This window comes from Dermacentor silvarum, chromosome 6 (genome assembly GCF_013339745.2).
Source record: "Dermacentor silvarum isolate Dsil-2018 chromosome 6, BIME_Dsil_1.4, whole genome shotgun sequence".
Classification (NCBI taxonomy): Eukaryota; Metazoa; Arthropoda; class Arachnida; order Ixodida; family Ixodidae; genus Dermacentor; species Dermacentor silvarum.
Genome location: NC_051159.1, coordinates 73,863,453 through 73,924,548, shown reverse-complemented (window position 1 = coordinate 73,924,548; position 61,096 = coordinate 73,863,453). Strand labels below are relative to the sequence as shown.

The following is a 61,096-nucleotide window of genomic DNA, read 5'->3' as shown; positions in this document are numbered from 1 at the left end:
TCCGTCATGCCTATTGTGGTGCTTACCGCTGCTTATCTTTTAATGCCTATTCCTTTATCATACTGTCAAGCTTCTCGACAGTTCAGCATACCTTATACGCGGTATTTCACCCAACCGCAGTGGCGTAGTTTTGATGTAAGCGTCGGAAAGGGGAGAGAGGGCGGAGCTTGTGGACAGGGGCACACCAACGCAGAAAATGGGGGGGGGGGGGGGGGGGGCGTCAATGGAGCGGCCCCCTCCTCGCCTTCCTCCCCCCTCCACCCCAGCAAAAAAAATTCTGGCTACGTCACTGCCAACCCGCTATCGGCTGGAGCCGTCTTTGAAATACCGCGCTCCAGCGGGTGCGTCGCCCAGCGGACAACACCAGAACGTTCGCGAGGCGCGTGGCTTCAGCGTTTCAATGTAGCTGACAATTGCCTTCGAGATAGCCATTGTGGAGGAAACAGTCACGGGAGACATTGCCCGCAGCCCGTGGCTCGCTGTACCGCCACCAGGTGGCAGCGACAGAACTATTGTTTCCTTTTAACTGCGCTTTCCATCTGCGGCTAGCGCGCTTGCCAGCGGCTGCAACGAAGACGACGAGCGCGGCTCCGCTAGCGCTGCTGCCGGCGTTCGCGTTTTCCTCCTCAGCGCGGCGTTGGATGTGGCGCCTATCAAGGTAAGCGTCTGCTGTCCCGGCCGGCTTTATTGACGGCCAGCGAAGATGACACTGCACTGCGCCTTCCGTGATGCCCTTTCTGACAGCATAGCAAGCGCTCATATGTGCTCTCGGAGCGAAATGTAGCAGACGGGGAGATTCCAATGTGCGCAGATCGTGTGGAGGACGCGTTGGCACTTCTCGTCTGGGTTAAAATAACGCGGCGCTTCCCTTTCCGCCTCCGTTGCTGCGGCACAGGGAAATGCCGGTAGTGCCTGTCGCCCCCTCGCCGATTCTCAGGAAACCGCTCAAACCCTGCGAGGCGTATACGCCCAACGTGCGCAGCGTTTTGATTTCCCTACGTCACGACTTGTTTCGTTGCCGCTGCAGCTGCGATCCGCTATTCACTTGCTGCGGTTCTCGCCGTAAAAATGATTTATTCACGGCGTTCAGTGCTCCAAAGCAACACTGGCGGTATGACAGATGCCGAAGTGTGAGGGCTCCGGATTAATTTCGACCTCGTGGGATTCTTGAACGTGCACGCAATCCTAAGTCCACGAGCGTTTTATAGCGAAGCTGGTCATCGTCGTCATCATTTATTGGGGCCTTGAAGGCTATGCTCGTGAGGCATTACATAAGGGGGGAGGGGGGGGATGTTGTACACAAAATATAACAAGTATAAGTGGGTAAACAAAACAAATGAAAAAGCACACATACAACTATAGTGAAAATAAAGAGGAAGCGTGCATGATAATGTAGCAATTTATACATCGAACGAAACAAATAATAAAACACACAGGTAACTACAATGAAAGTAAGAAGGAAACGTAGATGAAAATGTAGTAATTTATAGATCAAGTTAACGCCTCAGGTTTTCTTTAAATTTTACAAGATCACGCTCAACGACAATAGGACTGGGAAGCTGATTCCATTCTTGAATCGCGGCAGGCAAGAAAGATTGCATAAATGCGTTAGTTGATCCATGTAGACATTGGATACTCATGCACTTGAATAGACGGGATGACGTGCGTACAGGTGGAACTAGAAGTGAATCGCGCAGGTCAGGGACATTGTATTAAAATTTGTGGAATAGGCACAAGCGAGAGAGTTTACGTCTAAGGGCTAGAGGGGCTGATACCGAGAGATGACTTAATATTATTAATGCTGGGGTCAAAATCGTAAACCGAACTAATAAAACGTACTGCGTGATTCTGGATGGATTCTATGGTATTCGTTGAGTAATTCTGATAAGGGGACCAAACTACGGATGCGTACTCAAGTTTGGTGCGAGTGGGAGTCTCGTATGCTAGTTTACGAATCGATGACGGAGACGAGGAAAGCGATCTTCTAATGAAACCCGGTGTTTTTGACGTGTCAACGGTGAGTTGAGTGATGTTCTTATCCAACAGCTCCTAGACAGCACGAGGCCTGTTCACTCCGATCCATGACGTCATGCTACCTGGCCCGAAATTTCCATTGCCAAGGCTGGCGTGACGAAAGCGGTGGCGTCAAAATCACTGTTTCTTACTCGGGAGCATTTTCTTTAGACTCTATGGCAGTCGGGCCAGGTAACATGACGTAATGGATCGGAGTGAACATGCCTCGTGCTATCTATCTAGGTGGTGTTGGCTTATCCCACGTTAGTTTGCTGCTGATTAGGACTCCGAAGTACTTATAGCCTCTAGTTGGTCGGGATTTTTCGTGGCGTGCTCACCCACATACCGGCAGCTGGAATAGGGCTTTGGCCTTAAGTTTCCACGTGATAGAATTATGTATTCTCGTATATTCGTATTACAATTCCGAAGCTATCACGTCTGCAGCTTGTGTATAAGTCGTACTTTACACATTTTCTCGCGCAGTGTATTTTGAAACAATAATTTAGTTCAATAAGGCGTTTGGCGGGCGGCCTAGAAGAATCAGGATGGATGCTGCACTTCCGCACACGTGCGTGCGCGTGTGACGTAAGCCGCTTGTGATGGGGGGGATTGTGTAACGGTCGTCTAACGTCAGTAGGAGTGGTGGTACTTTTCTAACGTCGTTTGTATTCCAACGTCCGCACCAGCTTCGCTGTACGTCTACTTTCACAGAGTGTAATGACAGAGTAGCTCAGGGGCTACCGTGGTAGGCGCGACCTGCTGATAGCTAGGTCGCGGGTTTCACTCCAGGCCCTGGCTAACGCAAATGCTGACGGTATGCGAGAAGGCTAGCGGACCATGCTTTGGGTGCACGTTAAATAATTCCGTGTGGTCAAAATTGATCTGGAGTCTTCCACTGGGCTGTTTCATAGTGCCTCTGTTGCTTTGTACGTTAAATCCCAAGATTAATGAATCAATCGGTCGACTGATCAAAATATATGGAAATCAATTGAATGTTGGCTAGCAGTCAACTACGATGCGCCGAGATATCAGATGAAGCCGTCTGCAGCCTCGCCAGCTGAATGAAACGGGAAAGCGCCGAGTTCCTTACATCATCATCATCATCATCATCATCATCATCATCAGCCTCTATTTATGTTCACTGAAGGACGAAGGCCTCTACCTGCTATCACCAATTACCCCTGTCTTGCGCTAGCTCATTCCAACTTGGGCCCGCAAACTTCCTAACTTCATCACCCCACCTTATTTTCTGCCGTCCCCGACTGCGCTTCTCTTCTCTTGGCACCCGTTCTGTAACTGTAATGGTCCACCGGTTGTATCATAACTGCGTAATTATACTAGCGCACAATTTTATTGTAACCATGGAGCGAAACGCTCAGGGGCGGAGTTTATGCACCTATACTACGGCGCCGAGTATTCTGGCAGCGTTTGACCAACTCAGTTGTCTTTCGCTTTCTTGGGACAGGTATTCAATCAGAGTAGCTTCCGTGTGCGACGGTATCGCACTAAATTAACACTCAGTGGTGTATTTTGTCGTTTGTTACTGATTTAAATAAGATGTTTATGTATATCTAACCCAGCTGAAACTAAAACTGATGGGAATGTAGGGCTGTTTACATGAGCGCTCTCACTGGTGTACTTTGCCACCGCATAGTCTTCCCGTCAATTCAAGCAGAAAATGATCTGCAAGTATGAAATACATCGCCCACCTGAAATAAGACGCGCCCACTGCACGTCAATGAGTCCCGTCATTATGAATGCACCGATTCTGGCTGGAACATCAAACTAGCATTGGTATCGATCGCAGCAAAAGCGAGTAGAGTAGAGTAAAGTAGAGGTTTGAGCGCTTGGCTTGAAGAGACGGTTAAACGTAAGATTAAATTTTTCACCACGAATTTTTTTTAACTTGTATGAGAATTGTTGAAAATTGTTGCGAACGGATGGGCTCCTTCAACCCAATTCCCTAGCTCATAAGTGTTTTCCCTGGTAGAAAAATAAAAGTGACCTGAGAGAGGCGACGAGAGAAACAGGAATCCACTGCGGGATATCTTTGTGCGCGAAATTGTTACAGCAAAAGGGCATCTCATGGCAGGAAGGAATGGCAACGCTTTTAAGAGCATAACGCGTCCACCCAAGCGCGTTGCAAATTTCTTTCGTTACTACAGTAGCACCAGTTTTTATTTGGTCTTTATTCTGAAAAAAAAAAGGTTATTATTCACGGCATGTTTTTCGGTGTAAATGGGCTTTGTGGCCTGGAAAAAGCTCGCCTGCCCTGTTTAGAGTGTCCTGCGATTTTACGAGGAAACTGAGCTGGGTACTTATGGAAACTGTTTTACATTATCAACGTGACATCTCTTGGCACAAGACAAGACAAGCTTCCGCTCACGTGACGCTTCACAATGCATGCCGGGAGTGCGCGGCGAGAAAGCCTATGCGAACTTGATCTTTGGAACGCAACGAAGGGGATCGGATGCCATCGGCGTCAACGTTGTTCGGCGGGGTAAATGTTCAACGTGGTGCTGTACAGAGCGCCTCAGATGTTGCCCTGGTCTCAGCAAACATAACAGAGCTGATATCGCATTTCTAATGCTACAATACGTCACAACGTGTAGTCTTTCCCAAAAATATGGTGCTGATTTGGCGTGTGACAAAAACTGAGATCCGGATGTGTAGTATACCTACACATCCGAATCTACACGACCAACTTTTGCTTCTTTACGGAACCTTCAAAGAGCGCGTGTGTCATCGAAAAAAAAAAACTATTTTTTTTTCGAGAATAATACCTCTGTGAAACCTCAGTCACACAATCAGCAACTAGCCCAATTCTTTACAAGAGAATCGGCGATGATCACTTTTGTGGTCTGGGACGTTCCTCGTTTAATAACCCTGGTATACAGGGTGCTTCAGCGAACACTTTCAAGTATTTTTGAAAGTTGCCTGTGGCAGGTCTACTCTATGAGCGGATCTACTCGAAGAGGCGGTCATTACTGGCACAAGAAATTGAAATACATCATCAACTAATTAACAAAAATTCGCTAATTACGTTTTAACTATAATTACCTTCTCGCACATATTGCACTTTACAATTATAGCGGGTGAGACTGCAAGGCATAGGCACCTGGAAAAAAATTGTGTGGATAACACCATCAAACTTGCAGTAAAAACGCACTGTCGCTCCACTTAACAAAACGTCGATTTCTGCATTGAAGCACAAAAGTTACTGGAACGCCAATGCATTTCTCCACCAAGTTCGGCAATCAATATCTCGAAACTGGTGTCATCCTGAGAATTCGTTCCAAGTGGATCCGCCTTCTGAACTTCCCGGCCAGAATTTGTGAATTGAAATATGTTCCATAAGATAAGTTAAAAACTTAATTAGCGGATTTTTGTTAATTATTCGATTATCCATTTAGTTGCATGTTGTTGTTGTTTTTTTTTTTTTTGCAAGTAATGTCCGACTCTTCGAATGGGCTAGCTCATGGACCAGAATTCTGCTATCTGCCACAGGCAATTTTGAAAAATGGTTGAAAGTGTTCGCCGGAACACCCGGTCTACTACTCATTTATAACAATTTTAGCCAAGGAGAAATTCCCTTGCACTTGGCCTTTGATGTGCTGTGCATAGGCGTGTGTTATTTTGGCGTTGGCGCTGTTGCTAAATGTGAATTTCCGGAGCGGCCAAGGGCATGTCTGCATGGTGACATTATTGTTGGGCAGTTAAGTTTATTCATTTATTAATTTCATATTTATTTATATACTTCAGACCCGCTACCAGGGCAGACAAAGGAAGGAAACATTGACGATTTGGATGGATGTTACAGAGAGATTTAGGCCCCCTTTATCTAGGTGCACGTTAAGGAACACCAGGTCATGAAAACAATCCGGAACCCCCCACTACGGCGTGCCTCGGCATTTAAATAAATTATTTTTACTTTCCTTTAGTAGTATCTGTGGCATGGGATAATATTCTGCGAGCTTGAAACCTTGAATTCGTGACTGAAGGGACTATCGGACTGGTCCTGTTCATGGATGACTGCTTGTCCCGATTGATGTTTTTGTTGCATGAATTTCGACCAAACTGAACATCTTCCCCGAAACACACGCGCAGCGCTTGTGCTTAGAAAACAGGGGCAAATGAGATTAATGTAACGACGCATACAACCAACAGTGAGCGCATTTCTCGCTGTGTATTACTGCAGGGCAAATTCTAATTGAATCGGGACTAATCTGGCGGTCAGTGCGCTCGGCACTGAGGCAGTAGATGCATGTGCTTACATGAATGCACCGAAAACAAACCTACAAACAAATCAACTGACTGTTAACGTACTACTTTTGTTTTGCTCGTGCACTTCGAGCCGCTTATCTGAGTTCGGTCTGAGCTCGACCAAGAGTCCTGTCGCGAGATTACAGAAGTGCAGCGTAATATCTTCGCGTGACATCAAGTGTCCCTAATTATACTCGGAAGTTTATATATATCCACGTAAACGACAGGCGCCTGTATACGCGTTCATGCAATTCGCTTAAAGTGGCCTGTATTAAGGACAACGTAGCCGCAGTGCTTTTTTATATGATTGCGTCACGCGCATTTAAGCACGCTGAATAAAGATGTCAGCAGAGTTCGTAGTTCAATAAGGCCGAGCGGCGCGTGAAATCAGGCGGCACCGGGCTTCGTGAAGCGGAGAAATTGCTGCAAGGGTTGCAATAAAGATAACGCCGAACCAAAGACGTTTGCTTCTTTGGCTGGTGTTATCTAAGGGAACGCTTAAAGTGAGCAGATTATCGATGAGCCGAGGGGGAGGGAAAAGTGTTGGCACGCTCAGTTGTCTTAAGACGCGCCGCTTTGCACATCGAGCCTCCGACTTGTCAACGCCGGTGTTAAAGGCTTGCACAGATTCTGCGCCCTCTCTTGGACAACCTCCGTTTTCGTACGTGGTAATACTGCTTGCATCCGTGGCGTCAGTTCGAAGTCGTAGGGCCGACACACGTTAACGTTGCGCACAGAATTGTTCAGCCCTAGAAGTTTATTTCGCACGGCCCGCAGTTTGTCCAGACACCCATCGCAGTATTTAGCGAGAATAATAAAAGCCGCCGCAGTCGCTCAACTGGTGGAGCACCACATGTGTAATGCGAAAGACGTGAGTTTGGTTCTCAAGGGCGGCAAGTTGCTTTGTCGTCCGCTTTCGTTCCCCTTACGTTATTTCTAATTTCGACTTAATAAACCCTTAATTTCCACTGTGCCTCCTTTTGCATCATTGTTTGTAGGCTTCATGTGGTTGTAATCACATTTCAACTTCTTGTTTTGCAGATGATGCATCGGTCCTCCCTGAGGCGCTTCATGCGCCATGTCCGCTTCTACTCCTCCAAGGCGGCGGAGGTCGGTGGTGGAGAGCGTAGCTACAAGCTGCTCGTTGTCGGTGGTGGATCGGGCGGCATCGCCACGGCTGCAAAGTTTGCATCCAAGCTGGGCAAGGGAAAAGTCGGCGTGCTCGAGCCCCACGATGTAAGAGTCCACGTGTCCACGATCGTTGGTCATTGAAACCTGTGGCCACGGAGCACTTTTTTTCTAGTTCGTGAACGATCTCGAACAACGCGCGTATTTCAGTACTGTGATTATGGGACAGCTCTAGAAGCAAGACAAACCTACCAAAAGTACAGTACACCGAGTTCCAGAAGCAAGCGACTAGTATATTATTCTGCCATCCTGCCGCCAAATCCTGCAGACGACACAGCAATGCGTATACCTTTCCACTTGTTAAGGCTGGATTTTTTTGGAAAGGTGTGATGCAGTAGAAAATTTCATACTACCGATCCAAATCAAGAAATAGCAAACAATGCTAATGAGACATGAACACTAGGTCGGCGATCATTTCCATGCTTTTCTGTGGATCATGTTGGCTCATTAATTAACCATTTATTTATGTCCTTTAACGCCGATGCTAAAAACATTAACGTAAATTTGCCTTTAGCCGCGCACATTATTTTCTTCAGGCAGGTAAATGACATTTGTACGAGTAGACAACGTCTTATGGTCAATTTAGTTTTCTTATCAGTCACTTGCATGCTCCTAAGCATGTGCTCACGCACTAGGCGCACGAGAGAGAGAGAGGAAGAGAACAAACGTTTAATAATCTGAATCAGTGAGAGAGTTTTCTTCACCCAACGTGGGTGGCCCTTCAGTCCAGGTAGCCATTGGCATTTGCTGCTTACCTGTCCAGGTTCACCAAGTTGCGCTTGTCCTCAAAGTCCGGGGCCACGAACATGGCCTCTCACGATTCTTGGCGGTCTTCTGTTTTTTTTTGTCTTTAGTTCTTGATTGAGCTTCTTGATTGTTCTATTCTGTAAGGTTAGGACACCCCATCACCATGTGACGAAGTGTGACTATGCGTTATAATGCCGTCTACATAGAAGTTTGTTTGGAGACGCCGCAGAGCAACTGTCTCTTCCCTGGTGAGATTGGGGTTCGTTAAGGGTTATGCCCTTCTGTCAAATTTGTAATGCTGCAGAATATCCGTATGTTTCTTGCGAATATCCTCGGACCTCGTCGCCTTTCGGAACCACTCTGACAGGAAAGCCCGGCTTGTATGATGTCGGACTGCGCCGTGTTTCGCCTCGTTTGCCGAACGAAATAAACATATATGTTGTTCTCTGTTGTATGTTCTCTCAAGATGCACTGCTACCAGCCCCTGTGGACGCTGGTCGGCGGCGGAATCAAGCAGCTGTCCAGCTCCTTCAAGCCAATGGCCGATGTAATGCCCAGCCAGGCCGACTGGATACAGGACGCTGCCGAGACCTTTGCGCCGGAGGAGAACACCGTGGTCACCAAGCACGGGCTCAAGGTACAGGGTTTGATAGGCTCACATACATAGGTAAACTGCGCACTCTTTATTCGTTTACCCGACGGGCCCAAGCTGTGATCAGGGGGGCTATTCGGTACTCTGAGCAGTTTACCTGTGGCAGATAGCCCAATTCTAGTTAATGAGCCGGTCTACTCGAAGCGGCGGACATTACTTGCACAAAAAATTGAAATGCATAATCGACTACTTAATAAAAATTTACTAAACAACTTTTTAACTAATTATCTGATGGCCCATATTGTAATCTACAAATTGTAGCCGTGGAGTTCGCAAGACGGATCCACTTGAAACGAATTCTCGGGAGGACACCCGTTTCGGGATATTAATTCCTGAACTTTGCAGTGAAATGCATTGGCGTTCCAGTTAATTTTGTGCTTCAAAGCATAAATCGACGTTTCTTTAAGAAACTAACTGGAACGCCAATGCATTTCTTCGCAAAGTTCGGGAATTAATATCTCGAAAGCGGTGTCATCCGGGGAATTCGTTCCAAGTAGATCCGCCTTGCGAACTCTACGGCTATAATTTGTAGATTACAATATGGGCCATCAGGTAATTAGTTAAAAATTATTTAGTGAACTTTTATTAATTGTCGACTATGCATTTCAATTTTTTGCGCAAGTAATGTCCGCCGCTTCGAGTAGACCAGCTCATTAACTAGAATTGGGCTATCTGCCACAGGCAACCTTAAATAAATTTTGAAAGTGTTCGCTGAAACACCCTGTATATATATATATATATATATATATATATAAAGTAGTTATGGAATAGGCAGACGTTCGCACCTCAAAATGACTTTTTCATTTGTGCATAAGTTCCTTACTGTCGCAATGTCTCCCCGGAGTTTGTTCCCGTTATCTCCCGTTACTACGGGCGAGGCCGAGAAGGGAATGAAAGGATGCGTTAGGTTGTGCCAAAATAGGTTCTGAGAAAAGTTAAGATATATGTGTGGATCGTACTATGACGAAGTATTGTTCACTGTCTTTTATTGCGATATCAATGATACAGACGCTCGAGGCGCATGCGCGGCACGCGCGCGATGGCTTAGCGCGAGTGCCTCCAGCAACGCGGAGTGATTTTGGCTGCGATGACGGCGAATCGAACTTCACCCACCGTTAACGCTACGCTCGATCGCCTCTGTGGCGGAGCCAAGGACACTTTCTGCACCTTCCGCTGCAGGTACAAGCGTTGTGCGCACCCACACTATAGACGCGCTAGCGTTCTCGCTGAGCATCTGTGTCACTGGTCTGAGCGGAACGGCAGTAAATGTGAAGAGTTGTCGAATACGGTCACTGGGCTCTGACTGCCGACAACGGTTTTTCGTCGGCCTCATCTCGTACACCATTGAGTTGCGATGGGGGTGAGGTTGGTGATGATGATGATGATTTAATGGCATTCCCTTTGAAACGGGGTGGAGACAAATAGTTGCCTAGCCTGCTTGATTTATTCAGGTATGCTATACATCTCCCTAATGCGTCCCCGTCAAATAATCGGAGTCCTTAATTCGCGAAGCCTTGGAGAGCAGTTGATTAATGACGAACGAGCCGGTCACCAATCCACTGCTGCGTAATATTCCTGCAAACGTAATGTTACAGTAACTCAAACGAGTATCGCATGCCGATTTCCGGATCTTAACACATAGCCGTTGAGGGCGTCGATTTCTTTCACATTTTAACACCTTACTTGCCCTTATGGTGTGACACAATGGTTGGCAAGAGTTCCTCGGTATGCAATGCGCGGCCGCAGTTACGGTGTTCATCTTGCGAGAACAGTCAAAGGAACTGAGGGGCTCAATTCATCAATCTTTATTTACGTTTTCAGCGCTTTTTCTACATTTAAATGACAACAAAGTTAGTTTTCCTTGCGCTTTACTTGGCTTCGTCATTTGTTAGCTCCAATTATGTGCAATGTGTTGTTTTTCACAGTATGCCTTGTTAATCGCGCGAAATTTTAAACTCTGTCATGGCTGTTAGTTTGATGCGATAGGGCTTCTCATCTTACAATTTCTTGTGCTGAAATTAACTGTATGCTAGATTTTCTTTTTTTTTTTCATTCGTTGAATTGGCGGTGTCGGCTGCTCTAAACACCTAAGTGATGTAGTCAAAAGAGTAGGGTGTTTTTTTAATGTGCATTTTCCAGCTTTTCTCTGTTCCTTCTCTAATTTATAGGGAAATAAACTTCAAACTTCTGAAAGTTCGACCACAAGCTTTCTCGTTCAGAACGCGAATAACCACATTAACCGAACACGCTCAGAAAACGAATGAGCAGTTTAGCCGAACGCGCTCAGAAAGCGGATGACCACATTAGCCTATAAAGCACAGGTGCTTTGCCGGTTCATAGCTCTTACGTCTTTCTTCTTTCTTTTCTTTTAGATCAAGTACGACTTCCTCGTGGTAGCGATGGGAATCCAGGTGCGGTTTGACTTGGTAAGAGCGCTACTTCTACGAGCTTTCTTTTACTGCGATAGCAATTATATGGACACTCAAAGAGGATTTCTGCCGTCGGCGTCGCCGTCGCTGTTGCCGTGAGGTTCCGTATGACGTCAACGGTGATGAAATCGTCGCCGCGCGCCGGACGCTGTATGTGCGAGTGAAAGGGCGCGAGGGACGGGCGCTTTCACGGGGAGCGAACGTACGGCGGAGAAGAAACGCGCGTTCGGCGCCGTGCTTCCTGAAGGGTTGCAGAATTAAGCGTCTCTTTCCTCCTTTACAATCACCATATATAGAGAGCAAACGCGACTTCTTCCGTCGCGCGAAAGGCCGTGGGGGGACGGGAGGGAGGGAGGGAGGGAGGGAGGGGAGGCGACGTGTAGCTGCCGCACCAAATGCGTATTTATATAAAAACGTTGGGAGGCGAGAAGAGGGTAAAGACTTCCGACGCTGCTTGACAAGTTTCTCCTTCTGATTTCGACGAAAACATCCAAGCCGCCCCCAGAGGCCCCGGCAACAGTCACCAACACTGCACGCGAGCAAAACGCCGACGGCGTCGACAACAGTTCTGCGCGCTGCTGTTGTTGCTGCATGTCCAAGTTTACACAGCTGATTTATTAGAACATAAAGGATAGGTCATGAGATTAATATCATGACGTGCCTGTCATGTAGGTCATGAAACAACCGCCTACATCTTGGTGCTCTCATGGTCGTTTGGTTAACTTGGAATGTACCAAAATTGGCATAGTATGACAATAGTGTATGACAAACCGAAATGGTAGGTGATAACATAAATGTCATGACATGCGTGTCATGTAGGTCATGACAATGACCCAGCGAAAAAAGATCAACACACAAAAGCAACTGGAATGGATTCGGACGTGGGCACTAAGTGATGGAAACACTAAAGAATGATGGTAGAAGTCATAGACATGAGCATGACTTAGCAAAAATGACCATGACTCAGCGAAAAAAAGATTAGCACTCAAAAGCCACTGAAATGGGTTCTGACGTGGGTGCTAAGTTAAGGAAACACTAAAGGATGACGGTAGAAGTCGTATCCTTGACCATGACTCAGCAAAAATGACAATTACTCAGCAAAAAAAGATTAACACTCAGAAATCAATGGAATGGGTTCAGATTTGGTACTAAGTGAAGGAAACGCTAAAGATTGGTGGTCGAAGTTAGAGCACTGCACGTGCTCGGGCTTACCCGAAAGCCCGGGCCGGGCCGGGTAGAACAGTTTTTTCACGGGCTCGGGCCGGACTCGGGCACCACGTGTGCTTTTTGACCCGGGCCCGGGCCGGGCTCGGGTTTTTTGACACGGGCTCGAGCCGGGCTCGGGCTTTCTGGTGGTGTGCATGTAACGTGCAGCGAGTATATTCTCGGGCGTCTCAACTATGAAAAACATTATTTTTCGGTCTCGGGCCGGGTTCGGGCCGGTTTCGAGTCGGGCTCGGGCCGGGCTCGGGCCTAAGGTAAAGGGGTGGCGGGCCCGGCCGGGCGGGTAACGTAGATTATTTCCGGGCCCGGGCCGGGCCCGGGTCTCGCCATAAAAGTTTTGATCGGGCTCGGGCGGGCCACCCAACGTAAAAACGGCCCGGGCTGAAAAAATGCAGTGCTCTAGTCGAAGTCATCGACATGAGCATGACATACTCTCTTGGGCGTAGCTAAAGGGATTTCTGAGGACTGATGACATGAATGCGTGTCATGTATGTCATGAAACAACCGCCTACGTCTTGGTGCTCTCATGTTCATTTCGTTACCTTGGTAGGCTCCCCGCACATTGCTTCGCAACACATCGATTCCTACAGGGCGGGGAATCTGCCGGCTTTTTATTTATTTATTTCAGTACCTTCAGGGCGTGTAGGGCGTTACAGAAGGTAGTGGTAACAATAAATACAAAAAATTAACAACGTAAATATCATGTAACATATTCGAGCGTATATTTAAAGCCGCTGGGATCCGTGACAGATACAATGGAGGTGGGCAAGTGGTTCCAATCACTACAAGTTTGAGGAACGAAAGAACGAAAGTGTTGGCTAGTGTGACAACGAGGAACAAACACTTTATGAGTATGATCGATACGAGATGATATGAAGGAAGAATGAAAGTAATTCTTGCTTAAGACGAGGGTCCCACACAACACAGTCATATTCTAGGATTGGTCGAACCCAAGTAATATATGCCATACGTTTTAAATTCGCATGTGAACGTCGCAGGTTTCTCTTGAATGAAATTCAAAGTTTTACCAGCTTTGCCTATGATAATTTCTACCTGAGGTTTCCACGAGCATTCAGACGACAGTAGCACACCTAGGTACTTAAACGTACTGCCTTGCTTCACTATTACATTGTTCTGATCTACATTGGGGATATGTTCACTTACCAGCTCGAGTAACATGCTCTTAAAATTGACCCGCATATCATGCACATTACGCTCCTCAGATAAGCACTCGAAAACAGCAAAAAAAAATTACGAAGTTTTTTTTTTTTAGAAATTGCATCATAGTCACCCTTCTCATAAAAGTAGACCCTTCTACTCGTAGATAACTTCGCACGGTTTTTTTTTTCGGATACCGGCAACAACAGCAAGATAGTCACTAATTCCCGGAATGATGGTCAAATTTCTTACGAAATTTGGCAAGTTACAAAACAGTAAGTCTAACACAGCGTCATTGCGAGTAGGATTGGTAACGTACTGCGTCAGACCAAACATGTCCACGATATTTTTCATCGCAAGATTCATGCGCCCGCTAGAACTTATACACGTATCACTGCACCAAGATAACCCAGGTAGATTAAAATCACCCCCAAGAAGCATCTTCTGAGCTGACGCCTCGGAGATAATTTCATATAATGTTTGCACTGTGCTTCGCGAGCGATAAACCACTCCAACAGTGAACGCGAAATTATCAGATAGGGCTGTCTTGCGCCATACGGACTCCAGTGCATTGCACTCGTAATCAATTGCTGAAGACTGTAATGATGAATGAACAAGCAAAAAGACACCTCCACCTGCAATGGGCCTATCTTTGCGATAGACGACGTAGGTTTCTGCAAACACCTCACTATAAAGTAGTTCATGGCAGACAAGGTCAAAAGCTTTAGAAAAGGCTAAGAATGCACAATCAATATAAAATCCCATGTCTAGGGCTACTAAGAGTTCATTAGTAAATGAAATTAATTGCGTTTCACAGCTGTATGTTTTCCTGAAACCATGCTGACGAGATGTGAAAAAATAATTAGCTTCAAGAAAGTTAACCAGGTAAGAGTAAATGACATGTTCAACAATCTTATAAGGGACTCTAGTCAATGATATTGGTCTATAACTTAGCGCAGAATGAATGTCACGAGATTTAAACAATGGTACCACCTTGCTCACTTTCCAATCAGAAGGCAACACAGCAGAATTCAAAGTCTCAGCGAAAAAATCGCACAAAACATGGAGTAAGCAACCGTACTTCCGTTTACACTGTCGACGCCACAAGATGACGAAACCTTTAAATTGTTAATAAGGCTAACGACACCATCGTAATCAATTACTACAGGAACCATTGTAGGAAAGTTCGCGTCACAAAACTCCAGCAGGTACTCAACACACTCATCTAAAAATGCTTTTTTAAATACTTCGTTGAATATGTAACAACATTGCGAATGAGAAACAGTAACGCCACTGTCATCAGTTATTGACAAAATGTTTTCGCGTGCACCCCTAACAACACTCCAGAACTTTTTGGGGTCCTCTTTCAACAAAGTAGGCAGAGTAGATCCAAAGAAAGTGTGCTTTGCGTCCTTGTTAGGGTGTGTTAGGATTGGGCCCGGGGTTTATTTCGACGTCACCACCTAATATTAAAAGCCTAAGTACCTGTACACATTCACAGGCAATGCAGAAAAGCACACTTGGGCATGCAATAAGCAGCAAAGTGACATCGCTTGTGCGTTTTCAGTATAATGAGGGATGGGGACCAACCTGCGTCAGAACAACAAACACTTGACACGTCCGCATGCTGGCCGCCTTTCCATGCCCACTGGCGAAGCGCGTCGAGAGCTGCAGATTTAAATGGCGGCAGAAGCTTGATGTTGCTGGTGATGGGCCTTGGGAAACAAATGCTGTTGGGTACGGAACCAGGGAGCCTCCTGGCGGATGTGCAGGGCAGCACTGGTTGTCGGAAGAATTGGCAGAAAAGCGCAAGCATGGCAGGCCAGGTGGCGATGCTTGAGACGCACCGGTGAGCGATGACGTCGAACAGGAGTATGTAGATAGCATCTGCGTCAGAAGAACAAACATTTGACACGTCCGCATGCTGGCCGCCTCTCCATACCCACTCTATATGTCCACTGCAGGACTAAGGCCTCCCCCAGCAATCTTCAATTACCCCTGTCAGGCAGAATAATCACACAGTCATTTCTTCTCTGCTGCTTCACACCATAACTAAACAGCGCTTAAGCAGGCCCACGGACAGTCGCAGCAGTTTGCAATTTGCCTGCAAACTAGAAATTCATTGACATTTGTCTCCTACGCCCCGGTTGAAGCGGAGTTTCAATGATTAAGGTTCTTGCATGACTCGTAATATACTGATCTGCAATACTTACAAAACAATGAATCAGCACCATGCGCAATAATCTCATGTCAGATAACTACCCGGTCCTGACGATGACCTCGAAGCAGCCAGGGTTTGCTTTCATCGCACAAATTTATTAGTGCATGCTGGCCTAACAACAAATACGTTGTTGCGGGGACATGAACATTTAAACAGCGTAAACGGATACTTTACTGCCATTTTCTACGCATAAAAAGCATGTGCCTTTTTTAGCATAAAAACGCATGTGCCCATATTTTATGCATAACGAGTTCATTAGCACGACAAGAATTCAATTGTGGCTCGCACGTGTTTTGCAGTGAAGACAGTTAAGTAGTGCCTACCGGTGAGATTGGTTGTGGACTTCAACATTTTTTTTTTTTTTTTGCCTCAAATAGGTTTTACTCGAATTAAAATTTCCAGATCACAATCTGAAGGACTGGTGCAAATATGAGCTATCTCACGTATTTTTACCTGGAGGGCCTTTCCAAAATTTTCAAAGAACACAATTTTGCTTTTTTATTGAGACAATAAACGCAGAAAATTCAAAATGTGTTCACCTATGACGTCACGTGAAATAACCACGCCAGTAGAATTTTCTAAAACAAGATTTGTCATTGTACCTGGTTTCACACTTGAGTTTGGAAGTTTACCTCTAACCAACATTTGCTTCTTGTGAAAAACGTCAAATATTGCTTACGTCACGAAATAATTTTCTTTCGTGAAAAATACTTTGTTGAAACCTCATTCACACAATAGCCAACTAGCCCAATTATTTCAAGAGAATCAGCGATGGTCGCTTTTAGAGTCTGGGACGTTTCGCGTGGAATGACCCTGCTGTGATTGTACACTATTCTTTTCAAGGATCGTGGTAAGCTGCCAGTTCTGGCTTGGTAATGCTGGAACCTCTTTTATGGGAATAGTGACGCTTATATGCTACGTAAGTATGTCAGACCGCATTGCATACTGTGAATTTCGCGGCTCAAGTAAATCGCGGAATAGGTCAATAGAGTCATTCGTGGCTTTTAAACTGCATCCAGAGAGACGGTGTATTGAATTCTATTTATCCGCATTACGGAACCAGGCGGGATAGCTTGACTACTACTTGCACGTGCCGTATTTTACACGTCGTTCGTTCTAGCCTGGCTATGGCTTTCTCTCAGTCTTATTCTTTTTCCTTGATCGAGTTTATTTGGTGGTTTTGTATTGCGCCCTCCTTATTCGGTTAGGCTTTTTGCTTCTTTTCGCTGACGTCGCAAAGATCGATGGCCTGATGGAAGCCTTGGAGACGCCTTACGTGTGTTCCAACTACTCGTACAACACGGTCACCAAGACGCACCGGGTGATGCAGGCGCTCAAGGAAGGCAACGCCATCTTCACTTACCCGGCCACGCCCATCAAGTGTCCCGGCGCAGCGCAGAAAATAATGTACCTCACCGATGCATACCTCCGAAAGGTGCGTACGCGCCATCTATTTGTACTCAATTTCTTTGCCCGCGCGATTCCCTCACCGTTCCGACAGTGGTTACTTTGCGCGCAGAATCCCTGCACAGCGAAATAAATCGTCCCCGATAAGAGCGCCACAGAGCTCTGCGTATAGGCCGCAGAGCGAAAGCTTAACAGACGTATCCAGGGTCAACTGTGCGTTCGTGGCATGAAGCACTGCACTGTGCCCTTGGGCCGCTGCAGAGGTAAAGTGAGATGAAAAGAGCTTTACACATCTTGGCCTTGTTTTGCGGCCACACATTAAAAGATGACTCCTGTTCAACACACAACGCAGCCAAAACGCATTAACATAGCAGCAGTGTAGCGCTAATCAAGCACAGCACGTTTTCGTAAAAATGGGGAGAGTTTTACTGTGTAATAATTATTAGAGCAATTCAGGGTGCCATGCGGTGCCAGCAGATGTTTTCCTTTTCAACTGCGATGGCTCGCGAAAACTGCGTTTAAATGTCAGCCACGGAGTCGAGATTTCTGTATAATTTTTGCTCACGTTAAGGACACTCAGGTGTCGTTGTTAGTTTTCGTCACCTTACTACGACATTCCTGGAAGTCTATTTGTACCTTCGAGAAGTTTCGGTTAACTACTAAATTAATCTCTGTTTTCCTGTTGACTGCTCAGGTAGGGCGGCGCGATAAGGTGGACATCATCTTCAATTCATCCTTGGGTGTGATCTTCGCTGTGCAAAAGTACGCCGACGCCCTCTGGGATGTAGTAAAGGGACGTGGAATCACCGTTAACCTGAAGCACGAGTTGGTCCAGGTGCGGCCGGCCAAGAGGGAGGCTGTCTTCCGCTTGCTTAACAGCACAGCTGATCCGAAGGAGACCGTCACGTTCAAGGTGAGTACATTCAGCCCACCCGACAGAAAAAAAAGGCTGCATTGTAGCTGCATAGCTGCATGGGAAACATTTACTTACTTTGTGTGTCATGACCGCGTAGTCCACTATATGCCAAGTGGTACACTTCCCCGCGATAGAAAAGTATGCGAGATAATGTGCTGCAGGGGAACTAAACGCCTGCCGTAATCAATGTGCAATAAAGACGTAGTACACTGGGTTGATAAAGAAGGGTTTCACTCTCCCGTCGGTAGACCGTGCCACCGCGCTTTACGCTGAGAAAATTACATTTTTAGATCGTTAACGCCAGATAAGTTCATATTTAAGCTCTTCTCGCCTGTTGTTGCGATTTAGCGACATACCGAATCTGAGCTCATAAATCCAAACGGAACGGAGCGAAAGAAATCCCCATTTCCACACCGTGTGTGGTCATCCAGCACGAACACGCCAGCGTGCCGCCATCTCCGACTCAGAAAACGTTTTGGGCATGGTGCTTCCAACGAGGGTGAACGCATCAAGAAACTCGTGTGGCTGCATCAATTCAGGTGCATACATTGAAGTCTCCATCTCTTCAATACCGACTGTCGTACAGACGGCCACAGGATGTGATACGGTTCACCAGCCAAGTTTTAGTTTGTTCAGTAGGAAAACATGCGAATACAAAGGCATTGCCTTGTGCTAGATGCCCCGCTGCAGTTTTCTTTAAACCAGTCTACAAATCCCAGGCGGGCCAGCAATCATGTGAGAGTAACTTGGTTGTTCTAACCTCGCATACAAGTATTTCTAACTGCAATACGAATGTTTTTCTTCAAGCAAAATCATTCGGGCGATAAGGGGTTTATCTAGATGAACCAGACAAACGCGGTGTTCCAACAACCAATAAAAAGAAAGAACACTACCGCATTCAGCTACGAGAAATTTGAGCGCGAACAAGCAGCAGTTTCTCTGCAAGAGCACCCCTTTATCAATGGAGCACTTCGTGAAAAACTGTAGGGCATCGAGACACGATGGCGCGGTTTCACTTCCGTCCGTTTCGATGTAAGCAACAGGCGAAGTGCACTTTCTAAACAGACGTGGCACTGCGATACGTGTAGCGAAGTGCCTAGTTAGCATACCTGCCGACTCTCGCGAATTTTTTGTAATGTTTACGAATTTGGGCTTGCTTTACGATTTCACAATTGTTGCCTCAAGTTTTCCGAAAAAGTACTTTTTTTTTTAGAAAATGCTCGCACGTCGGTCCCCGTACGTTCAGATTTAAGTCTTCTGATGGCGAAAGGATGCAGAAGGGATACTTCCTTCGAGCAAACTTATACAAATTCTTGAAGCAGGGGAAATAGGCAACAGTTATGACAACGAAAAGGTCACCATGATCTAGAACTAGTTCGCTGCTAGTCCAAGTTTGTTCCAAGTTTTTTTGCTGCTCCGTGTGCTGAGTCTAAAGTTAAATCCACTTTACTAAATAAAGTACGTATGTATGACTGGAAAAGTCTCAGGGAAGCTTTTAAAAAAAAGTCATGCTATCTCCCCCGCCAAGCTTCCTGCGGAATTTCCCGAATTGTAAAGTTCACAGGTTGGCAAGTGTGCTAATTAGCAAAACCAAAGATGCAGGCAGGGAAAGTAGACTAAATGCCCCACTCTATCTACCGTTTTCGCTGTGGATGGAACAGCCTCATCGAGAAACGATGACGACGATGATGATGTGCGAGTATCATTTGAATTGGGGCGGTAGCACCAAGCTAGTGCTTTAATACTTCCAGGGGCGTTTAAATTTTCTAATATTTTTTCTACACTAAGTTACGTTATTCACAGTTGAAAGGCCGCTTTATTGCGCGTTATCCCTCTCTTAAGCCATGATGATGATGATCGATGATTTCTAATCGCGTCCTCTATGAAACGGACTGACGACAAATGGTCACCTTGCCTGCTTTAGCTAATCATATTTGACTACATATATTGCAGTCAAGCATTTTAATTGTCTCTATTTTGTATTCTTTCTCTTCGTTAAAACAGCTATTTCTATACCGTAAAGTTACTTATGCCAGTAACGACCCCAGCTCCAGCTCTTCTCTGCATTGTTTTTTCACCAATACTCTAAAGTATCTTGCTTATTTTCACAGCTGACCAGTTAACGCTCCCGTCAGCTTTGAATACCAGCGCTTCTTGAAGGTGGACGTTCTCTGCGGTCCTGGGAGGGTAAAATACCTTGGCATTTCATTACGATGTGCTGAGCCGTCTCCGGACTTTTGCCGTAGCAGACACATGCATCATCCTGCGGTGAATATTTTTTCCTGGATGTTTTTGTCACCAGGCAATCAGATCGGGTCTCAAATAGCAAGGCACCGCACTTTGTGTTGTTGTACAAGATTTCTCTCTAAACTTGTTGTCTGCTGTCTTTGTAAATTTTCATGGACATTTTTGTTTCCATGCTTTGCATCCAATTTACCGTTTTTGTTTCGCTTTCTTTCTTTTTCATGACTCCGGGCTGTCTATCTGCACTTGTTTGCCAACTTTCTTGCCAAACACAGAATAGAGAATAGCAGCCCGTCGGCTGAAGAGGACACCGAGGTTTAATAACGCTTATCGGTGAATCCTAATGGGGAAAAATTTCTTGCGAAAACGGATTTCACTTCGGCGCATCTGAATACACGTCGTGAGCGCTCGTTCACCAAAATTTCGCCCAGATATTGCTGTGCAGTGCCGGTGACGGGTAGTGACCACTTCAGTCCAGAGGCGGCGCTACCATCCACTTTCTTGAGTCGAGGTAGACGGTTGATTGGAGAAACATTCTGGAAGACTCGGGTAAAGTTCCTTCCTTTTTACCTTCGGGCTCATCTGAACGCTCACGTGTCCTCACGTCGCAACCCTCATATCCGCTTGGAATATATACGTGGCCATAAAGGAACAGAAGGCAATGAGCACACTCATTCGACCCCTGCGTTCACGACATACCGAACAACCCTCTTTGATGACCATAATTCTATTTCCCTAAAGCTTTCTGACCTGAACACTACAAGCAACACCCCGCGAGTTCCGTGTGCTTCTCCCGCTCACCTTACACCTTTTTTCACAAGCCCACGCAACAATCATCCGACAATCTTAGACCTTCAATCCCAGTTTCAGCACTCTGAGCGCCGACCAGGCCACTCCATTTGCCATTCTCCGTGGGCAAGATCCTAGCTCGCTTCAAACATACTGAGAATGTCCCTGAACTCTCGCTTCACCCCACATTATCACGTCCGGCAAATCCCCCTTGTGATCCCCTACACCTTTGCGAGCTCGGCGGCAAGCTTTGCGAGTACAATATCCCTTACATCTTTCATCAAGTCGAATGTTGCTCCAGCTTCTCCTGCCGCTTTTTCCCTGGACATACCTTGCAAACATAACAACATCACCAAGTTCCACAAATGGAACTTCTGTATCCCGTTCATTCCTGTGTGCAATCACGGTTATGTTGCCACACTGGGTATCGTACAGTTCAGGATAGAATTCCTCTGCAGCCTTTACTATATCATCGAAATTGCTGATGATATTGCCCTGCTAATTTTTCCCCCCATACATCTTATTCTTTCCGATGCCAAGTCTTTATGCTGATCTCAAGGTACCATGCATCATTCTTTACTGCTCCCTCAATCTTACTTATTTTTTAATTCAGAATATTACTTGCTTTCTTGTTTATCAGCTTTGACAATTCTGCAAATTCGACCTTATCTCTAGAATAGGACAATTTTATGCTCTGATGTTTTATTATTATTGTTGTTGTTGTTGTTGTTGTTGTTGTTGTTGTTGTTGTTGTTGTTGTTGTTGTTGTTGTTGTTGTTGTTGTTGTTGTTGTTGTTGTTGTTGTTGTTGTTTCTTGTTGTTGTTGTTGTTGTTGTTTTCTTTGTTGCTTCGTGGAGCTTGCCTGTTTGCTGTCTTGGCGCCTTACCTCAAACGTCACTAATGCCCTCTTAAGTATTCTAGTTCAGGCTTCATTTATCACTTCTCAGCTAACTTCGTTCCTGTCTCAAAACCTCATATTTGTTCGCAAACACAAATCTTAATTCGTCCGCTTTTACTTTGACTGCTTCTAGGTCGGCCTGTTCTTTCGTGGCTAATTTTGTTCTTCCCTCTTCAAATTCAGAGAAATTCGATGAAAGTATTTATCGGCAGAATTTTTTCTAAAATTTATGCAGGCACGTCACTTGATAGTGATGCGTACTTATTCGTCCTTCACCAAAATTAACGGCAGAACTGGAGCATCCGTGTACCGTCAACCTTTGTCTTAGTAACACTTGACAACAAAAGCTGGCATTCTCTCCCTACCTCCACCAACGTGCAGTACAACATGCTTCACGTGGTGCCCCCGATGAAGCCGTCAGCGGTGATCAATACGGGCCCTTCGTTCGCCGATGCTGCCGGGTACCTGGACGTGGACGGCGAGACGCTGCAGCACAAGCGCTACCCCAACGTCTTTGGCATCGGTGACTGCACCAACGTGCCCACGTCCAAGACAGCAGCCGCCGTTGGTCAGTCTAACTCCATCAAGTCGCACTTGATTGCTGAAGCGCTCGTACATTTGCTTACTTGTGGGCTTTAATTTAGCCACCGACTGGGATTACGTGCTACTTTGTTCGCGGTCGATTTCAGTGAAATGATGATCAAGCAAGTGGATTCCATAGGTGCGTTATACAGCCAGAATGCTTATCCTGTTTAATAAACTGTAGCAAGCTATGTGTAGAGCTGCGTGGCTTGATTACAGATGCGTATTGTTTACAGCGCGAAATCCGACGTAAACACCAGCGCTGATGCAGGATAAGCGCTGATTGCAGTTAACGTATTAAACTAACCCCAAATGCATTTTATTAAGTATTGGATTAAGATGCCGGCTGAAAAGGCCGCTGGAGATTCCGGCATCGTATCCGTAATCATAGGACAGCACCAATTGGTTAACATTCTCTTTATTTGATGGTTTTGGCATTGATCTGCTTAGTCGGCACAGAGTCAACGGTAAATCTTAAAAGAGCAGGTACGCTTCGCGGCCTTCGCTGCGTTCAAAGCTCCTCGTGGATTTGCTCAAGTGGTACAACGAACCTGGGCTGCACTTTAGCTTACTAAAACAAGAAATTAATAAGTAGCATAACTTACATGTTCGATTGTCCCGCTGCGAAGAGATACTGCAAATGAGCAATATTTCTCCTGTTGTTATGCGACATTTGAATGTGTAGGGCATGGGGCAAGTAATTTATTACATAAAGTAACGTTATTTGGAAAGGCCTCTTCATCCAAAGCAACTTCTTGTTGGTCTCAGAAGCAAACTTTCTGTTTATATATGAAGGTCCATTTTCGCTCCAGACAGCGTCCGCTTATGGGTAGCTTCTTTCAGCACATTTGTAGTGTTTCTACGTTAGGAAGATGGAAAAAAGATTATCTTTAACCCTGCAATATTTTATTTCACAATCCGAAGCCGCATTCATATAATTGTGCTACGTAAAAGTCACTTCACTAGCCACTTCCTTCTGAGAGCCCACACTTAAAAAATATTCTCATTCTGCGGTGCGTGTGCGTTGTCACCGGTTGCCGGTGCCGTTGTCCATTCGTCCTACGCGGCGCAAATGGAAAGCAGGCACTCGTAAGGCATGCGGTGGTTCTCACGCTCGGTGCTGCAGGTGGGTGTCCGCTTACTGTCTGTGTTTGGGAAACGTGAGCACGTTCTCTGATTTCTTAGAAGGCCGGACCTTGTGGAAGCAGCGCTTCGCTCGTAGAGCGACACGAAGCCGCTATATAAAACAAAAGTATATAAATAACAGTAAGGCAAAAATTGTTCGTTCTTTATTGAACTGCTTTACTCGGACTTCGGGCTCGACAATATCACAAAAGATTTCAGTAGTGCTCAGAGGAGCAGTGTGCAAGGGATGTCCTCACGCTGGAGCCAACGTTTCAACAAGGGTACTTGTAGTTCCAGGCGACCTGGTATACGTCAACGTTTCGACAACGTGTCGAAACGTTGGGTCTACTCTTGTCTGCTTTGTCGCCCTCTTTCTGTGAATCTGTCTTGGTTGAATAATTAGACCGACGAGAGAAGGTTCTTAATGCAGGGCACATAACAAAAAGCACTGAGCTAATGCTGATGCAATCGATCTCGCAGCTCTGCTATCGAATAACGTGTAGCGTAAGTGAGGCCTCTGATTCAAGGTCACAAACTTACGTGCTCAGAAATGCATGCACTGAGGGTGTGTATTTTATCGAAAATGTGCAAGAGTCAAATGTGCAAGAGCCGCAAGGCAGCCGCAATGCCATTACTGTCATGTTACTGCTGGCGTACGGGTGCGCGAGGTATTTGAGGACATAATGACGACTTCAGGAACTGCAGAAATCGGAAACCGTAGAAGCTTGCAGAAAACACATTCGGAATATTTTCTTATCATGTCTTCACTTTTGCTGCCCATCCTAATTTTCCACGGCATGCTTGAAAGAAACGTACGAGATGTCTATTGTGCACTGCATCGGGGAGGCTTTGCTGCGAAGCAGGCGTGCGAGCAGGAGAAGAACGTTCTCAGTTCTCGGTTGAATAGACTAATCAGGGGCGTCTGGGGACAGGCGCAACTAACAATACGCATATCTTTTTTTTTTTTTTTTAGCTGGAATTGGTTATGTTCACGTTGCAGCAAATGTCCGTTATCAGGTTGTTTTCAGGTCGCGTGTCACAGGAATATTGTCAGAAAACATTTAGATCAAAATAGATAAATGAGGTTCACGCTGGAACCATGAGGAGCATTTTTCATCGTTGCCAGAGAAATCTGGCATGGTCTAAATTTCAGTTGTGTGCTGGGAAGAATAATGCAAACTAATCAGCGACATTCAAACACAATATACGCGGGGTAAGCGGTAACCTCTCGCTGAGTAATGCTGTTTGGTACTGATTGTGTCGTTCGGTGATGTACATTGCAGTAAAACTCGTTTCGAAGTTCGTGCTTTTGTTGTTTTTCTTCTGTGACCGTTGTCGCTATTCACACTAATTGACAGCAGTGCGGGAGAGTTATTAAAGAATATCAACTAGAGTAAGACAGATCATAGTGATGTAAGGGTTGTCCAAAAATGATGTAGCCACTTCTAATACGACAGCAGAAGTTTCTCATAATCCAGAGTTCGCATTTGTTTAGCACCTTCCTTTACATTCATGGTACATCGCTCCCTTTAAATGTAAATTTGCTCAAAAATGATCTCGCCTACACCACGGTGGAAACATCAAATGGACATTTATCAGCAACTTGAAAGACAAAATGCCCCGTCTGCGAGTACAGTAGTTGTTGCAGACACTACATCCTAAATAAAGAAATAAAGAGAGGTGTCTAAAATACTGTTGTTTTTTAATGTGGTAGCATTAGCAGTGTCAAAGTAATAAAAATTACTCCATCTCCCGCTAAAGGGAACCATGTGTGGATGCGAAGCAGCGGGGAGATGGTTAGCTTGAGCGGGAGATGGTTTCGCGGCTGCGGCCCGAGCGCTCATCGCGGCGCCGCACAGGAGAGAGAATGAGGTGAGCGCTCTCCGTCATGTTCATACCTCGGAACTACAGTGGCGCCCCCAGCGGAGTATGCAGCTTGAGCGGGAGATGGTTTCGCGGCCGAGCGCTCATCGCGGCGCTGCGCAGGAGAGAGAGTGAGGCGCGCGCGCTCCGTCATTTTCTCCGTCACCGTGGCGCCCCCAGGGGAGTATGCAGCTGTCGCACCACCTCTTGAGCGCGCCGCTCCGGATTCCAAGAGGTGAGAAAGGGGGAGCGGAGAGGAGAGAGGGGACGCGCATGCTCTGTGGGGGTGTGGGACGCGGGCGCCGCTCCGTACAGGATTCCTAGAGGAGAGAAAGGGGGTAGCGTAGGAGAGGAGAGAGAGGGGAGGGGAAGCGCATGCGCTGTGGGGGTGTGGGACGCGGGAACGACGGACAGAGCCACCGGCAAGAAATGCTTCGCGTTTAAAAAAGCCCGAGCCCTCCCACCCTATGAAGAGGGAATTTGCTATGTTGGCGATTTATCTATATTGGGGATTTGCTATGTTGAATTTGGCTACAACATGGTAAATCGACCCCTTCGCTACGTACCCGGGAAAGAGGCTTCAATGCCGGCTCCGAGTAGCACCAACGGGTATTTTTTACCACCTAGACGACGGCTATACAGTGCTCGGCTCTGAAGGAACTGACTCGGCGTCCACGGGCGACGGCCTTCCTAGCGCGTTCCTCACGCTTTTGTACGACGTTCACAGACAATAGTCATTCTCCTATCACACCCCACTCCTCTGTTGGCCTACTTTTTTCGTAGACATGCGGGAGCCCGGAGAGAGCCCGCGGCAGAGGCGGCCGAGGCCGGCAGGGCTGCGCGCTTGCGCTGCAGTCGGAGAGTGGGTAGTAAGTGGTTCGTGAGGAAAGGGAAAGGTTGACGCTATCTTCTGCAGCCCTTGAGGGAGCACGGCTCAGCGCCAAAGGAGAGCGGGAACACGCACGCACAATCATGCGTGTCAGCCGCCTATCTCTCCCCCAGCGGCCCTGTCAATAGACGCAAGCGGAGCAGCCGGAGGGGCGGGGGAAAGATCGCGCGTCAGCAGCCGGGCTCAACTCTAGTCGGGCGCAGCTTCCAGCAGGCTTGCCGCGCTAGCCTCGTAGCCGGGCCCAACTCTACTCAGGGGGCAACGCGGCATAAAAGGTCGACTGGCGCAAAGAGAAGAAAGAGACAGACACAGACAAAGAACTTTATTGGTGGTCCTGAGGAACCGCTTTAGGGTACCTCCCTTTTCAGGAAGTCGCCGTAGCCGTCGCGGGCCGCACCCACGTCGGGGTCGGAAGATCGCAGTCCTCCGCCCTGTCGCAGGCCCTCTGGACAGTCCGTAGTTGCTCTGAGAGCTCGCCGCTCTTAAGGGCTGCCTCCCAGTCCGTTAGAGTGGTAAGCGATGAGCTGCGTAACGCAGGGCATTGCCAGAGCATATGAGATAAAGAGCAGTACGCCTCCCCACAGTCTGGACAGTGGGGTTCTACATTAGGCGCGAAGTGACTGAATCGGCCCCTGGAGGGGAACGACCCCGTTTGGAGCATGCGAAAGGCCGACGACTGTGCTCTAGTGAGTGTACGATGTAGTAGCGGAAAGGCCCGCCGAGCAAGTTGATAATGTGCCAAGATTTCATGAAAGGTGAGGAGCGAATCCCTGTACAGTCCTAAGTCGCCGCCCGTGAGTCTACCGGAACCACCGCGGTGTGTTATACCTCGCACGCAGTCATGGGCTAACTCATTGGCGTTAACAACCTCAGAGTGCACATTGATTCCCATATGGGCCGGGAACCATTTGATGATATGAAAACCAGCAGCACCCTCGGTGCCGAGGATGGCCACCGCCTCCTTTGAGATCGAGCCGGAGGCGAACGCTCGGGCTGCAGACCTAGAGTGTAAAGATATGGGGACGTAGAGGGTCCTTCAGTGATATAGCTACAGCAACCTGCTCGGCTACTGTTGCAGAAACCTTCCGCACGGATGCTCAGTTAATGATAGTGGGGGCTCAGCCGGCCGGGAGGGAGGAGAGACCGTGCGCTCAAAAAGACGACGACGCTTGAGCCAATGATGATGATAGTTTATTTCTACGCGCGGACACGATCCTGGGAAACCCAGCCCTTAACAATTTCGCTGTAAAAGTATGTGTGTGTAGCCCGGAAAGCCAGTCACGCGTTAGATGTAGAGACGGGGTGGGAGAGCTTAGAATATCGTGTATATATATATATATATATATATATATATATATATATATATATATATATATATATATATATACATACATACATACCTGGTTCAATCATGTATCCGGGACCTCAAAGAGGTGCGACTTAATACTGACGCATTTACCTCTGAATTGCCAGTGACTTTAACGCGCAAGCGTACATGCTCCGGCTTTGAAATCGGCGACATTAAGTCGGTGGCCGCCGATCTGGGAGAGGGAAGCGAGCGCCGGAGCAGGAGCGCGCGCCCCGGTAGGTGCGGAGGAGCGCGCCGCGGAAGAGGAGGGTAGCCAGAGGCGCGCTGGGTTCACCTTCTCTGGCAGTTGCTGCGGGTTCTGCGTGCGCTATGGATGTACCGGGTTCGTCTGGCGATCGATAGGCCTAGATAGAAGGACGGAACATAACGCAAGCGGTGCAAGCGTAATGCCACCCCTGTAAAACCGTCCAAAGGAAACCAAACCCGACCGTCTGTCACCTAAGACGAATCGTTATAAAGAAATCAATGAATAAAACAAATAAGTTAGGAAGGAAAAACGTTGGTAGTGGTGAGATTCGAACCTACGACCGCACCCTCAGAAGCTGAGTGTCTTACTCACTGGTCTAAACATTTTTTTTTCTTTATTGCCTGTTTTGGAATTCAAACGCAACATTTCACAAGAACGATAAATAACGCAACAGCCATACTTCGGCTATCACGACAGGTTTAAAATTTCTTCAGAGTTACCAGCTCATCCAATTAGGTAATCCAGTCGGGTAGGTCTGCAAGAGCCCTATAAGCTTCTCTGAGGACACCACACTCTCAATAGTTTTCACGTACAGGACATGTATTGACATCAGCATGCCGGACTTGCATCCTCGTGGAAGCCCAGGAGCATGATTACATCGAAAGGAATGCATTTACTCTTAACTGGTAGGAATCGTATGCCGTATGGGTCTAAAGGAAGTTTTTTAAAGTTCTCTGGAGGACATCCTAAGTAAAGATCGTATCCCGACAGTCCAAAAAACATGGTCTATTGTTTCGGGCTTCTCTGCAAAGGAGGCAGTTTGCTGTCCAGGGAAAGAATACACCTTATTCGTGAAACCAAATTTGAACAGTTAACGTGTTGGAATGTAACTTAAAATGAATGTTTCAACTGAAGGTCTAACGGGCATGTTTTTCACACGCTTTAGAACATGCTGTCCGGGCCCTCCACGGTGTCGGTAAACGGTACACTGGCAATGGTATCATCGCGTCCACAATATCGTTATAAAGCTTCCTTTCACTCACTGGGCTCAAGTACTCCTTTGAAAAAAAAATGGGGGACGCTTAAGCTTCGCCTTTAGGAGTAGAACGCGAGAGCGTTATCGGGACCCGTTCACATCGCATCGCATCGCACATACGGCAAGTAGGCTTCATTCACTGCAACACTGAACGTAGGAAAGCCAGCTTACAAAGACCAAGCTTACACCGATCCCTTTAAAGTCGGCTTCACTTTAACCAAAATGCTTTGCTGGAAAGACGTTTTTGCAGGGGCAATATAAGTGGTCTTATATTAAAATGTGAAGGCCCTAGCACCTTTTTTTATTATTTTAATAATTGTTTGCTATTGCCCTGACGCGCGCAGATCTGGTAGAAATGCTGGAAAAGAGGTTTGTGTCTGAGTTTCCTCGTAGCAGAATTAGGTTTTCACGTACATTCAAATTACAAACCGACGTCGAATGCTAAAGTCGTACTTTACTATTTTTCTGACAGATTTCAATGTGAGAAATTCAATTTTCGTGCACCAAAACCTTGCACCACGTGGAGGGCCTGCGCGGTCGATGTGGTTGGATGATTTTATTGCGATAGCAATTATATGGACACTCAAAAGCAGATTTCTGCCGTAGGCGTCGCCGTCGCCGTCGCCATGAGGTTCCGTATGACGTCATTTGGAGATGAAATCGTCGCCGCGCGCCGAACGCTGTATGTGCGAGTGAAAGGGCGCGAGGGGCGTGTCTTTCACGGGGAGTGAACGCACATTGGCGCTGGGCCGTGCTCCCTCAAGGGCTGCAGAAGATAGCGCCAACCTTTCCCTTTCCCTCAAGAACCACTTATCTATCTGAAAGCACGGCGGAGAACAAACGCGCGTTCTGCGCCGTGCTCGCTTAAGGGCTGCAGAAGTAGGCGTCTCTTTTCTCCTTTACAATCACCATATATGTAGAGCAAACGCGCCTTCTTCCGACGCGCGAGAGGCCGTGGGGGAGGGGGAGGGAAGGGAGGCGACGTTTAGCTGCGGCACTAAGTGCCTATTTATATCAGAGGCTCCGGCAACAGTCACCAACGCCGCACGCATTTTGAGCGAACGCGGGCAAAACGCCGATGGCGTCGACAACAGTTCTGCGTGTTGCCAATGCTGCTGCATGTCCAAGTTTATACAGCTGATAAAGCTAATATCATTACTCCGTATAGCTCTCTACAAGTTTGCTATCGCAATTGATGCTTTGCCTTTCAGGTGAAACTGCGACAACTTTTTCTCCCCCACCCGCGATCACACGCCGGTTGCCGACGCCGGATTTTCTGCGACACGGGGCCCTAAACGCTATCGCGTTAAAACGCGCATGTAACATTCTGAACGACCAGACAACTTGACGCATGTATCCTTCACTGTGCCACTCATATTCTGATTGGAAGATACCACAAACTCGGGAAGCATTTTACACATTCGTACTTGCATGACAGTCCGCAATAATGCGTCACTTTGCTCGCGAAGAAAAAGGTATCGTGCAACTGGGTTAAACACCCACGCTTGCAGAAGGTGAATATATATGAACCATATGAAGGAGTTGTACCGGCAGTACAAAACAAATGCCAAAGGAGAACAGTTTCTATGAAGTCTTTCTTGAAATAGTTCGTGATGGTGCAATAAAATCCATCTCTAGGACCACATGTAGAGCCGACTTGGAGCATTGTAGATAAAAACTTTCGATTTTGCGAAAATTTAATGCCGAATGCGCCGCATCCTCGATGAGTTTGGGTGGTCGCGGGATGCGCCTTCGGTTGAGGCGTTCCTTCACCGACAGAAATGCCACCGATCTCTGAGGGATCACACGCTTCACGTCGCGCAACACAGATAAGCAATCAATAAGTTGATGAGGAGAGCGTGCTTATGGGTCTCATCATGGTTGATAATGGTTCGACGTGGACGAATAAGGGGCTGAAGAGCGATAAGGTCTCATAATGGTCGGAGCGGAGCAATTCTGATAAGTAATAAGCTCCGATAAGGGTTGATAATGGTCGGATGATGTCCGATAAGATTGATAGGGACACATAAGGGTTGATAAGGATCAGATTTATTGCGATAAGGTTGATACCGACTGATAAAGCTTGATAAGGGTCGGCCGGATCAAGTCCCATAAGGGTTGATAAGGGTCGTATTTAGTCCGATAAGGTCGATAACGACCAATTAGGTTTGATAAGCGCTTACACTGGTCGGGTCAAGTTTCATAACGCTGATAATGACACCAGACAGACTGTGTGGAGATGAGCACGTGACACAATGCTTAAACTGCGTGAATTCTTTTTCCTTTTGCTGGAGTTAATTTTGTACTTTCTGGTTTTCTTAACAGCTGGAGAAATCGGCATACTGCGCAAAAACCTCACGAGCGTGATGAAAGGCAAGGCACCAACCAAAAAGGTACCTGCACCAATTGCTCAGATGCACGAGAACGTTTTATGGTCCGTTTTGTTATAATGGAAGAATAATTAGTTTGTTTATATATGTTATGCCAAAGATATTCGTCCAACTGTCATGATTGTCCACTCATGCTGTTTGGATCAAAATTCACGCATGCTTGTGGCGCTCTTTGTTAGCGTTGCAACGGAAGGGTTGCGAGAAGCACTTGTCACAGAACAGTGAAAAGCTGACAGCACGTGTCACAACAAAATGGGGACAGGTGTAGGGCCGGTCATGTTTTTATGGTGTACAAGATATGATCCATAACGCAGGATGTTTACCATGAAAATTCATCATTTGATTTCATTAAAGCCTGGAGTGGATGGGCAACCCTTCTATGGAAGGCTTTGTATGTGCTGCGGAAATCTGTAGTAGAGTTTCTAGTGAACGCTGTATCGTACCCGCCCCTGTTATAATCCACTGCCCTTGTTGTCAGGTGAGAAAAGCGAACGCTAAGAGCTACATGGACAGGACAAAAGATATTAAAGGTTTTGTTGGGTGATGGCGTCGGAAATGTATTCATCAGACATGTGATTTGTTGCACATCATATTTTTATGCTGGACGTAATACCTGCCCGTCTTCTTTCTTTTTGATGTGTCATTGTTGCCGCTCAGTACAATGGCTACACGTCGTGCCCGCTGGTGACCAGCTACGACAAATGCATCCTAGCTGAATTCGACTCCAAATCGGAACCGCTGGAAACTTTCCCGTTCAACCAGGCCAAAGAGCGCACCAGCATGTTCTACATGAAAAGGGACATGCTGCCCTTCATCTATTGGAACTTGTTCTTGCGGTGAGTGGGAGTCTATCGACTTATCTCTAAGCTCGCGAGTTGGCTTTCGGGTTCATTGCAGTAGCTCTCAAAGTGGAAACAGAGCTTAGTTTAGAAGATATGATTTCTTTTTATATCTCGCCAGTTTAAGGGATGTTTTCGGTAAGCGCAATACTACGATGGAAGCTGTCGGGCTAACAAAAACCGCTGCAGATAAGTTATAAGCACATTGCAATCAATGATATTTGTGGAAAGAAAAAAACTAGTACATGCCTGGCACCTTCTGATTTTAATTTTTATTCTTTAGCAAACTGGAAAGAGGCACATAGGTGTGTTTATGTACCGAAATTTCCAAAAATATTTTTTCGCCTTTGCTGACCTAAAGTGAAATTTCTTGGTTTGTCTCAAAAAGAAGTGAAATCAGGTCGAGTGTAAAACAAAGAAGAAAATCTTTGTTTCCTCAAGTTGTCTCGCTGTGCTTTTCTTGACTTAGATTGGGCTAAGTTAGGTTACGTTCTCGTCTCGTATTCTATGAAGGGTATAAGGCAGAATGCGTTACAGATCAGAACCTAATGCAGTACGGTTGAGGTGTCCTCTAGCGACGGGAAGTTACTCTGCTGCGCATTCCTTAGCCTTTCTTAGGCCTACAACAATAATTTATCTGAAGCCTGCACTTCATGCGCATAAATTGATGCGGGTTCATGGCCGTTTTCGAGTGCCGTAGCTTTGTTGCTGATGCCGTACATCGAACTTTGTTTCCCCGCAGGGGCGCCTGCGTAAGCAGGCGTTTGGTGGGTTGCGACACCACGGACCCGAGCACATGGGGGTCGGACCCTCCCACGCTTAACCGTGCGTGGCTTAGCCGTGTCCGGGGAAAAGAGGATCCTGGGGGTTGAGCCGATGCCGGGTGTTCGGACCTTTATGGCCCCTCGGCGGAGGCAACACGCCTCTTTGGCCTCCGCTTCACGTAGACGGCACCCCCGGACTGACCCACCCGGGGGAAAACGGTAGTTGCCTTTTCCTGTCTCTCTCTCTCCAATCTTCGCCTATCCCTCTCACCTTCAATCTTTCCTGTCTTCTTCTCTCTTCCATTTACTTCCAACATTCCTGGCAGCAAGGGTTAACCTTGTGTGTTATGATCTACCTTGATTATAACATATGCGGTTATAGTAACAATGTACAGTTGGCATGGCAGTGCTTGCTTCATAACAATCTCTGCCGTGTCCCCTCGTTGGGCTCGGTGGTGGGTGACTGGCATTGATACCGAACAAACAACTCATTCCATGGGACCCTCGAAACCCTTCTCACCTGATCGTCCCCCAAAAAGGGGGCGCACCGATGCAACCTTTGAATTCTTTTTGAAGAAACGAGACACATTCCCAAAGTATCATGTGATTCACTGTGAAAGCACTGATAAAAAAGCAACAAACATTTCACCCTTCTTGGTGTCAAAATGTCTCACGGAGGTAATTGGAAGTGGCTACAAAGCCACCAAGATGGCAACTGGGGACCTTCTCATTGAAGTAAAAGACAAGATGCAGTGCGAGAAACTAACAAACCTGGTGGCATTTGGCGATAAAACCATATCTGTTAGTCCACACCGAACAATGAACACCGTCAAGGGTGTGGTTTCAGACGACGACCTCATGGATTTGACTGATGAAGAACTCCTGAATGGATGGAAAGAAGAAAATGTTATAAATGTACAACGCATAAAAATCAGGCGCGATAACAAAGAACTACCAACCAAACACATAGTACTTACTTTTGGCTCTAGCACACTCCCGGATGCAATCGAAACAGGCTACCTCAAACTGCGTGTTAGACCCTACATCCCAAATCCACGACGCTGCTACAAGTGTCAGAGGTTTGGTCATGCCTCTCAAAGCTGCCGAGGACGACTAACTTGTGCGAAATGTGCTACAAAAGATCACTCTGCTGATGACTGTACTGCTGAGGCCCATTGCGCGAACTGCGATGGCAGCCACCCTGCATATTCCAGATCTTGCGTAGCCTGGAAGAAAGAAAAGGAGATCATTACTATCAAAGTCAAAGAAAATATCAGTTTCCGGGAAGCACGACAGCGTCTTTCACCTGCATTTTCGATGAAAACTTCTTTTGCCGAAGTGGTGCAACAGGGGGCAGCACCACGACGGACCCAAGGCACGCGCAGCGTATTGAGGCGACTTCCACCCGCCCCCATGGTGGGAGCAGCTGAGGCTGCCCTGCCTCCCTCGAAATCGGCCACACCAGAGGCCTCTACTAGCGCTGGCAGCAGCCATCGCAGCTCAGAGGCTAAGGAGGTTCCATCGGCCTCCGGGCTGGTGAGGCCACAGCCTTCGTCCCTCGAGGCGAAGGCTACACGACGTACACATCGCTCGTTAGAGCGAGTGTCCAGCGCTTCACAAGAGGCTATGGACACTACCCCAAGCAAGGTGGTGCAACCAGCACCTAAAGAGCGGCCAAATTCTTTGGACCGCTCTAGAAAAGACAAAACCAAAATTACAGGGCCGCAAACGGCTCTGTAATCTAAGGCAACACTTCCTTTTTGTCCACACAGCACCAATTTACTTTCATTATGGATACACAAATCATTCAATGGAACGTCAGAGGCCTTATTAGGAACCTCGACGATGTCCAAGAACTTCTTTACCAACACAATCCAAAAGTGCTGTGTGTACAGGAAACGCACTTAAAATCGAAACATACAAATTTTCTCCGACAGTATGTTACGTTTCGTAAAGATCGCGATGATGCTCTCGCATCATCAGGCGGTGTTGCCATTGTAATTCACAAAAGCATAGCATGTCAACGTTTGCAGCTACAAACGCCCCTTGAAGCAGTGGCAGTTCGACTTGTCCTTCTGAACAAACTCATCACCATTTGCTCGCTTTACATACCCCCACATTACCACTTACACAAACATGAATTTCAGTCCTTTATAGACGAATTGCCAGAACCTTATCTTGTTCTTGGCGATTTCAATGCACACAGCAGTCTGTGGGGCGACTCTCGTATCGATGCGCGAGGCCGTCTTGTTGAACAATTTCTTTTTTCCTCTGGTGCGTGTCTCCTGAATAAGAAGGAACCTACATTTTACTGTATCGCAAATAGAACCTTTTCTTCTATTGATCTTAGCATAGCTTCCCCGTCTCTATTTTCAGAACTTGAATGGGAAGTTATAAAAAACCCTTACGGGAGCGACCATTTCCCAGTACTGCTGAGAGCAACAAGACAATATGAGTCACCACCACATGCCCCCCGGTGGAAGGTTGATGCAGCGGTCTGGGATAAATTCCAAACTCTTACCAGTAAACTCTCGTGGGCTGACATTTCATCGCTCGGAATTGATGGTGCCGTCGAGTATTTTACTAAATTCATAATTGATGCAGCCTCTAAGTGTATTCCCCAAACAAGTGGACTTTCTAGCAAACGTCGTGTTCCGTGGTGGAATGAACAATGCCGGAATGCACGTAGGCAGCAGAACAAAGCATGGAGGCAGCTTCGCGATTATCCTACTGCTGAAAACCTTGTAAATTTCAAGAAAATCAAGTCCCAAGGTAGGAGAACACGCAGACAAGCCAGGAGAGACAGCTGGAAAACATTTTTATCAAGTATCAACTCGTACACGGATGAGGCCAAGGTTTGGAGCAGGGTCAATAGAGTAAGAGGACGACAAACACATCCACCTCCCCTGGTACACACGCAGGGAGACAGCCTTGAGGACCAAGCGAACCATCTGGGTGCACATTTTCAACATGTGTCCAGTTCCTCACACTATTCACCAGCATTTATAAGATATAAAACAGCTATAGAAAAACAAAAAATAGACCGAAAGAGCACTGGGAACGAGCCATATAACCTACCTTTCTCCCTAGCAGAGCTGCATGCATCACTCACCTGTTGCAAGCAATCTGCCCCAGGCCCTGACCGTATACTATATGACATGTTGAAAAACCTACCCTCTGAAACGAAGAAAACCCTTCTCTGTCTCTATAATTCTATATGGACCTCCGGCGAGATCCCCTCTGCCTGGAAAGAGGCCATAGTGATCCCCATCCTGAAGCAGGGCAAGGATCCATCGTCCGTATCGAGTTACAGGCCCATAGCTCTAACAAGCTGCCTCTGCAAGGTCTTCGAGAAGATGATAAACCGCCGTCTGATACATTTCCTAGAATCAAACAAGCTCCTTGACCCATACCAGTGCGGTTTTCGCGAAGGTCGATCCACCACTGACCATCTGATACGTATTGAGGCACAGATACGTGAAGCTTTTGTTCACAAACAATTCTTTTTATCTGTGTTCCTAGACATGGAAAAGGCCTACGACACCACATGGCGGTTTGGTATATTGAGAGACCTTTCCCACTTTGGTATACGTGGTAATATGTTAAATGTCATTGAAAGTTACCTGCTGAATCGCACATTCCGTGTTCGGGTTGGCAGCGCTTTATCACGACCTTTTGTGCAGGAAACTGGAGTCCCACAGGGTGGGGTGCTCAGTTGCACTCTCTTCATTATAAAAATGAATTCCTTGCGCCTATACATCCCACGCAACATGTTTTATTCAACGTACGTCGATGATGTACAGATTGGATTTAAATCATGCAACCTTGCAATCTGTGAGCGGCAGGTTCAGCTTGGTCTCAACAGGGTGGCTAAATGGGCAGACGAGAATGGGTTCTGCCTAAATCCACAAAAGAGCACCTGCGTCCTTTTTTCTCGAAAGAGAGGACTGTACCCTGACCCCGACATTGACCTGCAAGGACAGAGTCTACCTGTAAAAACGGAACACAAATTCTTAGGCATAATTCTTGACACAAAGCTAACATTCATACCACACCTAAAACATCTAAAAAACAAATGCATGAAAACAATGAATATTTTAAAAGTGTTGTCACGCACTACATGGGGTAGTGACAGAAAGTGTCTGTTAAATTTGTATAAAAGCCTCATACGAACACGCCTAGACTACGGGGCCATAATTTATCAGTCAGCCACCCCAACCGCGTTGAAGATGCTGGACCCCATCCACCATCTAGGTATTCGATTGTCTACAGGTGCCTTTAGGACAAGCCCTGTGGAAAGCCTTTACGTGGAATCCAATGAGTGGTCCCTCCACTTGCAGAGGACCTACACAGCTTTCATGTATTTTCTTAGAGTGAATGCAAACAGTGAACATCCCTCATATTCCACCGTAAATGATTTGTCCAGCTCCCACCTCTTTCATAACCGACCTGCAGTAAGAAAGCCCTTCTCGTTGCGTGTGAGAAGTCTGGCTGAGGAAATGGATGTCCCACTCTTTGAACATCGTCTAATGACACCCACTATACAGGTCTCACCGTGGCAGTGGCAGATTGTCGACTGTGATTTGTCATTTTTACATGTTACGAAGCACGCCCCGGTTGCACACATTCGAATGCATTTCCTCGAACTGCAGCATAAATACTCCTGTCCGGAATTTTACACCGATGCATCAAAGTCTCATGCTGGCGTCTCTTATGCAGCGGTTGGCCCATCATTTTCAGATGCCGACGCCCTGCACCCACAAACGAGCATTTTTACAGCAGAGGCTTATGCAATACTGTCGGCTCTTAAACATATCAAGGACTCTAAAATACCCAAAGCAATCATTTACACAGACTCGCTGAGCGTAGTAAAAGCTTTAAAATCTCTTAAAAGGCACAAAAATCCTGTAATAGTATCGCTTTATTCATTCATATGTAGTATTTATGCGTCTGGGCAGCATGTTGTGGTGTGCTGGGTGCCAGGACACCGAGACATCGAGGGAAATGTACTGGCAGACCAGCTTGCCACATCCATCGAGGCAAAAGCTGGCAACACATCTATGCCCGTCACTGTTCATGATATGAAGCCATATCTACGCAAGAGACTTCGGGTCCATTGGCAGAGTTTGTGGGACGGCCAGACTCATAACAAGCTCCATTTAATTAAGCCCCATTTAGGAAACTGGCCATCAACCACGAAATCTAGAAGAAATGATGTCCTATTCTGTAGGCTCAGAATAGGACACACTTACAGCACGCATAATTACCTGCTGTCTGGAGGCGAACCACCAACCTGTACTAGATGCGGGGAAGCACTTACTGTACTTCACATCCTAGTACAGTGTCCATTAATAGAACCTGAAAGAAAAAAGCACTTTGTTCAAGCCTATAAAGAGAATATACCCCTTCACCCAGCTATGTTTTTACATAATGACCCGATATTTCCGCACGATTCAGTTTTAGCCTTTTTAAACGACCTCGACATTTTGCAAGTTTTTCGCCCGAGAGATTCGTAGTGGCATCCTCTTTCAGAGGACGCCGCTGCGACAGCATATTTGAAATGCACTCTCCTCCAGGCCCTTGCTTCTAAGGGTCCCTGTGAGGCAGTAGTGCCTTGTATCCCTTGCAACTTTTTTATACTATATTATATTCATTGCGCCTCTATCACGTCATTGTCATGATCTTAGTATTTTGTCTTTTACGCACCTTTAGTGCGCAGGATTTTAGGCCCCTTTACAGCCACCCTACACCTATCCACTGTCACTGATCATACCATTGCTCACTCAGTACACCACGTCTTGGCGCTCTTTGGCCATAGCTGGCCCTTGCGCCACAAAACAACATATATCATCATCATCATCATCGAACTTTGTTTGTCATACTAGTGAGTGCGAAAATCTGCTATATTGTGGTCACTCACCCCGAGATGATGTCCCAAGTAAGCTCTCATTCGCTTGAGCACACCACAGCGACGTAGGCACTCAGAATCGGTACGGGTCCAATTCTTAACGAGTGACCAGAGGTTCAGAGACCGAAAAAGATCAGCAAAAATGAGAGAGCAGGCGCATGTTGACACAGCCACTTCAGGAAACCAGTCATCTTTAAAAACCGCAATGCCTATAATTAGCTTAGCCACTGCGAAAAACAGAGAGGTTGTAGTGGAACACCAAGGAAGAGCGGTTGGTCGGAAGAGCGTGACTCGGATTTGTCACTCCTCATAGTGCAAGGGAAAATGGGAGATGTAGCGAAAGGTAGGGGGGGGGGGGGATTAATGGAAGAAGGCAGGTGACGGCGCAGTACTACAACAAACTTGCCTACACACTGGGTGAATCAAGCAAACTAGGGTTGCTATTCGGAAAATGTAACAAATGATAAGCTCATAGATACATGCTATGATATGTTGAAAGCATAACTTTTATAGGCCCAGTTTGTGGCACGTTCTTAGAAACTTGGTCTTCCTTTGTGTCGAAGATAACAAGGAAGTAGCTTTTTTTTTTCCTTAAGTGGCTAGAACAACGTTTTGAATAACGTGTTTGAGTAACCTGTAACGTTTTGTTTCTTTTTCAGTGGCTACTGGGAAGGCCCCGGAATCTTCAGAAAAGCGATTCGCGTGGGATTCTCTAAATGAAATTTCGATTTTTGTTTTGCTAGTGTATGCATTTACTTACGCTGCAGTGTTCTACGAATGTTAATTTGCCTCGATTAAAAGCAGGCGCTTCTGATTGTGACTGTTGCGTAGGGGTGCAGCGGATACCCTATGCCAGTTTTGGGCAGTTCTTGAGCCACTTTACTTGTCTTCACACGCTACGAAGACTGATTACACTCCAATTTTGATAAGGAACGGAAATCATGTGGTGTGCATACATTCCAGAGGAAATATTGCAAAATTCAAAACTGTGCAGAAGGTTGGCAAATATATGTTTCGATAGTTTGTATTCAAGTTTTATTTTATAATAAGCGTCTGCGTAGTATCAAGTCTTTCGTGCAGTGCACCCAACTATGCTCTATAGACTAGTTGGGTGTACTCTATACCAACTACATAGTATCATTTCTTCTGTGTAGTGCCACTATGCAACTTAGTCATTTGAGCGGTTAAAGCCGCATAATATTGTACAGCTTGTTATTCGCGCGCTGCTGTAAAAAGTTTTTCAATTCCTCGTGCACCTAAGTGCTTTGTGTTTTGTGTTTATGAAACATCAAAAATAAAGGCGCTATTTAATAGTGTGGCATTTACCGATTCCTTAGCCTCCGAATTTATCAAGTTGTGCTCTAAATCGCAAAGAATTCCTTTAGCTGGTTAATTGGTTAAAAATGGTGAAATGTGAGAGAGCGTTTCCTCTTAATGTTCTGCACCCATTTCTCAAGAGTGCCGCTTCCTCTCCCTGCAGGATTTGAAGGTCTGTCGTCGCACCCGCTCGCAGCCGTGGCTATGAAAAACAAATTTAATTTAATGTGCTACAGAAACGGAAGAGAATGTATAGCAGTTTGCTACTACTAGTCTCTGCTCAATCTGTAGAGATCTGGATGCTGCTACGAAATGGGTTCTTACGCTGAGCATATGGAACAAGCTAAATATTGCTTTGTATATGAAACAGACACAAACGTGTCAAGTTCCAAGTAGCGCCGCGACATAATTGTATTATTTCCTATTTCTTATTTTCAATTCTGCCTTCCAGGGCACAACAGTATGGCAGATCCTTCTATAGATGTCTACATTGGAAGCACTTTGATGTTGTTTTGTAAGAAGCCTGGAGCAAGTGCTTATTGTAAGGATTAGCCATTATAAATATGACGGATGGGATGCACAGACGTGCTGAAAATAGAATGACGAAGTTCCCGACACCTGGCTGACAATAATTATTTGTAAATAATAAAATAGCACAAAATTTTACCAGAATTTATACATGACACTAACACTAGCACTTTCTATGTGTTTTTTTCCTTCACGATATGGACGAGTGAGCAAAATCGCCATGAAATCGTGACGGCACTACAACGTCACGGGTGCTGCACTCTTGGTCCAAGTCATGCCCTAGCAGTGCAGTCGATTGGGAATGTTGCTGCCCTTTTATTGTGTTAAAGTCGCCCGGCAGTTCTTTATCTGAGAGCCCATAACTACTGAGAAAGCAACGACGGAAAAGTCAAGATGTCAAGGCTCACGTTCAGCCAATGTTCAGGCTCAAGATGTCCAGACTTAATTATGAATCTGCAGCCCGAACGTTTTAAGTTTTCTTATCGCTGGAAGTTTCGATAAGCTGGGGAGTCTCTCTCATTTGATGACTTATCTTCGATGACGTCTCTGGCATGCTTACATAACTGAAGAATTGGATTAGCCGTATCAGGCCGCGAATGACGTGCACTGCTTCACGACAGGTACGACAACGGAGAACGCTGTCTTAGCTTATACTGCTTACGAGCTTTTAGAACAGCAAAGGAAGAAAACGGCAGCGTGCTTAAAACGTCCTCATAAAGGCAAAGCTTGTGTCAGTCTGAGCGATCGAGGGCACTTCGTTGCACTAAGGGTCAGATTGATTGCCGGCAGCTTCACCAAAAAAAAGTGTCATTCGTTATTGACGGTGATATAAATGTACTATCGACCAAAAAAGTTTATTTACCAAGGGATCTCACAAAAAGCTCAATATCTCCGCAGCCACAAAACGCAGCCTGGTATTTCATTTCCAGCCTCTATACTGGTATATATGCGAACGACATTATGATGTACGGTTTTACTGGCTAGTTTTAAATGCTGCTCGGATATTTAGCGTTTTATGAGATCCCGTGGTCCGTAAACATTTTTGGTCGATAGTACATGCATGGTTTCTTAGTTAAACTGACGTTTACAAATCAAGACTGTGTTATATCTTAAAGCAGTAATTAGCAGAAATTTTAGAGCAAATTAAGTTTCATAGCAACCGCAATAGCGTGATCAGTCGCCACGGGTCGCGGCAAGGCAGCGTCGTATCCTAGGCGAGCACAGAAAAAAAAATGTCAGATTCTATTTCAGATGGTATACGCAGATGGCACTGAATGCTATAACATTGTAAATCGCAAAAATATAGTGTTTTAAAATTAGGGCTGACTCTTTTGAGTTTTTATTTATTTTTGCAGCACAACTATCGAGGCTACACAATTTGAATAAGCGAAATGGGCCCACTGAATAAGTCGCTAGTTAGTGTGTTATACAGCCAGTGTCATTAAGCGTTTGAGTATAACAGACTGCGAATGATACTAAAGGCGACGAACGCTCCCTCCCAGTGACACCGTATTTGCTTTTGTGTCGGACGTAATTATTGGACGCTACCTGGGTGCAACGTCACAGATGACGTCCCTGCTACGAAACGTGTCTGTGAAGGCTTCCTAACAGCTGTAGAAAGACGTTTCAATGCTGCACATTTTTAGAGACCCACCCTACACCCTCGTTTAATTCGCGCATCAGGCAGCGAAGGCAAGCAAGAAATGCTCCGCTCGCATATGGGTGTTTTTTTTTTTTTTCTTGCTAGACGCGCAGCGCCAGACTTGATATGCTAGCCGGATACCTTCGGCACATCACCTTCTCTTTTATGGCTGTGTAGCAGCAAGGCCGAACCGCTCACGACTCTTCAGTGTGGGCCTCACTGACGCTAGAGAGAGTAATGCAGTACGAGCGCCTGAACTTCCGTGACCTTGGTATAAGGGCTGTGCATACGTACGTTGGTGCAACAATTTATAAGCTTATAGTGTTTCTTCCTGCGTCTATGGCTCACTCAAATGACGTCGCCTAATGGTACCGGCAGATGGAGTCGCTGAACGCCCGAATGGCCTTTCGAAAGGTCAGGGGTATGAGAGCTCAGTGTTTAGGAAGCTCTAGAGGTCACAGAACTCGAGAGCTATGCAACGCGGACAGGAGACATTCGTGTGATTACGACACGCTGGGAGCTTACGTCTTGCGTGACGCTGTCCTCACGTCAGCAGGTCTAGACGCCGTGACGCTCGTCTTGACCGTCTGAATGGCGGAAGGACAGTCGAAAGCTCGCACAGGAAAGTCGTGATAGGTCGTTGCATGTTTTATCAAGGTGTATCAATGAAGTTTGAATGAACAATGAAACACGTGTTATGCTTCAAGCTCTCTGACGGCCAGTTGACTTCGAACAGATAGGCGTGTTCAATATTTGAATGATTAGTAAGGGTATGCATTCTGAGCGGTGAGCAATGTTTCTTTCCGATTCGTGTGATATGTTATTCTCGTCTCTTTTACGTAAAGTCTAGATAGATGCGGCGAATGAATATGTTGCCAAGAATTTGAGTGTGAAAAAGGCACATGAAAATGACTACGTCCACGGCACTTCGAACAAGAAACAACATGATATGACTCTAACTAAAATCGTGGCAATATAAAATTATCTAATATTTTCTCTCATACCGCCACTCTGTCCTGGAGTGTTCATAAGAAATTCATCATCAGTTTCTCTGTGGTTCACGCTGCACAACCCTTGTAGGTTTTCTTCCACGGCACTGGACTGGCAAGCCAGCCGGACGCAGTCAAGGTTGAGAGTGCGCCAATCAGACACCACTGGTGGCCGTGAATTTTCGCACGCAAATAGAGACTAGTTAGAGTAGCAAAGAGAATTCCTACAACTGTCGACAGGATAGAGCGGCTGTGGAATGAATAATTGAGAACCTGCACACTTGGCGAGATTAAGAGGACGAACCGCTACGTTCACAAAACGTAAGGAAGCTCGCGCCGGCGTACGCAGACGCTAATGAAATGTGCGCCGTCATCGGTTTGCCAGTTAACCTTCGGCCGCTTGCATGTAGGAGCCATCGAAATCGAGACAAGTTTTCCCATAGAGCCACGCGGGCGCACGTCCATATTGCGCTTGCACGAAACGTGCGAGCCTGTATACCTTCTATTCTTGCCTCAGTGTGCGTATCTTCCCGCGGTAATAACGAGGCGCCCCGAGCGACAAACCAGTCATGCCCGTATGCAAGCGCCAATTAGAAAGAGAGGTCCGTGCACGCCACCGGTGAAGGTCCTTCGCCGCGGTTGAAGGCCTTGCGTCACGCTACCATGCGTTCGTTAAAGCAAGCGGCAGCCCGCTCGAAGCCGGCTTGTCTAATAACCATGTCGTACGGCAAGTTCAGATCGTGATCGAAATTTTCGAGCACTATCGAAATAAGACACTGCATAATGCTCATCTAGATTTTGGCCGACGTTTCATGCGTCAGATGTCACCAGATGCGGACGAAGCAGAAAGCTATGGCTGACGTAAGCAACTTCGGTATAGCTAAAGGGTGCGATCTCTGGTCTCAGGTAGCAAGGAGGAAGTGAAGATCAGTCCAGATTACACCAATGGCGTTGACGCGATGTCAGCTACCCTCGCAGTGCGACTACTCAGCAGTATTAATGATACGGACACTATAATGAAAACGCAGCATAAGCGTGTAAACTCGGCAGCACCAGAAGAAAAAAAATACGTATAATAAATTGAAAGAATGGCGACGTAGTCACGTCGACGCGTGTGCAACGTAAACAAGACGTGACTATACAGCGTTTAGTCAGGCACGCGTTCGACGGAGTGCGAGGCTGCGAGCTTCTTTCCGGAAAAGCTTGCACTTTGGCAGAGAGACTTCCGTAAGACGTCGTATGCTTTAGCTATGGGCAGTTTTCTGCAAGGCTACCACGTATGATCTTCGCTTCTTGCTTCTTTTCTGACCACACTTCATTGTCCGAAATGTTTAGTCCTGGACGTCATCGTGTACAGAAAGGTTCAAGGTTGGCATGTGCAAATAATGGCCTGGCTATGATACCAGGCCTTTCATAGAGCGTGTTAAAATCCACTTGATGGCTCATGTGGCTATGGCACTTTGTAGCTGAGTACGAAGCTTCTTGTTAAATTCCTGAACGTGGTGGCTGCGTTCTAATGTGGCCAGAATGCAAAGAGATTGTCTACTTAGAGCAAATTAAATAATATCAAGTGGTCAATTGATACAGTGACCCACACAGATAGCCCGAGTGTTGTTCTGAGACATTAAAGCAAATTAATAACGTTTTTGCAACAGAATGACTGGCAATAAAAACAGCGTTACGTATGATGCAAATTTTAATTTTATTGGTGATCGTCATTTCGCTCGATATATCAATGCTTGTGAATACAGAGTCCGACGTAAACACGACCCCTCCTCTGCTCAAGCCTCCGTAGAATAAAGAAGCCTCGTTTGCTGCTCACAGTCATCGGTAGGTACTTCCCCTGTTTTGGGGTTTTTACGTTCTTACATGAAAGGATGCACCCATTGTCAGTAAGAATTCACGTAGCGGTTGTTAGACACGTGCGCTTGATAAGGCGCCGTGCTCGCCGTGTCAAAGGTAGTTCAAGGTACTTGCATTTAACACCCCATATTTTTTTGCAGATCACATGCGGAAGGTGTCCCGATAGTTCCGAGTCGAGGTTTTGTTCAGTAAATCCCACAACGTTGTAGGCATTTTTATAAATCGTGGCAGGAGCTTCATGTGGGCGAGTTCAACAAAATGGTGATCAACTTACTTAAATTTTATTACCAAACGTGCAATGAAAATTTTGTGTTCAGTAAACAACATCGGGAGATTCCTGGGTAAAAAGAAAAAAATAACCGGATTCCGGGTCTGCAGTCGGAGAGCTATAGGAACATATAGACTTGCAAACAGTAGTATAAAGCAAACCTAGTAGCCAAGTGTAAAGTGATAAGAAAATGATTTTTCGCGGTTCTATTGTCGCATTGTTTTGATTCTTTCTACAATATACAATGCGTCACCCGCTAATTTATTGCGCAGTTTGCTCCAATATGCGTAGTTTGAGGAGCCCTCCGCTGGAAAGACGAGCACTCACCGTATTACGAGGAAGAAGGCGCGATTACGAAGCTTGTTTTCATAAACATGCTTGTTTTAATCGCTAGCAACGCAGCATTAACGACACAGGGGCGTACTAAATGGATTCTTCCTACACGTGAATCGACAAAAGCGAATTTCGTCAGCAGTAGTAGTGGTTTATTAAGGAAAATGACGCTTATTCGTCAGCAGCGTTTGCGAAATACTCGCTTAGTCGTTCGTCAGATTGGTGTCGAGTATTAACTTGTTCTACAGAACTCAATATGAAGGCTACTGAACTTTGACTCATGTCTGCTACACCAAAGCTTAATAGCTCACCTGCCAATTTCCGAGCTACGCCGAGGTGCTCAGAAGGAAGGAAATATTGGAAACAAGATATGTACATGCACACGATAGCCCACGGGGCTTGCCTCTTCTTGATCGCTTGCCAATGAGAACCGACGTGCCGAGCCACTGCTGAACCTTTTCATCCGAGGAATATTTCTTTTTTTGGCTTAGATATCAGTCTTTCGCCATGCACGGCATTTGTTTACGAGCATTACTCGATCAATTAGCATTCTTTTGGGCTCAGGCCACACCGTGCATGGCCGTTCGTTTCCGCTCAGCGTCCATGGCAGTGAGGGAACGCCTCCATATACGGCCAGCGACGACGACGGCTGCCGAGGCACTCGACAGTTACGTCATCGCGTGAGCTGCACACACAATGCCATTGCCGATCGCCTCTTTTTCTTACGCCCAGTTTGATGCGCAAATGGCTGCCGCTCCGAGGAAGGTCACGGCTGCTCTCGCCATCTACATTTTTCCTTCTTTGTACCGGGCAGGTCACATCTCGACGTGCCGGGCTACAAGGGGCGGTGCCCCGTGGTGGCAGGACTTCAGGGAAAGGAACTGTGCGCAAGTTGGTTTGAAGGGAGCGGCTGTATGTCGCAGATAACTCTATAGTTCTCGACACAAGGCAGAGGTTCGCGGGAAAAAGTAGATTTGACGTAATGAACAGTGGTACGACAAGGTATATCTCCAGCCTGAGATATCCAAAATAAGAAAAAACATTGCGCAGCTTGCACTGGAGGCGCAATGCTAAAGAGACAGCGGAGCTGATGGGCACCTAGCTAGTCCTGGCTTTTGGGCTAGGCTAAGCACTGCCAAGTCAACCCCAGTATTTTCCGAAATTTATTCATTATTGATCGATTATCGATTAGCTATTGATTTGGCTATCGATTGGCTATCGCAAGGTATTGGCCACGTATTTGGGCTAGGCTAAACACTACCAACTAATCCCCGGCATTTTCCGGAATTTTCCGGATTAGCCATCGAGTGGCTATTGATTGGTTATCGATGAGTGACGAAGCTTAAGAAGTCCCAACCAAGCTTAGCTAGACTTAGCCAGGCTCAGCCTCGCTAGTTCACAGGGGTATGTGCCATTGCGCTTGGACTCTTTCTGCACTACCGCCAGGATCGGCCCACATTTTTGGATTCAGCAGAGACATTACGCCCTGCTTAAACAACTCCGCTGTTAAAAAAAAAACTATTTCGGCAGAAACCATCTCAGAATGACCGTCAACGATAATGCGATTAGAACTGAAGCAATGGAGCTACACACCGTATTGCCACCGCCGAAACGCGTCATGCGTGAGGTGTTTGCTGCAGCTGAGCTCCTCTCTACCATTTTTCTTTGGACACACCCACATAACGAGTGACCCAAGCTTGCGTCGAAGAGGTTCGTTCAAGAGCGGCACATATCTTTTTTATTATTATTATTATTATTATTATTATTATTATTATTATTATTATTATTATTATTATTATTATTATTATTATTATTATTATTAGTATTATTATTATTATTCGAGGACTTGCCGCAAGGCATATTTACGAAAATTAACAAAAGGCATGAAATACATGCGTGCAGCACATTTCCAGTAAGACATCACCAGTCACTCCTAGCTGGGTCAACGGTTGGTTTTTAACACATTTCCCTCAGCACAGCAGCCCGATTAGACAATGGACTATCCAGTGACCCAAGCTGGCGGAAAAAGAGGTTACCGAAGAATAAATGGGCAAGCAGACATACAGACAGACATACCGCAAACCGGGGGAAGTATCGCAAAGAATGCTAATCGCACTAAAATTAATTTCTGTGGTCTTACGTGCCGAAACCACGGTATGAGTATGACGCACACAGCAAAGGAGGCGGGCATGTGGTACCATTCACTGCTAGTTCTATAGATCAGTCATTATACAGGTTATCTCGACAAGAAGGGACACCAACTTTAGATTTCTGATCCATATGCGGTGAAATGTAGGTGGGTCGAAAAAAGAAGTGCGCTTTTTAACCCGTCATTCTGATCATAAACTTTGTGAAAGAGGCAGAGGTGAGAACATTTACGGCATAAAGATAGATAGGGCAGACTTAGGGTGTTTTTCGTAAACATTCTTGGTGCTATTCTTCTAATAAGGGTTTTGTCAAGCTGAAATCAAAGCAAGAAATATGGGTTGTTGAGAGGCTCTCTGCAATGGATAACTCACCGTTCACGAAAAAAAAACATCATAAACATTTTGTATGTGGATTTGGGCAGTGATGATGCTGAATCGGAAGATTTGGTAAATCGGCAGTATATGCGAGTTTTGCTCACCTGGCTTTGATGTGAAAGGGCGACTTAAAAATAATAATACCTGCCCTCGTGCCAAAAACCGAATAGCGGCAGCGAATTAAAGCACGCGACCTATGAAGCGCCAATGAGAAGTTGGACAAGCTTGAATTGATTTATAATGGCTTTTGGAGCACGAGAAGCGTCGAGGTTCAAATTGGCGCATGCCGCTAGCTTTGCAGCTTTTTTCATCCTTTTGTGCACCATTATCGAGAGCGACCTAACTGAGCAGACTGTTGACTAATAAAAAATTATCATAAAAATATAAAGGTGGTCTTTTTTTCAGACAAACCAGAAGTTTCTAGGTTCTTTCTGGGGATATCTCGTCGCACGAGAATGACATCACTGCTTTCGGCGCTCGGTTACACGTTACTCGAAACTTTATGTGGCATTTTATAGTCCTAAAATTGTTGCAGTAGTACTTTATCTGCTCTGATGTCACATTTCACTTTTCAAATTAAGAGAAGAAACATTGGTTTTATTCAACGTAGAATCCACTTGAACAAAAATTTTATGTTCACTTAAACATCAAGCAGTGGGCAATGAGTGCGCAAGCGCGCGTGTAGTTAACGACGGTTGCACAGAATGCGCACGTGTATTGTCGAGAATTCTGCCCATGGAATATGTCCAACAGGAGAAGCGGCTTCATAAGCGTTCTGCATGACTGATTGCCCTTCTGATTGCCCTTCTGAGTCAAAGTGTAGCGAGAGCGCGTCTTCTGGAATGGATGGAAAATGATTCCACGTGATAGTTTCGCGCGCATGTGCTCATCGCCTATGATGCGTACTCGGCTATGTGCCAACACATCTCATGTTTGTTTCTCATAAGCGAATTCTGATTGCGGACGCGGTTCAAAGCGAGCACGTTCGCTCATGGCGCATCAAAACAAGTAGAAACGCCGGGCGTGGACCGATGTGTCGGCGCGATACGTGACCAAGGTGGCGGTGCGTATTCATTAAAAGGTCGAAAGGCTGACATTGATCGTATTTAATCAAGCTGCGGTTAGTTTTCCTGTCACATAAATCAATATAGGACAGCGGATGTTGAGAAGAGTATGGAGGTCCCATTCTTGAACATTTCTTTTACTTTATATGATCTGCCCTTTAACGCAAGAATCTATTACGATTCGTCGGCTCTTCTTTCTGTGAACTGACGGTGGCAACTCTTGCGGTGGTTTTTCTACAGGTGGGGCTTTTCTGGTAGTCCTGGCTGTCAATTCACCACCTCATTGTCTTTTTCCAGAGCACGAGCATGTGTCACCACATGCTCGTCAATTCAGTGTGTTTCTGAAATGTTAGCGGGAGACACGGCCTTCCCTTTATGCATTATCCGCGGTCTTTCCGCAAAAGCTGGTTCTTCTGCACACGCGTGAGGAAACCCTCATCATCTAAAATCATCGAGCAATGGCTTCCTATAAGCAGAGAAGCCGTGGCAAAACCGGGTAAAATGCTCCGTTACAACACTGAGTGCAACGTGGAGAAGCACCCGAGTGGCTACACGAGAAGCATACTCGCGTGGCTAAGGCGTTGCACCGTGGAGCTCGAGGTCGTGAATTTGATCCCGGCCGCGGCCATCGCATTCTGAAGCGGGTGCAATGCATAAACGCTTGTGTATCATGTATTAGGTGCACGTTAAAGAACCCCAGGGGGATCAAAATTAATCCGGAGTACCCCCCCTCCCCCACGGCCTGTATCATACCAGATCAGATGAAGAAGACGACGGGACTAGCTGGTCCCGTCGTCGTCTTCATCTGGTCGGTCGTCTGTTTCCGCAGTTTTTGTTTCGTCCGCTTTACAATGTACCAACTAACCCAGTTCACCACTTTGCTACTTTGAAAAGTCTATAACGAAATAACAAAACCATAAGATCAAGTCTATGGATCATCGAGAAAATCCGGAAAAAGAAATAAAGTTATAAAATTAAAAGACCAGCACAAGATAAGCTTCACGTCAACATAACAATGTGTTTAAACAATGAAATTGTTCAGGCAAACTGCGTTATTTTAGTATCCTCCATTTACAAGCTTTAAACGGGTGCAAGCTTGTACACGTGCCAAAATAGGAACCGAAAGTCTGAATTTAGAGCCCGGAGGGTACGCAAGCGTATACTGAGGCCTCAGCTGTCGAAATGCTGAAGACGTATTTACTGTATGATACTGTGCGAGCCGTCTACAGCACTCAAGAACGAAAAAAATCACAGTATATCCACGAAGTGAATGATGATGAGTGGGCGAAGCACCGGGGGATCATTCGGGAAAACCACAGCTACGGACGAGAGATAAAGAGAGAGCACGTCGGGAACGAGAGAGAAAATTACACCATCTTCCCGTAGGGGAACTCTGAGTAGTATGCGATGCAGCCATGGGGTCGACTCAACGTAGTTTTATCAGCTGTATAAACTCGGACATGTAGCAGCACCAGCAACGCGCAGAACTGTTGTCGACGCCGTCGGCGTTTTGCCCGCGTTCGCACCGAACGCGCGCAAAGTGGAACCGGGACCGGAAGTGGAACCGGAAGCGGAACGCCATCTAGTGAACACTTCATAAAACTACAGGTGGCTATACGGACACACAACGCCATCTATTGAGCAATTCATAAACTAGAGGTGGCTACATACTACTACTACTACTACTACTACTACTACTACTACTACTACTACTACAGAGGAGGGAACGACCCACACCCTAAGGAGCTTCGCCCCTAAAAGGAAGGCGAGACCGTGTGCCACCTTTCGGCACTCATGGGACCTGCATCATGGTTTCGTGATTCGCTTCAGCCTGGTTACAGTACTGTGTGACATTGTTTGTGTTATAGCTATCCACTCATTCGGCGCTGGCTCAAACTTTATACTCGACTGCGCTCGTTCCACGTGTGTGTACAGTGTTGAGCAGCACGTGCCGTTCGACGAAGTTTACGATGTACAGAGCTGATGAGCGGAAAGTCCGATGTTGATAGGACACCGTCTACCACCAAAACGAACCATCAGCTGTACAGAACAGCCAAAAGTATGAAAACACTGTGTTTCCTATTTCTAGTACCTGCAATATTGGGTGGAGCGACTTTTCAGGTGATGAAGTTCAGTGTAACTATCGTGGCGATGGCAGCTGTGGCCGATCCATCCTGCAGCTATGATGTTAGCATCGCAGCCTCTTATTCGCCGAATTTGCCGTGTTATGGCAGCTAATAAAGAGCAGCAGCTCATAGTGTCGACGTAAATCATGGACACGTACAAAAGTCACTGTCTGGGTTTTATTCTTGCTTTGAGAGTTCAACTGGCCCATTCATTCATTCCATGTTCGCAAGAATTCTTCAGCCTATTTCGCTAATCAGTCGTGTCGTCCGTGACGATGTGTTATCTCTTTGCAAAAAGCGATTAAAGGGGCAAACCTCATGGAACGCACTTTCTCGAACCTCGGTTGCGGGCGTCGGCCTGTAGGGGCGGATGAGGAGTTTGTACAACCGCGTATCTCTTGGGAAAATAGTCGACTCGGCTGAGGTCAGTGGAATTCTATCATCACCACCGAGGTAGGAAGCCTTCATACAAACACACGCTCAAGTGTTCCAGGCGTGCGCGTTTCCAACTGTGGAGCTCGCTGCACTCGGCCCCACTGCCGCTCCAAACAGCTGCTCCCTCACGAAGCGTTCCGCCTTCTCGCGGAAGACGGGACACTTCCCATGCTTGGACAGGGCCCTCGCGAGGCGGGGCAGCGCTGGCCCTCGGTTCGCTTCCTGCCAAGGGAAGTCGAAAGCACTACCGCCGCTCACTCAGCCGTTCACGGGGTCATCATTGACGCGACGGCGTCGTAGTCGAACAGACAGCCGCGGCGGCTGCAGAAGCACCCAGCCAGCCGGTTACGCTGTAACGCAAATGCGCGCGTGCACGGTGACCTTGAGGAACGCCCCCACTCGCTCTCTCCCAGCCGCCGCATTATGTATATACGTTACACCCAGCGCTGCTCCGGCAGCGAGTGCAGAACGCATCCAGCTTCCCTGGTTGGAGCAACCTATTCTCTGCTCTGGAACATCGCAAACGCTGAGGCACCTGTGGTGTGTTGTTCGCCAGCGGAACGTCGACACATCTCCATTGCTGGTCCGCCACGCCACTGCCCCTGCGCGACCAGTGTTCTGGACTTGTTATTGACGTCGCCTGTCCTGGAAGCAAGATCGACTAGCACCTGCCCTCAGCTTATATTTGTTCAGGTAGGTGAGTTTGTTTGAACTTTCGGCATTGGAAGTATTGGAAGCCAAAGCCCTGGCGATGTTCTGATATCTGAGATATTTTAAGATATCTGAGCGTTCATACGGGCGAATGTCGATTCCGTGTGTGCTCGGGAATGTTTTCGGGGGGCATTTCAGTGATGTTCGGAGCTATTTTGCGTTATACCACTAGTGCTTGGGCATAGTTTGTGCTTAAACACCAACAGGAAAAAAAAAGCGTGTTTTGTGAGAGAACGTGGGCAACGTTCGGAACACAATAATAAGAAGAAACCTGCGAATGTTTATTTAGAACGTCGCGAAAAGTAGGCGTGAATTTTAATCTCTGCATAACGTCCCGTGTGATAGCCAGTCAACCACCTAACGGCCTTGGATAACGCTGTCATAAGCTTAGCCGGCTAACATGTGAGTAGAAGACCCTTAACCAGCCACGGTGGCATAGCGTCTACGGTGTTGCGCTGCTAAGCACGATGTCGCGGGATCAAATCCCGGCCGCTGCGGTCACATTTTAATGATGGGAGGGCATGACTATTGCTTCTTCTTCTTTCTTGGGTTTTACGTGCCAAAACCAGTTCTGATTATAAGGCACGCCGTAGTGGAGGGTTCCGGATTAATTTTGACCACCTGGGGTTCTTTAACATGCACTACAACGCAAGCAAACGGGCGTTTTTGCATTTCGCCTTCATCGAAATGCGGCCGCCGGGGCCGGGATTCGATCCCGCGACCTCGTGCTCAGTAGCGCAACGCCTTAGCTGACTGAGCTACCCCGGTGGGTTCATGACCATTGCCTCATGGATATGGAATATAGTAAAAGCTTCTGCAAGCCATCGAAACATTCTCATGGTGCAGAGTAGCAGGCCAGGCCATGCTAGCTCAGGCCGACCTCTCTGCTTTTCTAATAAATTATCTCTCCTCTCTCTCATGGTATATAACTTAATTAGATTTGTATAGCAGTCCATGCCGATTTGTCGAATAAAACCTATTCTCATTAAACACCGCGTGTTCTTTTTCATTGATTACTATTAGCTATTTTTCTTTGGACTCTCAGAGAGCTTGAATGCTGCATTATTTTTTCAATATCCATAACACTGCACTGGTGCTGAATAATAAAATTTAGCGCCAAATAAGATAAATTATATAAAAAGTACGCAAAATCCTGTTTCCCACATTGAGCCCGTACCATGCACTAGGTTCTGAGGCACTTCAGTATTTATTTTTTTTTCGAACGTGGAACAGGCTATGCTACGTGTACGCCAAATTATTTCCCAGATTATCCGTACTATAGACAGACTCCAACCACGCAAGAACGGCCATTACATGTTTCTCTGAACTGTTACAGCTGACCGTAGAGCCGCTTCATGTTCAACACCTGCTGACTTGTTCACCAGAGACCGATTGCTTCCTTTTTCGTTTCACTTAACTAAATGCCGTTCTTAATCAGCCCTAATGCTTAGGGCCAGCAGTGAAATCTTGACACATTTCATTGAATTTGAATCTTTCTGTTTTAAAACACAACCATGTCCTTAGTCAATTATAGCCGGAACCGGCTACTGCGCCAATAACACCCGAATTTCCTTACTTCATTTAACTCTCTTGGCACTGCTACTTTTACTTTCACGTCGAGATATCTTGCAGCTTATGTAAGGCTCAGAAATTGAAGTCTCCAGTGTCACCAATAGCCATATTAGATGTGTAGGATTGTAGTAAAAATGAAGTCGCGCATGACTATATTTCTCAATCGTGCAGCAAAGTGTATAAGCTAATCATTAGCTCGTGCGCGTGATGGATTCGACGCGGCAGCGGATTCACCGGACTTCAGAGCCTTGATGTTTAACCGCTCAGATGTCAGGCAGCCGCCACGGATGCGATAACTACGAAACTTATCGGCTTCACCGTCACAGTATTTTCATCCGCCCGTTGCTGAAATGTACATACACGCCATCTACGTGCTCTCGGCTAATATATGATGACGCCGCGTAATTTCCACCTCGCGCGCGCTATGCTATCCTTGACTTACCAAGCGTTTCCTAGCGAAGCGCAAATCTAGTCGTCTGTTACTGCTACTGCCAACCACATTCAATAGCTACGCAGCATCGCATTTCCCGCGTTTCAGTGGCAGTGCTATTCTTCTTCTTCTTCCTGGGGGTTTTAGGTGCCAAAACCAGTTCTGATTGAGGCACGCCGTAGTGGGAGGGCTCCGGATTAATTTTGACCACCTGGGGTTTTTTAACGTGCACTACAACACAAGCACACGGGCGTTTTTGCATTTCGCCTCCATCTAAATGCGGCCGCCGCGGCGGCAGTGTCGAATTCAGCCATATTTTCTCAAATTTTGCAAAGGTGGCATTTTGAAATAATCGGAGAAGCCGAGCAGCTCTGTTGGGCTGCGCCCGAAGCATAGCGCGGCGTCGGATGTGAAAAAAAAAAAACTTATACTGGTGGTCTCGTGGTACCAGATATCACTAAAGCCATTAGATATACCACATGCGGGTACACGCAAGCTGTGAGTCTATACACGCAAGCTGTGAGCCGAGTCTATTCGTCACTCGGTGAGACAAGATCGGAAAGAGTGTCCCCCTTGCGTTTCCAATAGAGGCGAACACTTGGATGGATCAGTTTGGCAGCTTTCGGCAACATGCCCGTCAACCACCACCACTCGCGACCTCCGCTTTTGTGGACGCGTGAAGTCTCCCTTTTTTTTTTTTTTTTTTTTTTTTCACGTCCGAAGCAGCGCTGCGCTTGACGCGTGTTTTTGGCGTGTCGTACAAAAGGAGCTGTAATTCAGATTTGACGCTCTCGGGGAAATGGTACCGTAACTATGGAGTCAACAGCTACCTAAAAAAAAGCTTTAAGAAAAAAAGCGGGACATCAAATTGTCGTGTAAGCACTTCTTTATTAACGTCATCGTCTTCTTGCTGCTGTCGGGATGCAGACGCTCTCGTCGCGAACGCACGCACGCGCACGCACAAACAATTGCTCAACGTACCCAAACGTTGGTGCATCTGCTAATTCTTTGCAGAACCCAATGAGCTGCTTGATAGCTAGCTGCCTTTAAAATGCTTCACATAACGATGCGTGGGATTTGTATAATTTGTGTTTCTTCAGTAAAGCTTTCTCTTTGTAGCGCGAGAGCGTTGTTAAATATTTAACCTTTAAACCATACACACACATTTATGGTGCCAATACTCTGCGCCGTACACAGTTAACGTTCTTTTTTTTTTCGCGCTTACCCCACTGTCTTTCATTTGATTTCATTCTTTTCGCGCTATTACGCAATGTTGACTTGACCTATATGGCAGCCATAAAATTTCTTTTTTACACGGGACAATAAGTTATATAGTGGCAAATGACAAATCCTGAAAGGTTGGCACAAACTGCTCAAGGTCGCTGTTGGAAAGTCACTCGAGTCTTCGCAGCATGTTCAAATAAAGTTCCTTTTTTTTCTCAATTAAAGCCTGCTTTCTCTGACCACGGCATGGACCGCTGAGGCAACGCTTCTATCCATGAGGGTCCTTGGACGTCTTCAGACACACATGTGAAGCCTCGCGCAACGTGTCACAATGGGAATTCAAAGCGTTCGTCGGCTTTCGACGACACGATGGCTGCAGTTGTCCTTTCCATGCCATACAATTGTCTTGTCATGCGGGAATGAAACGTCGCATGGAAGACCATCAGCTCCACGACGGCCCGGCCGTGGCTCCACTATTTCAAAGAAAAGCGGCGTTTCACGTCTGGCACGTGTCTAAGCGCATCAGGCGCGGTTGACGCATGTTCTTTGTCGGCTTGGCCGCCATGCACGTGTCTGTTAATCATCTGCCGGCATTGCTGCTTAGATACGCGCACCTAATGTGTGGCATCCAATGTTTCCGCTTCTTACGAGTATACATTCTTTCAACTACTTGGATTCCATATAACACGCGCTGCTCGTGCAGTTAAATTCGCATCTATGAAACCTGATTTCGTCAGTTCTTGTGACAATCTATTTGTTCTATTCTAAACTGCTCGCCGATGAAGGGGTCAAAACAACGGACACTCTAAGCTACAGAATGTGGGTCCTGCCTCGGAGAGATTAGTATAGCAGTAGTTGTACGGCAGAACGCTGGGCTACTTGGTTTGAGTATTTAGACACGTAAATACAGCTATAGAAAACGGATACATGGTAATAATGTAGTAATACAGAATCGGCGATATCGGAGGTTAATGAAGCTCGAGAACCAGTTAAGGACCGCACAAAGAGTGATGCAACGAAAAATGTTAGGCCTAACGTTAAGAGACTGGAAGAGAGCGGTGTGGATGAGAGAGCAAACAGGAATAGCCGGTATTCCAATTGATATTCTAATTCACCCTAAGAGAAAAAATGGAGCTGGGCAGGCCATGTAATGCGTAGGATGGATAACCGGTGGACCATTAGAGTTACAGAACGGATACCATGAGAAGGGAAGCGCAGTCGAGGACGGCAGAAAACTAGGTGGGGTGATGAAGTCAAGAAATTTGCAGGCGCAAGTTGGAATCAGCTAGCGCAAATTGGAGATCCCAGGGAGAGGCCTTTGTCCTGCAGTGGACATAAATATAGGCTGATGATGATGGTGATGATGATGATGATGATGATGACAGGAGCGGCGCTTCTCAGCGCCTATATATCCTGACAGGACATGCGGGGCTTGCGCTCTACATTCTAATTTGAAGTGCTTGCATGCAATGGCAGGTATTCTTCAGCCAAGCTGGCTGAAGCTTAATATTTTGGAGGGGGTGAAAGGGGAGGGTGGTGGACTGGTTGGTGGATAGTGTCGTGAACTGGCAAGCGCCGGTATACCGGAAAAATTTATAGGCGTGGTTATCGCACTTGCGGTGGTTGTAAAAATTCCGAGATTTCGATGCATCACTCGTAAGACAAAATTTTGTTTCGGTAGTGGCTCCAAGGAAAGATGAATATCGCTGTGAAACTATCACAGTGAGAATCTTTTTTTTTTAACCAAAGCAAGGCAACTGGACTTGAATCTGCGTCATTGAGGAGCCGTGTTAATCTTGGTAAAAGTCTAACATTATCAAATTACTAGTCTTAACTGCGAGTGTGCCATGAATATCATATGGGGACAGTGAGAGAGTACCGGTAGTGCATGCAAATAGCAACAGAAGCGTTAGATTAAACGCAGTGAGAGAAACGCAACAAACAATACTCTCCGCTGTAGAGCTTAACTGCTCGAGACGAAAAGCGCAGCAAAACACGCATAAATATTCGCGACGCGTTTTCTCAGAAGCGTCAGTGCACGTTGGCTCGCTTCTTTATCTCAAGTGCGTTCGCGTGTTTCTACCGCTATGAGGTGTGTTTTATACAGGGCGTTAGCCTTAAGTTTATTGACCGGGGATTCAGCAGAGGGGAGAGCTGGAGGAGATTGAACTAGGAAGGTAGCACGCGTATTGCGAAACGGCTCATGATTTTTGTTTGTAGCAGCGCAAGCGCAGTCAGTCAGGTCGGAAACCCATTAACTGAACAAGAACGTTACAGACTGCCGATGTACTCGCCGTGGTGGCGTAGTAGATTTGGGGTTTCGCTGCTAAGCTTGATGGCGTGGGGTCAAATCCCGCCCGCGGCGATAGCATTTCGATGGGGGCGAAATGCAAAAACAGCCGTGTACTTGTATTTAGTTGCACGTTGAAGAACCCCAGTTGGTCAAAATGATCCGGTGTCTCCGATTACAGCGTAACTCATAATCATATCGTGGTTTTGGCCCCTAGAGCACCCGAATTTCATTTAATTTAATTTTTTTCAGACTGCTGAAGTCACAAGGGTGTCACTTTTTCTAACTTTTTCTAAGCCTCAGTCATTCTTCCGGCATGTTCTTCAGGTTTTCTCTCAAATCCCTTGCGTTTTCCCTGAAGACCCGAGGCCTTGGCCTTGAGGGCAACATCGTTCGCACAGTATAGTGCAACTATAGTCATCTTTACGCATAAGCTGCTCCAGCCAGCATCAGCATGACGTCACAATATTTCGAACGAATGCTTCCATTTCCCAGGTGGCAAGTACGCCACTTGGAGAACTATCATAAAAACTGCCTAGCGTGAATATTTGCGTACATAACGTGGAAAACAACCCATCGCGCTGGCTGAATGGCTAAGACATTGCGCTGCTGAGCACGAGGTCGCAGGTTCGGTTCCCTACCGCGGTGACCGCATTTCGATGCAGCAGAAATGCAAGAACTTGTGAACTTAGATGTAGGTGTGCGTTACACTCCACGTACTCACAAATAATCCGCAGGCCCCTCCTCGACGTTGTCCCTCATAAAACAATAATGGTGTCGTTAAACCCTAGCAATGTTTAATGAGAAGCAATTGCCCACTGGTGGATGCTGGTGTAAAATATAATGGCCGCACAGGAGTGAAAATTTTTTCACGTTCACCAGAATGGTATCTTTACTTTTGTAAGAGTAATCGCATCTTTGTACACAAAATGCACGCACCTTCAACTAATTGTGTATAGAAGCTCCATTCCTAATTGCAAAAATGCTGGTGTACCTACTTTGGGTAGACATTACGGAACTCCAGATAATTTAAATCAGTCGGGTGTCCCTCACTACAATGTCTCCCATAACTCCCAACTTGCGTTTAGGTGTTACATACCGGTGATTCAGTTAAAATTACCATTCTTATTTTAAGAAGACACGGTCATGGAAGTTCTTAACTTTGCACTCGTCCAAGGAGCACCGGTGTATATTTTCAGTAAGTGCTTCCTCGTAATCGAACTCCTGTGGAGGAAGTCTCTATGCGGAGACTTAAGACTGGGGTGGCCCTTACCCCTTTCGTAAATTGTGCTTGGGGCCCAGCACCTGAAGACCCTGCGATGTGTTCTGCCCCCACCTCAAGAGCGGATGCTCGCTCTAGAGGTGGGGTAAGCTGCAACTGTGTCCACGGGAAAAGGTCACAAGAGAGAAAGTGCTTAGAGGCGCCTGATTGTGGATGGTACCAGCCCCCAGATTACGAACATTTAATTATGCACGGTAAGTCCCGCGGGCCACTTACGCATTTTCTTCACAAAGGACTGCACGCATTCATTTAACCATAATATGCCGTAAGACTAACACACGTGTCACACGGGCGTTTGGAAGGCCGTCCAACCGATAGCCCATTGACTCAAAGGTTGAGTTCGAGCTGCTACGCGGGTGGTTTCGAAGGCCGCCGATTCAATAGTCTATCGCGTCAACGGAGCACCCTACGACTCTATCGAAACCCCGATGGCCTTTGAGCAACGGCAGCCGCATCGAGCGGCGAAATAAAACGTTGCTACAGTTTCGCTACTCAACAACTTAAAAATTGAACATACGTTTTTAACAATGTATAAACAATTTACTAAAATGTTTAAACAAAAACAAAGAAAGTTTTGTGCATTTAAGTGGATTTAATATTATTTAGCTTTTGGGGACATGAAAACGAAAATAAAGATTCGCAGCGCCACACAATTTTTCCGAGAAACACCTGAACCACTCAACGGCCTTTAAAAATTTCCGTGTAGCAGCGCTGGCTGTGCCCGTCCAACGCGGGCTCTGATCTTCACGACAAGTCCAAGTGGGACGCCCTACTGCAAAGCGCGGACTTTACGCATCAACGACAGGCCGTCCAGAGGGCCCGCGACGTCGCCGAGAGTCACCAGCTCCCGGTTCCGTCATGGGCGGAGCCACCAACTTGATTGGGGTGCCTTCGGCTCCCCCAATCTTTTTCCTCAGGACCTTTTAATAAAGTTCTTGTCAACTGTCAACTGTAGCAGCGCCACATTTTCTTTGAGTCGATAGAGTTGCAGCGTTTCGAAGGCCGTCGACTGGAAGGCCATCCAAGTGTGCGCGTGAGACACGGGTATAACTGTGCTGTTGAAAAAATAGGCAAAAAAGTGATGCTCCAGTGATTTTTTTTTTCAAACCTGGTGTTCTTACGAGGCATATCGGTTATCGCGCACGTAGAGTTTGAAGCCATTCATTGTTCTTTGGCGCCTTCATAATGACGACCACTAACGGCGGCTGTACTAGCTATGTAGCTTGCATATGGGCATACCCAGTCATATGGGCATACCCTGATACGCTATTCAACCCAACCGTGCTTATTTACCAACGTAAATTTGGCAAACCTGCAACTTCTACTGACATCACTTGAGAAGCCACCGGGGCATAGATAGAAAAATCGTTCGCGACACCATAGGGGATGTAGGCGGCAT

General features: G+C 46.5%; 1 protein-coding gene across 5 annotated transcripts; it reads left to right on the top strand.

Annotated features, from left to right (window-relative positions):
- Positions 1–524: 524 nt before the first annotated feature.
- LOC119455590 (sulfide:quinone oxidoreductase, mitochondrial-like) lies at positions 525–40,422 on the top strand. Of its 5 annotated transcripts, none has more exons than XM_037716995.2 (10): positions 525–658; positions 7,318–7,512; positions 8,678–8,848; positions 11,236–11,289; positions 17,136–17,330; positions 17,997–18,215; positions 22,531–22,717; positions 31,526–31,593; positions 32,248–32,426; positions 39,761–40,422. In XM_037716995.2, the coding sequence occupies exons 2-10, from the start codon at positions 7,318–7,320 to the stop codon at positions 39,819–39,821; spliced, it is 1,329 nt and encodes a 442-aa protein (XP_037572923.1). In that variant the 5' UTR covers positions 525–658; the 3' UTR covers positions 39,822–40,422. The 5 variants fall into 5 exon arrangements, with proteins under 5 accessions (XP_037572923.1, XP_049524843.1, XP_037572924.1 ...); XM_049668886.1 differs by lacking the exon at positions 525–658 and adding an exon at positions 3,859–3,883; XM_037716996.2 differs by lacking the exon at positions 525–658 and adding an exon at positions 6,846–6,937.
- The last annotated feature ends 20,674 nt before the right edge of the window (positions 40,423–61,096 follow it).

Coding starts and splice junctions, on each gene's coding strand:
- LOC119455590 (XM_049668885.1), top strand. Junction 18,216..22,530: donor AGGAGACCGTCACGTTCAAG/GTGAGTACATTC, acceptor ACCAACGTGCAG/TACAACATGCTTCACGTGGT. Junction 32,427..39,760: donor TATTGGAACTTGTTCTTGCG/GTGAGTGGGAGT, acceptor TTTCTTTTTCAG/TGGCTACTGGGAAGGCCCCG.